At 37.4% G+C, this 62,308-nt stretch overlaps 1 pseudogene across 1 annotated transcript; it reads right to left on the bottom strand.

Moving 5' to 3' along the window:
- Positions 1 to 4,292: 4,292 nt before the first annotated feature.
- Positions 4,293 to 56,340, bottom strand: LOC306846280 (XK-related protein 4-like; annotated as a pseudogene). The gene is made up of 3 exons: positions 55,537 to 56,340; positions 18,659 to 18,858; positions 4,293 to 5,343 (listed from the first exon to the last, which is right to left on the bottom strand). The product of its transcript is annotated as an XK-related protein 4-like (transcript).
- Between the last annotated feature and the right edge of the window lie 5,968 nt (positions 56,341 to 62,308).

Raw genomic sequence — 62,308 nt, 5'->3', positions numbered from 1 at the left:
AAAATCCAATATGTACAAAAATGTAACGTTCTTTTTGTTTTTACTCTTCAATTTACAGTAAAATCAGATAACAGATTTGATGCATTTTACGCACTTCAGACTTTCATCACACGATACAACTTACTTAAGAGACCAATAATAAACAGTTTTTTTTTTTTTTTGCTTTTTTTTGTAATTTATTACATCACATACACCACACTAGTTTTATCTGTATTATGTCATATATAACTGCCGATCTCTAGTCAATAGACACCCTCTAGTCAAGGAATGTTCTTTTACACATGTACATTTGCATACATTTATTTACAGTTAAATAGCCTTTTGCAAGTCACTATGGAACTTCCGTTGCAACTGAAATACCAGTAAAGTCTGTACATCATTTCTGAACGCTGAACTGAACACCACCGAGTTCATTCAATTACTGTGCTTGTACTAATATCGTGCTTCATAAATAACCACCGAATATCATTTATCTAAATGTAAATGTCTTTTTTTTACCCCCATTTATGACATTCTAGTTCATCTAAGTATCTATGTGTTGTGAGGGAGGATCAATTTGTTTATTCAACAAAAGAAAGATTCTCCAATGAATAATAAAAAAGTGCCACATTTCATTGCAGCTCTCAGGAGAGTCATTCGGTGCTTGCTAACTGATCCAAATGCTCACAATCGTGTAACAGTACGGCCTGTGACCCCTGACTATCTGGGTCGTCGTTTTGATTGTTTGTCTGCATATGCAATTTCATTTCAGTCTGCTTTCTTCTGCTTGCTGTATAAGCCCTGTTGAAAAAAAAAAAAAACAGGTATGTTTTTAAGCATGGCAGTTGGTTTAAGCTGGTCCTAAGCAACTAGCTTCTGCTCAGGACCAGCTCATGACCAACTAAGAACCAGATTAAACCAGAAGCCATGTTTCAAAACATACCTAACTAGCATACTGGATTTTTTCAACAGGGAGCACAGTAAGTACGCTAATTAATAATGCAACTTCTTCATACTAGCATGACAGCAAACGGAGCATCATGTGCATGACTAAAACTATACCAAACAAACAGAAAATGTTGCTTATGGATAATGAACCCACAAAAAGGCGAGTGTCGTTTAAGGCGAGTCAAACGGAATCAGCTTGCATGAATTGAATGTTCTCCTGCTGTGAATAGTTGTAAAATAAGTCCTGCTTTTGAACTCGGCTCTACTGATGTACCGGTAATAAACAGAGCAGCCTTCAACTCCTCCGCTCATCCACTGGGACTCGCAATAAATTCCTTCATATCAGCCACATCAACAACTAGAGCTGGAGAGTGGTCTGTTTAAAATACCGCTTTGAGGTAGGTTACAGGTATGAAGTTTTTCCAGAGCGAAGAAATGGCTGATTATGATATCTCTAGGTTTATTAATAAAACCTAGATAGAAAAATAGAACTAGAAGTGCAAAATAAAGATACATAATTTAGCTGCAACGTTATGATTAGCTTAAATGTTAAGACGTTGGTATACCTACGCAAGTAAACTGCGTGAATAGATTTTACTTCTTGATAAACGTGTTGGGCTAAATTCCAACCCCCGGCCAGATTATTATTACAGTGAATATTAAAATTCACACTCTATTTTCTAAATACATGTTAAAGATCTTATTGTAAGGAATTCGTGTCTTTTTTTTTTTTTTTGCTTGACCTCGTCGTTTTCCGTTGAAAACGGCTGACTTCTCTCTTGTGACTTATGTAGGACTTCTCCAATCGTTTTGACTAATAGTATTATCATTAATAATGTGCAGAATATGCCATCAAAACAGGCTATTCAGCATCTCCAATCATGTACACAGCCTTTTGTGTAAAGACCTTGATTCATTCTGCATGTGCTGAACGCATCACATTGCATTGAGTGTTTTAAATTCATGTCATATTTCAACATTAAAAAAAAAAAAAAAATATTGAGGCCTTGCACCTGATAAAGAAGAATGTCACCAAAACTCACAAACACAGCAAATGTTGCCATTAGGATGCTCCTCTTAATCAAATGAACCAAAACGCAGTGTGCTTGGGGTGTCACTGAAACAAAAATATCATGATATTTATGGGAAAGCTAAAAAACGTGGGATGCTTTTGAAAATGATTGATACGTATAATATCGCAGAGGTGTGCGATACATCACTCGTCTTCCTTCAAAAATGGTCTTGTGTAGGAGGTTTAGCTATTTAAATCTGAAAATTGGCTAATTAGTGTGCTAACACAAGTTTTTTGTGCTCTGACTACAGGGGACTCTTTTGGAGGGCTGTTTGGAAAATTTTGCCAAGAGACAAAGTATCATCATCATCCATCACACAAAGAAATTAAAGTATAAGACACATTGGGGAAAAAATGCTGACAAGATAGGAAAGTAGCAAAATAGCTCAAATATACAGGTCTACGTTTCACTGTGGTACTGGTTATAGATTCATATGATCTCATCTAAATCATTTTTTTTTCTGTTCTATTTTCTTTTTTTTATTTGCAACACAATTAGGATCTTCATCTGCAAATGTGCAGATTGCTGCAGGCTAAAACAACTATGCTTTCAGTTCATTTGCCACCAATGGTAGGACGTTACAACACCTCAGGAGTGCTTCAAAGCTACAAATATGACCAACTGAAGCAAAACAAATCTAACTGTCCTATATCAGTCATCTCCACGCAGTTAAATGGCATTAAGCAAAATAATGTGCACCTTAAAATCAACCATTTTGTAAGACACATGTTTAAAATCCATCAAAAACCGAAAAGAAAACCAAAGTTAAAAAAAGTTATACATAAAACATTTTTCCCACACTTTCAAATTCGCAAACTATCCACAACAGGCAGGCACATCTAGCTTCTGTCGTAGTAAAATTTCACCTTGTCTTTCAACGTAAGTGTAAAGCAATCCTTCATTGTGCTGAGACTCCTTCCAGTGACAAGTTTTGTGCTTGTTTTATTTTTTATTTTTCTGCCCTCACCTCCACGTCTCCTTCGGATATTCGACATAAAGACACAAAGAAGCACTTGCAACTGAACGGAAAGTTTAATACTCCCAACACTTTCATATATAAAGGATGCTTTTGGCTGATATAAAGATACAGTGCTCTTTTAGGCAGATGTGATTTGTTGAACCATAGGGCCCGGAGCATCATTCGGAGCACATTAGCTAGTCTGCACTCTGCCGCAGACTACTTATCCCTGACACTTTGATTTGTAGACCGTGAGTTGGCAATTGAAGAGCCTGATGGAGAAAGTCTTGATCACACTGCAGAGTTTGGAATGGTACACTTCGCCGGCTTTCCGGATGTGTTGAGAAGTGACCCCGTTTATTGTCTATTTGTGCGCCTTTAACTTATTTTACTGTACCGATACAGACCAAAACCTGACCCAGCCTAGAAGAACACTGTATCTTTAACCTAAAAGATGAAGCGCATCCAGGTTCTGTCGAGTACAGTTTGGCGGACACTGTGTGAACTGTGATGGTCTTTGCCCCCCACTTTGCTGTGAACCAAACGGATCCTTGTCAGCCCACAGCAGTGAGGTGAATGAGGCCGGATCGCCAAAGGGAGCTGCCAGGAAGTGTTTTCTTGGCCTATTGTCTTCTCCTGAAGAAGAAAACGAGTGTGTGTTCTCCCTGTTTTGTTGTCCCAAGTGGCTTGGACTCTTGTGATCATCACATACTTTCTTTTCTCGTCTTTTTTTCTTTGTACAGGATTCAAGTAGATGGTTGAAATGCTGCCCTGTTTATATATACAGTATGTGGTCGAGCCACAGTTAAGCAAGGAGTTAGTGTGAGTGGAGCGTTTGGCACTGGTACAGAACTGCTGATGAAACACTACTAATAGGTTACAGTACCCTAAACAAGGACGTCTCGAGTCTAATCAGCAAATTTTTTTTAATTTATGTACCATCGACGTGATATTTGGACCACTGTTTCTCCAGTGCGGTGGGTAGTCGGTTGGTTTGAGTGCACTGGATGCTTGGTTTCAAAGGGAAAGGCCTTTGTTTTGCATTTCCTGCAAGAGACAAACTATGAAGTGTTCAGGATGTCTTCTTGGAGACGTCGGCTCGAGGACGATCAACTCTGGGAATGAAGGTCTGTACAACACTGAGGAGGACCGAGGGGTTTGTGGTCTATATCAGCCAGTGCAATGACTTTTAGAAACCCAGATATTCCCTGACAAGACAGAAGTAATAAAAAATAAAAAGCAACGAGAGAACGGCTTAAAAAAGATTGATCATTTCATTCGTCCACAAATATGTTGTGCCTATATTTGCTTGTCCATGACAATCAACATCATGGCTAGATGCTATGTATGCAAGGAACGTTATTGCCACAGTCCTGCTGTTTATTCAAGTGGACAGTAATGTGTTAATGTTTGTGTGTTTCCACAATGCAGGCTACAAGGTGGTCTCGTACTCCAGACGCTCTTGAACCAATGTGTCGTCTTTATATTGGAGGCGTGGCGGGGTCGGAGACGAGTCGATGGCCAGGATGGCTTTACGTATACTCCTGTCTAGTACATGCCTCTCCCAAGCAGGGTAGCGGTTCCTGCACAAGTCTATTTTGATGACTGTCTCCTCCAGGCGTGGGGCACGGGAGGAAGGTGTGGAGGGTGCGGTGGGCCGCACCTGAAAGACGGGTACGCAACCGTCCCTTTCGCTGTACTTGGCCTCGCGGTCAGCGTCCCTGGCTAGTGTACCTCCGCGGTTGGAGCGCAGGGAGTTGGTGGCGCCCTCGGGGGGCAGCGTGAAGGTGGCGGTAGGGTCCTCGAGCTGGACCAGACTGGCCGAGCGGCCAAAGTGTGGCCCGTTGGGATGGAAGAAAGCATAGTACATGAGCATGAAGACGATGCCGGTGAAGAAGCTGGAGAAGATGACACACAGAGCGGGCACGGCAAAGGCGTCTGTGCTGGGCGGCGAACGGTACAGGTACCACAACGCACTCAGGGCTGTGTTCTCTAGCAGGATCATGAAGTAGTAGATGAAGAGACGGCAGCGGGTGCGTCCCTCCTTCACGTTGAACCAACTGAAGATATAGATGATTCCCACCACCATGTCAAAGACGATCTCCTCCCACTTGGTAATGCAGAATTCGGTCTCGCAGTGTACAATCCAGAAGGTCATGATACACCAGTGCAGCACGATGAAGATGCCGAAGTAGAGCTGAAACACGGAGGCGAAGAGAGCGAAGGTCACTACGCGAGCGGCGATGGTGAAGAAGTGCCAGCAGAACTGGATGATGACGGCAAGGTAGCTGATGGGCTTCTCATCATCACGGGAATCACGCAAGGCTTTCTGGTAGGAGGCCAGAGCCCAGGCTAGTGACACCAGAGAAGCAGCCGCTGTTATCCCTGAAATAAAAGGACAGAAGTGTTGGTTATAGCTGAACATCACAATCCTAAGCATTCCTGTCAATCAACCCAAGAAATATAAGCACATAGAGAACTACATTTTGTGCAGTATTTAAAGTGTTTATGTGCAGTATGTAAAGAAATATGAATATTAGCGCAGAGTTAGATTGTGAATGTTTGATTGTGAATGTCATCCAACTATTCAAAAAACATGAAGTTGTTATTGAGTGAGTTACATTTTAAACACAATATATATATATTTTTCAGTTTCACCAATGAAAATTGTTCTAAACAATGCTGGAGTAGAACATTTGTGCTTTGTTCCTGAATGAATGTTTTCGAACAAATCGTTTGAGTCAATGTTTCAATAATCCATTCATAAAGACAGCCACTTGCTTCGTTTCTAAATGAATCAGCCATTTTGAACAAATTTTTTGAATGAATGATTCAATGATTCACCCATTAATCACTCAGTATGACTTTATTGTCATATATATATGTATTTATATGTGGCAGGCCTAAACCAGCCAAGGTACCAGCATAAAAACACTCTAAGCAAAATATGGTTCAATTATCATTATCAAAAAAAAATATTGATATATATTTTTTGTCAATATAACATATACGTCTTTTTTGAATTGTCATTTTTGATTTTTTTTTTTGTGGATAGATTTTTTTCTCTTACCACAGATTCAAATTTTTTCAAGTTTTCAAACTATGAAAATCCATTATAAAAATGCATATATACTGTATATATAATGTCGTTTCCATCACAACCAACAATTTATCAAATGCTAGTGTACTTGTTTACCAAGGAGAAAGAAACCAAGTCATTGAACAGCTTGAGATGAAACATGAAATATGGTGTGTAAACCAAAGAAAATTATAAATGTAAATATCACTTGTAAGCAGAATATATTTGCAATTTTGAAAGTTCCCAAAAGAAAAAGCACTCTGCAGTGCATTTCATGCTATAAATGTAGCTTGACATGTGAAGCACTTCTTGCCCAAATACAATAGGATACTGGTTTCCGATACAGAATAGGAAGTGCTCACCAAGGCATGCAAATGCATTTATCTCGTTACTACATCTTTATGTATTCATGACTTTAGAGAATACAGTCGGAAGTGGGCTAATGGAGTATTTTGTCCATGGAAGTGTCCGTCAATGGCTCGCACTCCTGTGCATATCACATGCAGCCCTCCTATAATGAATATGTTTGCGACTTCATATCTAGACCCTCTGGAGAATCACACCACACCAAGGTTTACAAGCTCCAGCTCTAATCAAAGCTGATAAACGGTGACTCCAGAGACGTGGTTCATTTTGAGACTTGTTTTAATTCCTCTTCAGGGAAAACAGCCTCTGTGGAATTTTGCTTAACAGCACCTTTCCACATTTATGACTCACTGGCCCATGAGTGAGATGCAATCCATCATGTTGTCCAAAAAACTTGCTTGTGCTTAATGGAGGAGGCTTTACAAGCCATCTGCATCAGATGGAGTACAGTAAAGCAGCCAGCAGTGACTACAGGTGCGTGAAGCCCATCTTTACCGCTGTGACACACTGTTCTCATGGAGCTGCCAGCCATTGTTATGTGCACAAGCTGCTGGAGTGATCAGTTTCTTGTGAGTGAGTGAGACAGAATACAAAGATTACAGACACTGTCCAGTCTATCCTCAAAATCAAGTTTAATGCTGATACTGAGATAAAAGATAGTAACACCATCTAGACAAGTTCAGCAGCACCAAAAAGAGGATAGTTCACCCAAAATGAAAAATTCTGTCATCATTAACTCACCCATATGTTGTTCTAAACCTTTAAGAAATTCTTCTGTGGAACACAAAAGATGTTTTGAACATGCAAGGAAATGTTTGGACACCATGTGAACACAGATATGTTCTGTGTTCTACAGAAGAAATAAAGTCATGCAGATTTGGAACGACATGAGGGTGAATAAATTATGACAGAATTTACATTTTTGAGTGAACTATCCCTGTAACATAATTCTTTTTGTGAAACATTTTATTTGAAAAATAAAATAAGTTCACATTTTAAATAAATGGCACTTTTTTTTTTACCATAATTGTGAAGATCTTCAAAATACACTAATGGTTAAACATAAGATCTTTCTTTTTTTTTATTTTTACTTATATTTAGCAAGGAAACATTTATAATGTTGCAAAAGATTTCTATACAAAATGCTGTTCATTTAAAATATGCATCAAAGAATCTTGGTAATAAGAAGAAATGTTTCTTATCGCCAAATTAGCATATTATTATGATTTTTGAAGGATAATGTGACACTGAAAATTCAGCTTTAGCATCACAGGAATAAATTCCACATTTTAAAATACATTAAAACAGAAAGCAGTTGTTTTAAATTGTAATGATATTTCACAATATTAGCGTTTTTTTTGTGTATTTTTAATCAAACAATGCAGCCTTGGTGAGCTTAAGAGACTTTTTTCAAACAAATAAAAAATACACCAATTAAAAATGTTTAATCTTGAAAATAACATAGAAGTGTATGCAGAACCAAACATGTCAACATAAATTTAAAAAAATACTTTTATGCAGATGAACCTACTGTAGTCTCATTTTTATTTAATGTTTCTCTATGATCAGTTAAAATGTTTAGCAGTCATGAAATATTGTGTTGTCTTTCATCTGTAGTTCCAGACAGGCAGCATATGGCTCTCTCACATATTAAACCTGAGACGTCTCTTTCTCTTGTCAGAAAAAAGACTAATAAATCTGACATTCTCCCTGCACTGAACTGTTCCTGAGATGCCAAGACAGACTTTGAATTCATTAGTTCCCTCACTAATTCTAAACTAAAACCAAGTGTAAATATTCCTGTCTTTACCTCTCAGTTTCACATCAAGACAATACACTGTTTTCAGAATAATGGCCTTTTTATCGGCCTTCTGTATAATGTTGTAGTGCAAGCAGAGGAGAGGTTGAGATAACAGGAAGCTTCAGTGCCAAACGGCATCAGTAAAAACGCAGAATCTCCTTAGATAACACCATGGCCATGAATAATTGAACGAGTCCTCATGTGAAATGATGAATGTGCAAAGATGTGTTAATTTGTGTCCAAATAAAGGTGAGTATTATGTTCAATTCACAGAGGCTGGAGGCTCACCGTTCGCCAAAAGCTGTGACAGACAGATTTGCCATTTCTCTGCCATCTGTATTCAGATGAGCTATGCATTATGGACACTCTACACCGAACAAAGCAGACGATCAATGGTACAGATATTTATTGATAGCGTTGCATAAGATAGCACATTCATAACAGAGAATGTGCACCCTGGGCATCTATTTTTATTAGTCTGAAGAGCGATTAAATGCTCAGAATCTTATCTGAGGAATTGACTGTGTGATGTCGACACTCCCAGAGCGAGTGGTGAGCAGTGGTCACATCCTCTGTGGAGGACTGCGAGTGTGGAGGGGAAGTCAGCAGTCTTTACAACAGTAAACCCACACCAATTAGCAGACTGCAGTCCAGATCTGGACCCAAGATTTGAATCCATCCAGATTGTGAATAATTTCTTATAAACATAACATTATTTCTCCTCATGGAACAGATTAGCCATGTTTACACAGCTTTCATTTATAGTGAATCGCATTAAAATATTCTCTTCAAATTTGTAGATCAAAGGCAGATCTATACTGGATAAAGCAGTAGGATTTCCCAATTCTTATTCTTTATTTTTTACTTTTTATTTTTACAAGGTACTGTGGATCTCAACCTAAAAATTGAAATTCTAAACGCCCTAAACATTTGTGATTAACTCTGCTGTCAACATCCAGATTGGTTTAGCACTTCCAGCAAAATCCTAAAATAAAATGCAGACAAAATTACCCCCTTCCTGACATACATTCACTGACATACACTAAGGTTTGATGTAGGTAAAATATATATATTTTAAATAATTCAATACTTTCATTCAGCAAGTATGCATTAAATTGTTTAACAGTGACAGCATTAGTGTTGCATAAAGGCGGACAATTTCCAAAACTTTTTTCCAGAAAAATTTTGGAAACTTTCAGAAATCTTCCACCCCTTTGCAACCCTACAAAGCATTTCAAATAAATGCTGTTTTTTGAACTTTCTATTTATTAATGATCATGAGAAAAATGTATCACAGTTTCTACAAAAAGATTCAGCAGCTCAGATGTTTTCAACACTGATAATAAGAAATGTGTCTTGAGCACCAAATCATTAGAATGATTTCTGAAGGATCTATCTATCTAGTGTTTGTTTATACTGTGAGTTTTTTTCAATAGCTTATTTACGTGTTTAACCCACTTAGATTAAATCTGGCCCATTAGTAGCTGGAGAGAGCTGAGGGGGTGTAATGACTACTCTGCAAAGTGGGGTAATTAAATGACAGAGACCAGGCTATAATTCTTATTCTGTGGGCTATCTGGCCTGCGGCTTGGCTCCGATGCTCTCTACGACAGTGAGGGTGCATGTATTCCTCCCTCCCTCCCTCCCTCGTATCCTGCGCACGTGCAGTGCATCCTGAGGAGACGGTCGCCACGGGAACCTGCCACGGTCCAGCGTGCGAGGCTGTGAGAGCGGCAGCAGTGACGTAATGCTCCTTGCTGCTCCTGCTCATGAGGGCTGCAGTAATTTGGAGAAGGGAGGAGGGTATAGACAGTGTGTGCGAGTGTTGTGTGTTTGTAGGGTGTGTAGCAGCAGCAGGGTTATGCAAACCACAGCATCACTGCAGTATCTTCTTCATCTACTTCTACAGGCCCCTCAAATCCGTTCACATTAAGGGAATAGTTTACCAAAAAAACTAAAATTATTTTATCGTTTCAAATATTCCATTTATTATTTTATCTGTTTGCAAAATAAAAGGCTATTTTTTAAATGAAATATAGTATATGTTTTATGGACTACTTGCTTTTATGGTGTCTTTGTCCTTTTTGGATCATGTGTCTGTATAGAAAAAGAGCTGCATGAAGATTCTTCAAAAATTCTGCAAAAAATCTTTACTTTTCTCTCTAACTTATTGTATTTCACTTATTGAATTTGATCATTTTATTTAAATCTTTCTCATTGTAAATCTATTAATATTATAGTTTCTGTTGGCACATATAAGTGTTTTCTATACTAACATGTGGCTGGCTGATTTGACTAAAATGTTACAATTGTATCTGATCACCTATAAAACAGAAATGTAGTCAAAATAGATGCCAAAAAGTTGCCTCTAAAACATGTTTATGCTCCCAACAGTGGAGGTATACTAAAAAACATGTATGGTACAGTAATATGATTTCATCTACAGTGACAAAATACTTATTAGAAAGAGAATCAGGGGCAAAGATCAACATGAAATACGAGAACATCTGCAATTCTGAGATGCACAGTAAGCATCAAGCAACAAAAGCACTTTGTGAATAAAGGATTGGTGCTCTTTGATTTGAAATACAATTTAAAACAATTACAAAAATCTTTTAAAAAAATAAATCTCAGTTGTATACTGCTATTTCAACAACTCAATCACAGTACCATTGTTTTAAGAGCCATAAAATGATTAATGATATACAGTATATACATATACATATAATGATATGTATATATATATATATATATATATATATATATATATATATATATATATATATATATATATATATATATATACACACACACAAACACAAAAAAAATTTGAATTCAAATTTGAATAAAATTAAAACTAAAAGACTTTCAAATCACAGGAGCCAATAGTTTATTCACAGTAGAACATAGAGAACATAACAAATGTTTAAACTGAGAAATTTTACACTTTTATCCACTAATGAGCTCATTTCAAATTTGATGCCTGCTACAGGTCTCAAAAAAGTTGGCACGAGGGCAACAAAGGGCTGAAAAAGCAAGACATTTTGAAAAGATGCAGCTGGGAAAACATTTAGCAACTAATGAAGTTAATTGACATCAAGTCTGTAACATGATTAGCTATAAAAGGGATGTCTTAGAGAGGCTCTCCAGTCTGTGAAGGATAACTATTTTGAGACCTGTAGCAGGCATCAACTTTGAAATGAGCTCATTTTGTACATAAAATTGTAAACTTTCTCACAAGTTCCTAAAGTTTATGTTATCTATGTTCTATTGTGAATAAAATATTGGCTCATGTGATTTGAAATTGTTTTAGTTTTCATTTTATTCAAATTTAAAAAAACATCGCACATTTCCGGAATTCAGGATGTATGTATATATGTATAGTAAAATGACTAAATAATGTAAATTAGACTCTAAGAGTAGACTCTTAATAATAATTAGTAATAATAACGTAAAATGAGCTTAATATTGTATTTTTTTTATTTTAACCATATATTCATTGTTTCACAAAAAAATGTAGTTGAAGGACCCTTGAAGAGCCCTGTTTAAAACTTAATGTTGATTCTTATGATGCTTCAGTGATAACGTATCTAGCTAAAAAAAAGAAAATATGCACATTACAACAAAAAATGTAATAGTGCTACAGGGGACACATTTGTGTTTATGGCATACAGAAAAAAATGATTGAAATGTGAAAAATAGTTAAAGAGAGTTGCTTCCTGTAGTTGCGAACAAAACAGTCCACTGGGAGCAAGTTATGAGCAAGGCTTTTTCCTACGCTGAAGTGTTGCAGGAAATGGTTATGGCTGAGTGGCCCATTATTTATGTGAGCAGGTAGAGAGATTTTATTTCTGGCAGGGGTCCAAAGAGCAGCTACGTAAGGGAAAACAGTGATAAAATATACAGCTTTACTGACTGACAGCGTCTTTTACTGCGACACTTACCGGTAAAGTTAGGGAGGATGCATTTGCAGAGCGAACGAGGGACATCCTGAGTCAGAGAAACACAAATTAAATGCGTCCTACATTTCACCACTGCGCGTCTGCCATCAAATGGTACCCAATTGTTTTGTCTATTTAGAAGACTTTTGAATTATGACTGTGCTGCTGGGTTAAATTTTTATGCTTTGCTCAATGTTGTTTTTGACTTGTAAGCGTAAGAGCGACAAATCTCAAAGGAAAGTCTCCGATGAAAGAGTTTGGAGCATCAGACGGCTCTCCGCTCTGCTCTACCAAACACCACGAGCAAAACTGCCTCCAGATCGGCTCCCACTGTCACACAGCGCAGACGCTCAGATCCTCACACTCAAAAAAAGAGAGGATATTCGCAGCTCTGTTGCATTAGGAGCCCAGGACCCCTGCTTTCGTAAATCATTTCTCAGCCTTGATGGGAGAAAATTCTGACAGTCCCTGGGCATTTTTGTTTATGGAAGATTATGAAGAACAGAAGACAGCTCATAAAGGCGCTGAAGCTTTAACTGCTAGGCAGGGCTCTGCAATCCACAAAGCACAAAAGCACAAATCAACAGAATGACCATTTATGAACAGTTCTGGTAACATGACCATTTTTTATGAGTGTTGGTTAATGGGGGCTGACTAAAAGGTCACCACAATGTCAAGCTGAAGGTTTTAAAGTGTCCCATAAATCTACCTTAGTGTTCTTAGTAGCAATGAGAAACATGACAACAGATTATCTTCTGTTCTTAAAGTCCGGCTCTGTGAAACTACATAACCCGGTACACTTATTCTTATCCAAGAGCCGCCCACTTATTCAGGAAGAGACCGATATTAATAAGTTTGTTGAGTTAATAAGACATTTAAGTATTTCATGGTACCACAATAATAGGCAGGTCTAAAAAATAGAAATAATTCAAATAATTTCAGTAGTCTCTGTAAATGATTGTTCATTAAACACTGAGGAAATCAGTAAAAAAAAATGTGAGAGCACAAGTGAAAAAAGTATGTACTTCCAAACGTAATAACTGCTTATTATATCACATATATAACTCATTAAGCAAAGTATATATAACCCTGCACTTGGATATCTAGTTTAACCACTAACTGCCACAAAACTGTCAATATGAGATCTGTCAATATGAATCAGCAGTAGCTTTGTTTCCCAATAGACTGATAAAAAACCTGGTAAAACAGCATAACTCTTTCCTGAAACTCTGTTGCACATGGTTTAACAATATAGAATTGTCTTTGATTACATCACTTGGAGTAATGACTTCTGCTAATAAATCATATCGAGAAATTAATTCGACTGCTGCAAAAAAGTGTACATGGCATCTGATGGCTACATTGTTGTTTTTGTTTTCCAGTTGTTAGGTCCACATGTCATCTCTAACAATAAACTAAAGACAGGCCGAGAGCTGTAGTAGAAGTTTGAAAATGTTCACTGGAAATATGGTTTTGGGAAACACTGATGTAGGTATATGTAGCTAATGCCAGAACTTGTGACCATAGTTTGCTAACAATGCTTTTTGGAAACATATCCCCAATCTGAGCATGTGATGTGATTTTGGCATATTTTGTGTACGATAAGTAACAGACCAATTAGTTAGGATTGGTTAGCATTGTAAAGTTAGTTACTGGTGGTAGATAAGTCATTCAAAAGTAAAAACGTGCAATAATTGTACATGTATGTGTATAACAACTTGTCACTGGGGCAGTCATTTTAAAGGCACATCTTTTCCCCCAAAAGGTGTATATTCCTACCTTACAAGTAGTAATATGTACCCTTAAGGTACTAAGAAACTTTTAGGGGTATATAGGTCCTGCAGATTTGCTTTATTCAACGTCAAGATGATCAGGCCCTTTCTTTCGGAACATGCTTCATAACTCTCTTTTTTCTGTCCAGGCTGGACTATTGCAATGCTCTCTTGGCAGGTCTTCCAGCCAGTTCTATCAAACCTTTACAATTAATCCAGAACGCGGCAGCAAGATGAATTTTTAATGAGCCAAAAAGAATGCACGTCACACCTCTGTTTATCAATTTGCACTGGCTACAAATAGCTGCTCGCATAAAATTCAAGACATTAATGTTTGCCTACAAAACCACCACTGGCTCTGCACCACTTTACCTAAATTTATTACTTCAGACTTATGTGCCCTCTAGAAGCTTACGTTCTGCAAGTGAACGTCACTTTATTGTGCTATCCCAAAGAGGCACAAAATCACTTTCACAGACTTTTAAATGAAATGTTCCCTCCTCGTGGAATGACCTGCCCAACTCAATCCAAGTCCTTAGCCATCTTCAAAAATCAGCTAAAACGCATCTCTTCAATCTTTATTTGACCCTCTAACTCTAGCACTATCTATTCTAATTCTATTCTTTACAAAAACTTGCCCCTTTTAGACTTGCACTGTTAATTTACTAACTGCTTGTTTTCTTAAAAAAAATAAAATAAAATAACATTAGCTTCTCTATTATTTTTGTATTCTATCTATTTGTTTTTTATTTATTATACAATTAACAAAAAATTGCTATGAGTACTATGTTAAGCTAACTGAGACTCATTACACTTGCGTATCATTGCTCTGTTGTTGATTTTGATTGCTTCCATTGTCCTCATTTGTAAGTCGTTTTGGATAAAAGCGTCTGCTAAATGACTAAATGTAAATGTAAATATGATAGAAAGATGTTCCTCTGAGGGTAGCCATATATTCTAAATAAATACATTTTGCAGATATTTCATGTGGTAGATGTTTGCCCAGTGAATATTTTGTGGAGGGCCGTTAAAAACATATAATGGATCTATAATAGGACTGTCTACTGCTTTAGACGTCACAGCCCAGAAGAGTTACAATTGTGAAGAGTTTGGGACTGTGAGTGCCATTAACCAATTAGTGTTGTCAGGACGTCACTTTCCTGCTGCTCTAGAGTGAGCAGACAACTCTTAAGTTAAGAAAAACCTTAGTAATAAGAAATAATTTAGGGTTTCTTATCTTAAGGAGTTTGCTGAAACCAGGCTTTGGTAACAAGTAAAAAGCTGGCAAATTTCAAATCACATTCTTCCAAAGGATCATATGTCAGCAATTTAACTCTCATTAAAATCAATGGGAATGCTAACAGATAGATTTTTCGGGTATTATAGACCTGCTTGCATCAGACAGTCAGTAAACGGACTGTGGCTGACACGGCAGGATTTAAAACATCAAGTGACAAGAGTGTAAACAAAAGGTGAAGAAAACTTGGGATTTATGATTGCTAAACAGTGCTATAAAATAGTTCTATCCTCCAACTATCCTAGCTGTATAATTTGCACAGTTGGTTTAAAGACTCGCTTTTCTCTAATAAATGCTTACTTTTGGCAACGCTCTTGAAAAAGCACTCCGCTTCAGTCCCTCACAGCAGTCTTTTATGTTCAGTGGCAGTTGAGTTTTTCTCGCTCTCTGTCCCTCTCCATCACTGTTATATGGACAGGATGAGATGTATAAAGTGAAGGATGACAGTAAACCTGGGAGTTCCCTCTCCTCAGTATGTCCTATCCTCACCCTTGCAAAGAAGAATGGCAGCTGGACCATTGTGATAGTATCCAAATAAAAGTACCTAGACTAAAAAATTATGGGATCTCTGTTGAAAGTAAAACAAGGTGGATGGTCTGTTTTGCTGGTTTTAAAGGGCATTTGGACACTTATCAACTGGTCAGGTTGGAAAACCAGCTGGTCAACCAGCTAAACCAGTTTTGCAAGATTGTTGTGAGACCAGCTAAACAAGCACAAAATATCTTAACTAGGGTAAGAGACGACCTAAACCAGTTCAAAGCTAGCTAACTAAGATCAGCAAACTACTTTAGGTTTTCAGCACACACTCTGACATTAGTAACACTTTAACACATAGGTAAAATTGTCACATTCACTTCATTATTCACAATTAGTGTGTGTACAGGTTTGACTAGAATCAATAACGCTATCACACGGCCATTTCGTACATATTTTACGAGGTGGCTAATTTCTGTTAAGTTAAGTTTAGGGGCAGGGTTAAAGAGTTAGTTCACCCAAAAGAAACAATAAACCCTCTTGCCTGAATGACTATTGCCCAGTTGCCCTCACATCTATAGTCATGAAGGTTTTTGAAAGATTTGTAAAGAGCCACATCTGCTCCTCCATACCTGATACTTTGGACCCTCTTCAGTTTGCTTATCGCCCCAATAGATCTACTGACGATGCCATCTCTCACGTCCTCCACTCTTCCCTCACACACATGGACAGCAACAATGAGAATTATGTAAGGCTGCTATTCATTGACTATAGCTCAGCTTTCAACACTATAGTCCCCATCAAGCTGGCTTCTAAACTCACAGACCTCGGCCTAAACTCCTCACTCTGTGACTGGATTCAAGACTTCCTCACCGGCAGACCTCAAGTGGTGAAAGTTGGCCAGTTCACCTCAAACTCCATCACTCTGAACGTAGGAGCCCCACAGGGCTGTGTCCTGAGTCCCCTGCTTTACTCTCTCTACACGCATGACTGTGTGTCCTCTCACAGCTCCACATCTATTATCAAATTCGCTGATGATACTGTGGTTCTGGGCCTCATCTCCAACAATGATGAGACCGCATACTTGGATGAGGTAGAGAGACTCACATCATGGTGCCAGGACAACTGTCTCTCTCTGAATGTGAGCAAAACTAAAGAGCTGATCATGGACTTTAGGAAGAGACAGCAGCAGCCCCACACTCCTCTTATGATCAGTGGGACCTCTGTGGAGCGGGTGAGTAGCTTCAAGTACCTCCGTGTAAACATCTCCGAGAACCTGACTTGGACTACACACATCCAAACACAGGTTAAGAAAGCCAGGCAAAGACTGTACCACCTGCGACAGCTGAGGAAATTCAGGGTCTCACCAGCAATCCTGAAAACTTTCTATTCAGGGATCATAGAAAGTGTATTGACTTCTCAGTGTGGTATGGAAACAGCTCCAATCAGGACTGCAAAGTACTACAGAGAGTTGTGCGCTTAGCTGAGCGCATCTCAGGGTCTGCTCTCCCCTCTCTGCAGGACATCTACCTCAAACGCTGCAAAAATAGAGCTGTCAAAATCATTAAGGACTCAAATCACCCTTTTAAGCGCTTCCGTAGCCTGATGGCAAAAGCTGAGAGACTTAGGGGGAGCTTCTTCCCCCAGGCCATCAGGCTCCTAAACTCTAACTCTGTGTCAAAACATCACTTGACTCCATGTAAATATCACTATATCAATAAGCTATTCATAATTTTTCTCTACCTCGCACATTCTTTTGCACATTCCTCTTATATTACTATTTAAGTCAACAACATTCTGACCTGCACATTTATATTTATATTTTTTATCTTATTTTATTTTATTCTTTTATTTTTTCTACTTTTCTTTTTCTTAATATTTGTATACTATATAATTGCACTGTCCTTGGAGCGGACCTGACCTACATTTCACTGCTGGTTATACTCTGTATAATTGTGTATGTGACGAATAAAAATCTTGAATCTTGAATCTTGAAAAGAGCTGCTTCCAGTTAATGTAAACAACACATGCGTGTGCTGATGCATATACGAGTTAATGTAAGTAGCAGCGCCATGTGCATGCGTTGTTTACATGAACCAGAAGCAAGTGCATGCATCATGTTACTTTCCACAATGGCGGGGTGCTGCTGCAGACAGGATGAGGATAAGAAGAATTGTTGAATAAAGTCATTATTTTTGTTTTCTTTGCACACAAAAAGTATTATCGTAGCTTCATAACATTACGGTTGAACCACTGATGTCACACGGACTATTTTACAGATTTCCTTGTTACGTATCTGGACCTGGGAACATTTCAATTGCGTTGTTATCTATGGAAGGTCTGAGAGCTCTCAGATTTCATCAAAAATATATTTTGTTTGGAACAACATGACGGTGAGTAATTAATGACTGAATTTTCATTTTTGGTGAACTATCCCTTTAAGGTGTAGTCCTTTGTACGAGTTCCTACGAATTTGCCACCTCAAAAATGAATTCGTATGAGTGAAGTCATTCAAATTTGCCACCTTGTCAAATATGTACGAATTGCTGTGAGATCGGGTTGGAATCAACTATTCAGCTGGCACTCAGTAGTTAAAAAGTTATGCTTATATTGAAATCTAGTGTTTTACAGGGGTTTCTGTGAGGGTTATGTTTATGGGTAGGGGTTCAGTTGATGTGTGGTTACATTAGCTATAATTCAGTGAAATTTTGTGGGCAAAAAAGGTCGACAGTGTATAGACATATAAAACACAGCTCACACAGAAGTCACTTTCAAACCAAGCAGCATTCTGTCAGCCAGCACGGCGAAATCACATGACCAAACATTAACATTTTGGGGAACTCCTGAACATGGAGATTCCTATTGACATGACTGAAAATCACAGAGCAATGGAAAATGTAACTGCCCCTTCAGGTGATCTAAAAACAATGGAAGTCCATGAGAAGTTCGAGTGCGCTTGTGTTGTGTTACCTTGCGCAGCCTGGAGTTTGTGAGTCTGTATGATGATACAGAGCTGGAGCACCAGCTGAGGTGCGCTCTCCAGGAACGTGGCCAGTAGGTGGAGCATGCTGACGTCAGAATACTCGTACACCATCCTCCAGTAGAACCTCCAGCGGTCATTCTCTCCGCTCTGCCTGCTCCTGATGCCCAGATAGATGGTGTGGAAGTACCTGTGCAAGACACAAAGAAAACCCATTTAAAACCTCTCTCTCTGAACTCTCTCTGAACTCTCACTGAACTCTCAATGACAGGGCAGAATCGGCTTCTGCGACAGACAGACGGCTAGAATATCTCAATGTTTTGCCTGCTTTTCTTTTCAACGTGACCTTACAACCGGACAGACTGTTCCAGGCTATGTTGGTCTCTGTGCTGTTTTGCAAACAAGATCTGCTGTGGATGAACCGTTTTGAACTGCTGATGAATTATATTATTTAATGTCAAAGCTGATGACTCAACATCACATCTCAAAATGATTCAACCAAAAATGGAACATCATGTCATTGTAATATGAATAGTTAAACACTGAATCCTTTACTAAATCCTTTATGATGCTTTTTTATTTCATCTTCAACAAATGATCAGTGAAAGAAGTTGTTTACTGTTAATTGTTAACAGTAAAGGAAGTTAAATTATATATTTTAATGTGTTATGTTTGTTTTATTTTCTTTTTATATGAGGTTTGTAATATCTGCAAACAGTTTAAAGGTTTTTATAGATATAAGCATAAATGAACATCAAAAATAAAAAGTCAATTTTTTTTTATTAAAAAACAAATAAAATAGTAAATTACGAGACCAAATCATGCATACACAAAAATGAGAAACTTAAAAAATAGAATTAAAAATAGTTCTTACTGCAGTTAAAAGAATATTACTACAACAGACTGTGAAAATAATGAAAACATAGTTTAACTGTTAAATACAGTTGAGTAGATTAACCTCTCTTAGGTGGGACAAGCCAAGATTCCCATTTTAACACGGGACTACAGACATGTGACGTCTTTAAAACAAGCTATCCTTTATGCCAGATAACATACTGTATCTAATAGTTCTCACATCAAAAACACGCTACATCACAAAAAAGTCATGGGACACCAAAGTGTTTTGTATAAATGGAAAGTGCCTGTAACTATTACATTAAAAGAAAGTAAAGAAACTAAATTATTAAAGGTTTTGTGAGTGAATCTTGGCAAGGATGTCTGCGGTTGGAAGTAACTCACCTCTTCATGGGCCTTTCTGCAAAAACTGAGGTATTTTAAACTAATTATCACATCTATATTTACCTTTCTAATCTTCCTCCTATGATTCAAATGAAAATTTTAATTTTTAATATGCACGTTTGCGGTAAGGTAAAGAATACAGATGAGCTTACAGTTCTACTTTATACCCTCAAATAGTATATACAGACATTTAACATTTAACAAAGAAACCAAAAGCGATTCTATTACATAATATGCAAAGCGCTATTACTATATTCACATATGATAACTTAGGTATTAGGAAAAATGGATTTTGCTTGCTGTACTGGAAGAGTTTCTCATAGGCCTACTTACTAAAAATCTTTGCTTCAAACACCAATTAGTCATTTTGAAATCAAATCTATATTTATGGTACCAACTCAACAAGCTGCAGCAATAATCTCAAACAAATTCACTTTTAAAAAGTCTTGCTCTCAAAAAGGTGGGAAATCTGTAGGAATTGCTATGTCAACACTGGCGTCTTTGCAACAAAACAGAAAGTTGAACAACCCGCTGCTTTCACAGGAAAAGAAAAGACTGAATGTGACAGTCTGTCGCAGACAAACACACTCATAATGAGCGACTGCGACACAAAGATCTTTTAAAAAGTGCTGTATCATCTGCTAACAGTAATGAATTAGTGGTGAATGGTGTTAAGGTCTTTCAGTCTGAGGTGTGTTACTGTGGCCCGTGGGTTAGTGTGATGCTAAAGGAAGTGATGTGTCTTTGCCAAGTGACCCATCCCTACGTTTTCCCCAGAAATCCCCACTGTGTAGTTTACTCTTTGACCCTAATAGGTATCCAGCCAAGAACAGACACACACTTCCACTTACACACACTTATTCTCTCCCCCCAGAGATTCATTAACAGTAAGTTAAGAGCACTGCATCAGCTTGGCTGTTACTTTAACAAGAGGGTTTCCCCAAATCCACTGGTAATCAAAAACACAGTGTACAAATGCTTATGGGGGATATAGTCTTGTTTACACAATGCTTTGTCAATTATTTCTTTGAGAGTGGCTGCCGCCCACTCTGTCTGCCAGATTCTCTTTGCTACAGTTTGCACTTTGATCATTTGTATGCAAATCATGATTTTATAGTACATTACTTGCCGACTTCAATCAATTCAGAGGCAATGAGTTTACAAGTAAAAGATAAAGGATACGTTGACTTATGGACAGAAAAAAAAAAAGTTCACTAAGGTAAATGTGGAGCACTACACTCATATCAGAATGAAACAGCATGCCTTGAGGTATTGTGCTTGTTTTTTTTATGTAAATGCATAGAAGACACTGTATCAACATCTTGCCCACCTGTTATTCCTTCATGCTTGGTCTAGATTAGTGTTTCTCAAGCACTTTGAAATGTTGAACCTGTTTAATCTATACTGTTGAATATATAAACAGAATTTATGACTTTAAAAATATTAGACATGTCAAAAGATTACAAGAATTTATAATAATGAATAATAAAAATACAAATAATTTGTAGGCATAAACATAAAAAATTAATTTGTGTAAATAACTATATAAAACTGAATTTATGACTGAAAATATTAGAGCTCAGAAGACAAGAATTTGTAATAATGGAAAAAAAATAATAATTCATTTGTAGATGTTTTAAAAATAAAATTATTTTTAAAAGAAATATTAAATATATAAACCAGAAGCAATGACTACAAAAATATTAGGGCTGTCAAGATCATTTATAATAAATCTTTTAAGAATTTATAATAATCCCTAACTGTAAAATAAACGAATTAATAAATACACACATACATAAACATGAAGTAATGATTTCAAAAACATTAGGGTTAAAAGAATAGAAAATACAGTCAAAATAATTTATAATAATTCATAATAATAACTGTAAAAGCATAATTTGTAAAAATAAAAATCATTTGAATGATTGAATGAATAATGGATACTACAGTATATTTCTCAGGCTGCTTCCACTTCAGAAGAAGCTCAAGTCTATTACTCATCCATAGTATTGATTTTTTTAGTGAATCATTGCAATAATGGTCATTTTAATAACATTAATAATTATTCAGGATGATATGAAGTATGAGTTAACAGATGCACATTTCTGGTTTGGTGTCAATGAAGCTGTGATGGCGCTTTATCTCTCTATGTAAGATAAAACGGTTAGGAAACACTGTTCTAGATGTGTCAGGTTGGATGTTCACGGTATCAAACCATGGCCTATTTTTTGATACTGTCTTGCTTTTGCAATGTGTAGGCCTAGAATACAATTCATGCAGATCCTCAACAGATAGCAGAGATAAAAACATGAAGGGCTAAAGATACTCTTAAATAAAACACAAATTCACCCAATGGCGCAAGTAAAGACACTATTCAAAAATAAATGAAGCAATAATGGCAGATTAAGTCTTTAGATGGTGTTCTCCGGCTCTGCCATAGTATCAGTAGTGACTGATTCAAAAGAAAACCATGACAAAAGTACCACAGTCGCCTGGTGCAGAGCAGCAGGGTCGCGGTATGATCTTCCGTCTGACCTTAAGAGTGGGCGTCTGTCCAGCTTCTTTATCAGATAAGTGTGCTTCAATTCGCAGTCTCCTGGCATTTCCACCACTCACCCTAAAGGCCTCTCATATGGCCATTGTTTGGATTTCAGATAAGCCACGGGTTGTCTATGTTTCTGGCAATATGTATCCCCTTCTTATACGGTCCACCTGAAACCATGAGTCCAAGAGGTCTGGCCAGCCACTGCATCATATTACTGCATGCTGCTTAAAGCATGCTATCTACCAAATCCCCATTCGGAATGGGATTAGACAGATGTTGATGTGCATCCTCTTGCCTTGATTGGATTATTCCTGCATCTCAGCACCACACCAATCAGAGGGGTGGGAGGTAACATAAAAAAAAGCTAAATTGCTTGAGGAAGTCATAATGATTCATGCATACATTCAGATCACACATCAGTCAAAGACCACCATATGCAGAGGTGTAAAAAATACAAATTCCCATATTTTCACAGATTTTTTTCTTAACGTTTTTTATGATCTTTTTACTTAACGGATTGGTTTGTTAACTCAGTAATAGTTTTATAATAATGAAACTATTTAATTATAATTTAAAATAACAATAAATAAATAAAAATCACAAAAATAAAAACAACTATTGAACAAAACATTTTAAAAAATAAATAAATACAAAATAAATAAAAATAATTGAATTGAATTGAATTGAATGAATTGTAACCACTTATACATTGGTTAATCTTCTAAACACAAGTGAAGATATTTTAATGAACTCTTAAGCCCTAAACACACTGCAAGATTTTCGGCTGTGCCAGACAAAAGATTGGCATCGTGAAGCAATCATGGCAATTTCTGTGATCGCGACTCCTAATCAGTGGTCCTGTGTTGTGCAGTGAGAGAGGTTCAAAGACGGCTGTTTTCACGGTCTTGCTACCAAAGATAGCCTATGATACAGCGTGATCATCGCACAGTGTGTTTGCTGGTACGATCCATGTTTACTGACCAACCAATTAAATCAACGGCACATAAAACTGCATAACCTCAAGCTCTTATCCCATCCTCTTTCGCCACGTCCACTTTTGAATGAAAATACAACTCTTAAAGTGTAATTTATCATGCTCTTTTTGTTTACCAGTAGCGCATGCTGATGATGTTTTATTCTACTATAGTAACGTAAGTCATAGCGTACGAGTCATATGTGTCCTCATCGTACAGTCTCTACACACGTCCTGACCAAGTTTGTTATATCCATGTCGCACAATGTGACATGCAGTGATCATATAGGATTGCTAAAATCGTGCAGTGTATTTTGGGCTTAAGATGTTTCTGTTCCCCCTTTGAAAGTCCAGGTAACCAAAAGAGGATCCAAAAGGTCATAAAGGCAGCCTAAAATAAATCTGTTCAATATATAAAGTGATCATATCTCTTCACAAGACTTGGATTACAATTAATTTTTCAACTCTTTTGTGACCTATTTGGATCTTCTGAATTTTTAGGGTTACCTGGACTTTCAATAGTGTGTTTTAATTTGTGTAAACTTAAACGATTCCTTTAAGTTTACACAAATTAAAGATTCACCAAACTCGTATGGGTTTGGAAGAACATGAGGGTGAGTAAATGATGACAGAATTAAAATTTTTGGGTGAACAATCCCTTTAAGTAATGATAATCTACTAAACATGTACTTAACATGTATTAAAAAAGGCTATAAGAAATTGCAAGACATAAAAGGAGGAATGAAGACTTCAGATATAATTAGAAAGCTAAAAAAACACATGCTAACACACAACGCACACACTTGCCTAGAGCAACCCAGTGAGAATGACAAAAAACAAACCACATGCCTACATGTTAGTCCTATGCATTAAAGCTGTTGGTTTGGTCATGCTGATCTGAGGCCTGTAGCTGTGCATTTCCTATCTCAAGAAAAGATGCTTCTTCTTTCTGCTGACATTTTTCTCCTTCTCTTCAGGCTAGAGGCCTCCTTTTCATCACTGTCTCATTTAAACTCCCCAACCATCGCTGCTACTGGCCATCACATACACATACTCACAAGTGCATCATCCCTTGGCACAGCGTAGAGCTCAGCGCTTCCCTAACCTGCCAATCAGGTAGTGGAAAAAAGCCCGGTGAATGTGCTTAGATTTGTTTGTACTTTTGTTGTCACAAGTTGCATCATATTTTTAAAGCTTTTTTAAACTGCATCAATCACATATCAACCTAAAAAAAACAACCTTTGATCCAGCCCTGATCTTCACCTTTAATATTTAACCATTGACAATTTAACATTATGGGTTACAAACAACATTCCGGGAGACAACCCATTCAATATTTTAAAGGAATATTAGTTTAAATACTTTTTAAATTTATATATAAATTGTGTGTTACGGTGCATTTCCACTGGCACGTAGCGAGCGCAGCAGTGCAAATATTTTCAGTTCATTCCTATGGAAGTTGAGATTAAACGCTTGTGCAGTGCATTATGGGATTGAAAGGTGCACAGAGAAAGCATTGAGAGCGGCTGAGAGCATCAAAAAGTTTGGGCATTTCTCGACTTTATGCAAATATCGAGTGAAAAATGCCAGACGACAACCAGTCGCTGTGAAAAGAGGAAGATGAAACACAAACAGGGTGTAAACATTGTTTTTAGAGGCATGCTCTGCCCTAAATTAGACACGCCTGAAATCAGTGGCGTTGTAGCATTACCAGTGGCTCTGAGCGCAGATTTGATGCTGTAGTGGAAATGCACCAGTAGTCCAATAAGGACCCGTACATTAAAGCTTTTGGTTTGGTGAGTCTTAGGGTGAATTCAGCTTAATTAGGTCATTTGTTTCCCCAGTCATCTCTCTCTCTCTCTTTCTATCTCTCTCTCTCTCTCTCTCTATATATATATACACATGTATAAAACAGTTATTTAAATTGTAATAATGTTTCACAATATTATTCTTTCACATCAACATTTTACTTGATGAAATAAATTTCAAAATTATTAAAGAAAGACATTTAAAAAAAATTATTTTTGCATATATAAAATAAATTTATATATGCAGTGCTAGCACTTCAGCAGTTTTTTTTATCAGTACATCTGAGGATCCTGAATCATTGGACTGCCACTCCATTCACAGACCAACATAAAAAAGCAACGGCAGGATCTGTGGGCACTGGATGGATGAATGCACATCCTCCTGACCAGGGAATGAACCCTCCATAGTACACTTACATTATGAATGGGAATCGAGTCATTGTTTATTCATAACAGTTCGATTGAGGTTCCAAAGTCTCTCTCTCTTCCAGCACACCAAACAAGTTTATACACAGACAGGTCATTTCTAGGGAGTGACACTATATTGTTTTTGACTAGTGTCACTTATTAGCACAAAAAATCACTTTTTTGGTCAGGATAAACTTCTAAGAGTTGTTAAAAGGTGTTTTATTCATGTTTTAGTCAACAAGTGAGCCAGAAATACTGCTCATGCTCCTTCATGACAATCCAACTGAAGCATCGGTGAAGTTTTATAAACACCTATACGTCAAGTTTGCAGTGTATCTGTTACAGTCAAATCATTCTTCCTCTTCAAACGTAGCTCTCATGTCCCTATATACCTCACTCACAGGTGGCCACTCATTGAGATTCAGAGGAGAGAAATTCAATCAATAAAGCTGCACTGGACCGTCATGGTAAGAAATCGTATGCTCTTCTATCCACTGAAGTTATACGTACTATAACTTCAGCCGATTTGGGTTTATATGCTGAGGTTATTGAGTGACATGCATTTCCAGGCAGACTTTTCACGTCTGAAAGAACTAGACCTGTTAATGGCAACAGGAGGAGCAGTCAGTGAGGAACAGGACTTTGCTTTTACAGTGGAAGGCGAGCGGGACGGCATGAGTGACAGCCGCAGACGGTCTACAGGGCACACGAGGGAGCGCGCCTGCTCTTCATTTGGTTTCTGGGCGCCAGGGGTCCACGCGCCTCTAGAGGAAAGATTATGTTGTGCTGGTCTCAGCACACAAACTTACACACACTAAAACTCTGGCAAGAAAGTGCAACTTTTTGAAAAAGCACCTTGATGATTAATTTATTGCCAGGCAATACTATATACTGTTTTAAAAGCAATCTGCTAGAACTCTAAAAAAACAAAACGTTGGCAAGTAACGGCTGTGACGATGATTTAACAGCCATCATCACTCATACAAGTGAAAGATTACACTCACAGCAATATGCTGGCGATGCATGGAACGATGCCTGCTCGACTCCGACTCGCTGTAAAGTAATATCAGTATCACTGTGTAGGCAGCGTGCTGTCACACAATGGTGGATGGACTGATGCCACGCTCTGATGGCATGTAAGAGACGGATGCATATCAGCAGAATGCGAGGAGGACATGTGTTTGATGTACTGTGTGCTACTCGCACTGTATGGCTTCTTTCAACAGTCACATGAGTCAATGCAACTCTGACCTTTCAAGGTCTTGGACTACGATACAGACAGGCAACAAGGTTGTATTTTTCCATTTGGAGCATAAAGCCTCTTGACCTTGCTGCTTTTCTGTCTGTGTAATACAAGATGAGTAATCCCAGCATTCAACACTGGCTCTTCCTGTGGAAAATACAAGCAAGCAAATCCTACCAAGCAAAGCCATACAAAAGTATTTAAATACTGGGGTCTGTAAGATTTTTTAATGATTTTGAAAGACGTCTCTCGTGCTCATCATGGCTGCGTGTATTTAAACTAGGGCTGCCCTTTTGATCGACTAATTTGCAGCAATTAGACATAATTCATAATAATGAGGCTTTAATTGCCAATAGCCTATTGGCGCACAAGTGCACGCATAAAGCTTGCCACAGCGCACCGCAGAAGTAAATGATTTTGAATGCTTCAGAAAAAAAAAACAGCAAGAAGACTGCCTTAAAGAGTTACTCCACCCCAAAGTGAAATTTTGGTCATTAATCACTTACCCCCATGTCGTTCCAAACCCGTAAAAGCTTTGTTCATCTTCGGAACACAATTTACTTGTGACTGTCCCATTGACTGCCAAGTAAAGAACTGCCAATGCCCAGAAAAGTATGAAAGAAATCATCAAAATAGTCCATCTACGCTTTTTTAGGCTGACACAGAACAGCATACACAGTTTGCGTTCAGTGAATATTCTCCAAAATGGCACTACGGTGACGTGGAGGAGACGAATTGTTGAATAAAGTCGTTATTTTTATTTTCTTTGCGTACAAAAAGTATTCTCATCACTTCATAACATTCAAATTGAACCACTGATGGCAGATGGACAATTTTGATGATGTCTTTCATACTTTTCTGGGCCTTGACAGTGTTATTTACTTGGCAGTCAATGGGACAGTCACAAGTCCCAAGTCTCCAGTTTATCCAAAATATCTTAAATTGTGTTCAGAAGACGAACAAAGCTTTTACGGGTTCGGAACGACATGGGGGTAAGTGATTAATGACAAAATTTTCACATTTTCATTTCATGATGTCAATTTAACATCTTAATAATTAATTGATAAACTAGTGTTTTCTGTATTTTCGGCTGCAGTGATGAAGTTGATGACACTGACTCGTCATCTCCACAGTGAACATGCATGTTTCATATGGATTACATAATATGAAAATATTTGTTTTCCATTTGAATTGGTTCATCTAAAAGTAGACATTTTGCTTTCTGTAGATACTATATTTTTCATGTCTGTGAGGCAAGCACAGAGTTTTTTTTTTTTTTTTGACGTGCTTAAGAGACCTAGACGGCAGAAAGTGCACCCTGTTTGCTTTCATTATTTTACAAAAGTACATTTTGTTGTTATTGTGAGTGCACACAAAGAGCTTTTACAGATTTGAAAGATCTATTACTCTTATCTGTATGAGCAAAAATGACAGAGTATTTTAAGTAAATGCAGATGATTGCACGGCACCTACAAGTTAACTGTCATGCTGTGAGTGAGCGTGCTACAGTTCAGCTTCCACACTCCGCCTAAGCACTTGAATAGCGCACATTTTTCTAGGTTAACATTAAAGCGGGCGGCCATGTAATGATTACTACTACTTACATTTCAGATGATAAGTCACATTTGAGGTTGATAAACAAAACAAACATTTGCAGGTCCTGACTGATAGACTGTAATTACCACACAGACCAGCTGTTAATGATCTGTCCATCACAGACTTCGTGACTTAGCCACTTTCTGTGGATTTTTTTCTGTGGAGCAACTAATACAATTTTGATAGACTAAGCCTCTTCTCATCAACTTACAGTTAGTTGACTATTAGGGGGCAGCCCTAAGTTAAACAGTAATACTGGGAAATATTATTACAGTTTAAAATAATTGTTTAATATATATATTTTTTCCTGTAATGGCAAAGCTGAATTTACATAAGCCATACCTCCAGTCTTTCTTCAATCATTCTAATATGCTGATTTGTTGCTCACAAAACATGTTGAAACCATTTGTGCTGCTTAGTATTTTTGTGGAAATGTTTTTTGGATTTTTTGATAAATGGAAATTTCAAATGAACAGCATTTACTTTACAGAAATCTTTAGTAATTTATAAATGTCTTTACTATTATTCATTTCAGATCACTTTAAAATGGTAGAAATAAAATATATTCCATATATATTTCATATAGGTGACCATATGTCCTCTTTTTCCCAGACACTTCCTGGACAGAATTTCTATATTGCCCAGAATATCCAGGTTTTGGCTTTGTTTTCCTATTTTCATACTTGCTGAAGGTAATGATCGAAAAGTAGTTTGACCAATAACATGCAGGTTTTGTACATAGGCCTAATCGATCATTAGTGATGCGTGAGAGTGTAGGATCTACAGAGAACAGTTAAAGCGATGCAAATACACATATATATTAGGTGTGCTCGACTTGTAGTGGCGCTGCGCACCCCGATAGTTGTATGACATCAATTGTTTGGCCGATTATGAGCAGCAACCAGGAGGACTAGTTACAAAGCTTGAACACAATCCCCGAAGACCAGAATCCAAAACACATGCTCCACAAGCTAACGCATCCGATGTCGACCAGATATTTTAGTCTTTTCAGCAGGAATGGCACTCAGTGTACCCACAGAATAAATGTCTCAAGGCATTGCTAAAAATCCAGCGTGGCAGCAGACATAAGTTTGGACTGAAAATCTAAACTTCCACACGGCCCATGGGGCTCGTTGCAGACAGGAGGCGAGAATTCAATATACTTACACAGCTGCCCAAAGCCTATCCAGAGATAAATGTCTGCTGTCCAGTTGCCAAGAGGAACTGACTCATTCCAAATCAATTGAACCTTGTTATTCAACAATTACGCCCATCTTTTTTCTGCATGATGACGGAAAGAAGGTCACTGGCACACGACACATCATAAATACTCACCAGCGCTGAATATTGCTGTGTACTAAATTCTTGACACGGCCCATCTTTCGAACATTTACTAGTCACTGCATGAACATAAGTTAGAAGCTTGTGAGGAGAACTGCAGCGGCCAAAAAAATAAAAAATATGGTGGAAAAATTACTATGAGGGACAGCAACATTGCCAGCCAAAAAAATAAATAAATAAAAATATCAGCAACAATTGTATGGTTGAATTCACAACAGGCCCAATGTGATAATTTGGGAATATAATTATTAAACTCATAATAGATTCATAATAAACATTCGGTTCTTTTGAATTTATTCACACACCCACACCCCAGACATAATCCAATCAAATGCGATTTGGTTTTCAAGAGCTCACATTTAAAAATGACTGTATAATATCCTTTAATTACGAGATTAATAATGATAGCCGTTAGTCATGCTGCGTAATGGAAGCTTTAAAAAAAGCTAATTGGGAGGGTGGAGAATGAGTTTTTGGTTGTCTGATATGCAGTTGGTCTAAAATAGATCGGTCAGTAAGTCATGGAGAACCATGTCATTCGCTAATGCCAGAGGGAAGATACAGCTGTGTCATTAGAAGAAATGTGACGCCATGACAGTGCATTGTTACAACAGTTCACAAACGAAAGAACAAGAACAATGGAGAGAAAGATGACAGGTGACCAAATACAACCTAGTGCAGGGGCTGCTGGGTAGGTTCTCTCCCCGGCAAATGTAGCCTTCATTAGATGCATGGAGAGCCAGTGCCTTCAGGCTAAACCACACTCAGAAACTGGTGAGGGACCAGAGTTCCTGTTTATGGCAAAATCTCAAAAAGATACTTCCTGTTAAAATGCAAGTCGCCCTCTCTGATTGTACATACAACTCACTCACAGATGCACTGAAATGTTGTCCCATAAGTCCCATAAACAAGCAAACCACTTTCCTAAAGGAAATACCAGTGCTTGCAAGAAAAAGAATAATGTTTACAAGCTGCATGTGCTGCTTTATCACTGACAAACGTTAGAAGACATTTGAAAGGTTTGTATTTTACAATGGATTGGTGGTAAATATCTATATCATCCTGCACTCTTTTTGTTTTCTGTCTTACAAAATATCTTACTATTGCATAGGGATGGGTAAAATCTACATTAGAACAAATAAATAAGAAATGCTACATACGTTGTATAAAGTAATGAAACGTATAAAAACACTACATATTCTTCACTGTGTAATTAAATCTATTTTCATGTTAAAGTTACAAAAGTGATTTGGTCTAGAGCAGTGAGAGATTTTCTCTTATGTTGTTTGATTAACATGAATGACAGACAGCAGGAATATTAGACTGCTCTCACTTTAAGAGCTGCCTGGATGTGTGTATTTAATTGTTCAAGGCCAATAAAAGTGGCACAAATATCTCTGACCTTTCTGACAGCGTGCATATAGGCCTAGCGAAATAAGTTCTCTTTCACTACTGATTGTGTTTCAACGGCTTAAAATCACTTGTTTTTAAACCGCAATGCTTAAAAAACATGTGCAAACATTAAGGTTTCACAACCACGTAGGACAGCAACATCACGTGAGCGTGTAACCTTGATCAAGATCATAGTCCAAAATCTCTACTGCTTAAATTTTTACAGGTGTCTACCGGTATAGACGGTTTCAACGGCAACAGCCTAAACAAATGTTACTGTGCATGCACACTTTGTGGCCCTAACTTAACTTCCAGTAGACTTCCACAGAGAATCAATAACAACAGCTAAGTCCCTCTAGAGTTAGGTTATTTTTGATAAGTCAAATATATTTGCTGTGTAAATCAGACGGACTTACTGTGAAAACGCACATTCATTCTCTGACAGCAGGAGGTGCTTTAAAGCAAGAGAAATGTAAACAAAGCAAACACTGCTTTATCAGGCATATACAAGGACTTTCCTTTAAAGGACTTTGTATTTCTATAGTCTTTGGCATATAACATGCAAGATGAAATGAAAATGACATCGAAAATTTTCTAAAGACAGCCTTCTTTCAGAAATACAGTTATATAAAAACACCCGCACGTCATTTTGATTTTCAAATGCAGTACGTGCTCATGTTTATTCAACGAAGCCTTTTGGAAAATCGGTCAGTTTTGATATCATGGCGGGTCGCCAACCAATAAATAAATATATGGGAAATACATCCCACAGCACAACCACCAGAGCCCAACTTCATTACTCATCACTATAACTTTAACTGCGTTTGTAGTCAGCGCCACTAGCCAGACGATAAACAAACAAGTTAACTTTTGGTCAGGCGTGTGCGCCTGATGAAACCTCTACATTGCCCACCCCTACAGTGGGAATACTGTAGGGGTGTGAGAAACCGCTGCAAACAATTCAGTGTGAATGAACTGTCCAAATGAATCAAACTGAATCATAAACAATTGCAGATCTTTTTGCAAAAGAGTGATTCTGATTCTAAACAGCTGATTGACAAAAATTAAATGATTGTTGAAATATTACCAGAGAAAATGACTCTCAGTCTGGTATGCGTCAATCCCACTGACACAAAGATTTATCAGTAATATTTTATTGGGGCAAAATGGAATTTCACCGAGGCCCCTGGGCTACACATAAGAGTCACTGTGCTGTAAAAACAACTCCGGAGAAAAACAGTTGGCTTCTGGAAGTAAAAACTTATCCATAGTGGGCAGACAGTAATGCGCTCTATAAATGGATAAATATGTGCACAGAAAAAATAAATAAATAAAAAATAAAACAGTGCAAAAGTTTTGCCTTGCAAAAACTGTAAACAGACAAACTAATCATGGCATACAGAATAACCGAAGCATAACTGAAGCTCAAAATTCAAATATTTTTCATCATTACACTCAATCGTGGATTTCTCTGAAACAATGTCTATTTCCTGTTCTGATTAAGATAAATGATTGTGTGGGGGAAACGCAGCAAGAGCACAGAGAGTGTGTGAGAGAGAGAGCAGAAAAGACAGTGTGTGTAAGTGTGTGTGCACATGAGTGATTTAGAAAATTACATTCAGCCTGTGGTAACATCCAGGCACGTTCCAGTGGCCTCACAGCACTCCTCAACTCACTCATCCTGCCTGATTCACCTTCACCACACTCTCAGTTAACGGCCCCACAGGAAACACTGGATACACAGCCCCATGAATAACGAATTCAACAGCCCTTAAATACAACAACGGACGATTAACGAAATGATTAATATTGATGTGTTGATGCCAGCTGATATATACAGGATACATGCAGTAGAGCATAATATCTGCTCTATATTGTCAAGCCAGCTGACGTTACACACTTCATCTGACCTGGGTTAGACATACAGTGTGGCAGATTTTCCGATTTCTGTAAAAGCCCTGTGTAAAAACACAAAGATGGGCCATGAAATAGAAACGTACATTCATTAACCTTCATTTGAGAGCACCACAAAAGTAAACCAAAGAGGACTCGCAGGAATACTACACTTACGCAAACTAATGAATCACACTGTTTTGTTCGTCTCTGAGCAGCAAGGCCTCTGAATAACAAATCAGCTGTTTGCCTCCATTTAATCCTTGTATCTTAATTTCTGCTGATGAGAAAGCTGTACATGAAAAAAAGGTCACAGTAAAACAGAAATCAGAACTCACCTATTTCATACTTATTCATACCAACGTTCATCAATCAACCCCTATCTGAACTCCACTAGCGGTGTGCTGAAACACAATATATATATATGTTGAAATGCAGGCTTCATTTATTTGATCAAAAATACTGTAAAATGTGCATTATTATTACACTTAAATAAAGTTTTTAGGAAATAAATACTATCAGAAAAATTTCAAAAAGCTGGTGACCTTAAAATCCTCTTTTCGTCTACTGAAACATTTAGCCTACTGAAATCAGATGCATGGTGTTTCAAACTTCCCTTAATTTGAATTCCAAATTGCACTTACATCTCTAAAACTACCCCCTGTTGAGGAGCATTTCTTTTTAAATATCTCCGACATAAACATGCAAACATGCATCCTTGCCTCTGAAAACCACAAGACGCCATTTAATTCTCACAAATAATTTCTTCCACTTTAACTCAAAGCACCCCTATCCCTACTCGGTCTGTCCACAAGATGTCTGGGATATTGATCAGGACTGATGATGTTGTCTTGTCCAGCACTAGATTTCTCCCAGAGCTCCCCTGATCCACTCAACCACCGACTGACTGACAGCAGTAGATCAAACATTGATGATGATGGGTCCAAACAGACAGACAGAATCATTCTGGCAGTCATGTATAACAGATGATAATCAAATGGATAGATCACTGTATAAGGAAAAGGAAGACTATTGACAATTCAGTAGCTTTATAGACAATCAGCACTTGCTATTTCATCCTGATCTGAAATGGCACTTTTTATGTATATGGTACACTTACTTTTATTAAAAGCATTTATTGCACAAATCCCAGAATTTATGAAGTGCAAAGTGTTTATGTAGCGTTAAACTATTATTTAACAGAACATAAAAATAAAGTTGTTGTAAACATTAAATCCCCACAAAATTGGTGATTTGGTCTGTCCTACCAAGGAGGACTAACCATTTTTGACTGTATTAAACATTTCATATTTTTTAAATATAACATTGTACTAATAATTAAAATAGTTTATTATTTCTAATTGATTATTACCTAATAAAGACAAAAATGTCATATAAATCATGGTTTTACAATACTATTTTATCATAAAGGTTACAAAAATGTCAAACTTCATTTAATAATTAGTTTAGTTTGGCCCTGAAGCTATCAATCACCCTTTTGCTGAAGGTTAAGGAAGTTCACTTTCCATTTCATTTACTGAAAATAAAATATTTACTTCAACATCTTAGGGTCCTATCCTGCATCCTGTTCACCGAATTTGCCACATTCTGTACTTTATAATAAGAGGAAGCTCAGAATAGGAGAGGTTCCTCCTCTGGTCTGTCATAGAGAAAGGTGTGTTTCTCTGCTGGTCAGTCTCTACACAGAAATAAATGGGACTCGGAGGTCTCACGTCTAAGAGCACCTGAGGTTCCCGTCCCAGTTATCATCAGTACTTTCCCTTTCCTTTTCATTACAAATAAACCTAATGAGGCATGAAATTAAGTTCCTTTGTCAATGGAGTATTTGAAAATTGAATCTGCAAGAGAACATCACCACGATGGCCTTTAGATGGACGAAGCGATCTTTTGCATGCATGTGTCCTTCCAGTAAAACACTTTTCTTTACTTTTGTGAATTTATTTTGTAGAGTGTAGCACTTAGCACCCTTGACTTGTGCATTCATAAAACGTGTGATCATGTGATGGCAGCACTGGGCTGCTTGGCATACTCACAGCTCTACAAACACACACAGTGTGCTGCCAGTCCTTCCTAGCTGAGCTCCAGCTGCACACGTGAACCAGCCGAGGCTGTTATTTGTGGCTGACACGAATGACGTAATTAGCTTGCTGCAAACACACACACATTCTCAAAGGTGAATGCACTGCAATGCAGCCCACATCCCAAAGGAAGCTGAATTGGAATGACAGGAAGAGGAATTTAATAAAATTGTGATTCAGAGAAATTCAGCAGGTGATGCATTCCTTAAAAATAATAAAATGTTCTTCCATCCTGGTCTACAAACGTTAATTAAATATGACGAAATATAAAAACTAAATGCAAAATAGGGCTGAATGATAAGGGTTAAATAAATGGTTAATCATGATTATTTTGCTCAAAAATATAATCACGATTATTGTCATTTTTACATTTCATCAAAATTATTTAGACACAAATCAAGAGAACATCACCTCTCAAGGTTTTCTTGCAGATTTAGTCACAGGACCAAGTGAAAGACTATAGGCCTATTAAACATTTATTTGAGCAGAATATCTCAATAGAGATCGCTAAACTTCAGCTTGCATGTTTGCCTGTTTTTAGCTCATCTGCATTCTTTTACGTAATGTAGAAAGAGTGCATGATTGCCAGGTTGGGGAAATTAAGCAAACCACTGGAAAGAACATATATTGATCAAAAAAGCTCTGATTAGGGCATTTAAATTCTTGAAATCTGACATCCTCAACCATGAAAGCTTGGCTTGTTACAAATGCAAATTAAGGCAAAGGGCAAATTAAAATTAAACCTTGTTTTAGGATAAATAACCAGCAGGCAAATATCCATTCACCCTACAGTATCTATCCACCCATCTATCCATCCATCATCCATTCTTCCTGGCATTCAAATTGAGAATTGCACAATTGCAATTCTTCATCCTGTTTCTTACAGAATTCGAAATCAGTTGGAATAAATTTAAAAGGCTTTCTCAGTTCAAACCTGAATGGCACACAATGTTTAGGACAGACAAGGTGAAAATAACCATGTTCTGTTGAGACTGTCTTTCATGGAGGCAAATTGAAATGTGTTAAGACTGCCTTTGGTTTACATTGGTTAGCTATGAAGTATCAACATATTTCAATGTTAGGTATATTTTTCAAGCTGTTATAAAGGAAATCGGGTCTTAGACCAGTCCATGCCAACAGTCATTCTCACTAAACATTTTCTGCAAGTATTCACACAGACACAAAATCTAATTCCTATTTATACAGGTTACTATGAAAATGTGTGGATTCGGCACATGAATAGGAGCGAAGCACTGCAGAGCTGATATCTGTATAAGTAGGGTAAACGTACCTATTAAGCTCACCAAAATCTACATTGAGACATTTTTAGTGCACAAGATATTGGTTTCAGTACAAAACGTTATGTTAAAATAAAATATTAATCTCTCACACACAAATTTTCAATTAAGCCTTCAATTAAGCATTTCAATTAAGATATACATCATTAAATTCAAAAAGTTCGGCTGTGCTTAATGGGTACATTTCCGTACCCTTTAAGCACACCCGTTCCCATTAAGCTCACATCATAATTTATTGAAAATTCTTGCTTATTTTAAGGAAATTTTTTAAAGAATAATTGTAAAAATATATTTTTTTGAAGGTACAAAGTCAATCACAAAAAACAAACAAACAAAAAAACAGAAAAATAAAATCAAGCAACAAGGCATTCAAGTCGATCAGTTATTTATTCATAATGAAGTGTCATTTAAGCACACTGCAACATCTAGGCTATACTAGTCCACATTCAGCTAAATAACAAATATTCAAAAATCAAATAAAACAAACCAATAAAACATTTAACACATGTGGATGAACACAGAAACTAGCCTCATTATGAAACCTCTCTTTAAATGGATGTCAACTTATCAATAGTCTCTTAAGGCTGGAATATACTACATGATTTATGCCCTGATTTTCCACAGATTTACAGTCTGGAGAAGTTGATGCTAGTTGTCAAACATTAGAGCCAGTCTGCAGATTTGAGTTGACAGAATACATAGCAAATCGATTACTTTAAGTGACAACCATCAGTTAATATGTAAAGTCTGTTTATGAAGTATATGTTCAATGTGGAAGAGCTTAAAGAGAGCACAGTGAGCTTAATGGGAGCAGCAACAATTTGTAATAAATTTCATGTAATATTTATTAAAATGACAGGAATTTGCTAAATAAATAGTCTAGGTCATGTATTAAGTTCATACATATTGTAATATGAACAACTATTATTAAAAATATATATGAAAATTTTTAAAAACTTTTTCTTATTGATGTCACACTGAAGCTGTGTGATTTTCATAGTAGTGCACCCTTTAAGCTCACCTCAAAATAATATGAAATCTTTCAAAATTACAGCACTGTAAAACGACAGACCAGCAATAAACAGTCAATTTATATTATGGATGTAAAAGTACAAGCCAGTAATGCCTGTGAAGTAATATGTTAGCGTAGCACACAATCTTAGCTAGTCAGCTAACTGTGTTCTGTAGCATCTGCGCTGTGCTGCTAAAACTATCTTTTGGATCTAATGTAATTATTTCCCACATCAATGTTCCAGGTTATAATATGCAAAAGTGTGAACATTAATCTCTTAGTTTTACAATAAGTAGTGAAACTTGCCCAAAATAAAGGCTTAAACATCTAAAAAATGCACATTTAAGGGGCTCCTCTTTTGGTGAAAGTTTTTAGACAGCTTTCAAAATGGCCGCCAGACAGTGTGGACACATGGAGACCCATATCTCAGTGTGCAATGATCTGATTGACTTGAAATGACAGGAGGTATATAGTAACAAACACATAAATTGGTTAAGGCATCAAGTAGGATAATAAATAATTTTTTCTTTTTATAATCTGATCTCAAAAATGGAAGTGTGCTTAATGGGTACGTGAGCTTAATACATTTACCCTATCTCCATATTTCTGCAAAGACATTACATATCTCATGCATACCGACACACTTTGCATTGTCGCTCAAACTTGCAGTGGGATCTGGCTCACTTTGATTTGCATTGCCAAATGCGCTCTGCATTTACACCTCGTCAAGAGAGGCGTTAACGGCTTCTTTCGGCAATAAAAGAGAAATCTGGGATTTGTCATTCCTCCCAGACACTTCTTAATCCACGTCTCTGCGTGCATTCATCTCCCTCAAGTTTGTATAGGCCTGCTTTCTCAGCCACCAATAAACGCTGCATCCTCTCTAAGCCTTGAAAAGCTCTGAGGGAAAAGCCTCGATTGAGGCTTTGCATTGTTTACTGACAACAGTTTCCACCCATGAGCACAATTCAGATAACTGAACCACTGCAGGAGGTAGAGCAGCATAGTCCATCTCTGTGACCACACAAATATTGGGTCTCATTCACTAGCTTTCTGGCAAGACGCTTACATACAAAGAAAACAAAACTTCCTATGTGCATAATGTAATTTTGTTGATGAATCCAAATTATTCTAAAAGAGAGAGTATGTGACTACAGTTAATAATCAATAAAATACGTGCCAAAAAATCTCCAAATATACAAGACTTCTGCTCGCACGCACAGGCATTCATATTCTACAAACCTGTCCTTGTGCACAGCAAGATATTTAAATAAAATCAAATGTGACATTGTTAAAACTAATATAAATATAACAAACAGCATTTAAAATATTTTAAATATATGCTAAATGTTGTTCACAGTGCGGCTCACTAAAATATATTTAATCCAAGTTTTAATCCAAAAAGGTAGCTGAAATTGTCAAAAAAGGTCTATCAAAAATATAGTTTTTTTATTTTCCATATGCAAAAGTGAAAAAGCGACAAAAGTGCAAAGTGTCTTAAAAACAGAGCAAAGACAAGACGTTTCAGCCTATGCTTTCTTCAGTGCTCATGAGGCAAAAAAGCAACAATACACTTATATAGGCACAATTGCAAACTGTTCACAGCTGATCCTAAACAATGAGGAATAATTGTCATGCCAACAATTTTCCTTCACAAAAAACATGCAAAATCCATCTCTTCATTTAATCCAGTCGGGGTTCATGATTTCAACTCAAAAATCCAAAAAGCCTCTGTTTGTAACAAGTTTCTATCTCAATTACAACCTCTCCTATGCAAGAGAACCCTCTCAATGCCCAGGAATTTGAAGTCAGAAAAAGAATGAAAAACCGGAGAAGTGTGATCTTGTCTTCTGATGACACTCATATGTTCAACAATTCTAGTGCGCAATGCACGTTTCGTTTTACCAACATAAAATAAAGGGCAAGAACACATAATTATGTATTTCACATGTGTTGTTTTACATGTGATCAATTGTTTAATTTTGTACATTTTACCCGGTTGTGAATGTGTAAATGATTTGCATTTAAAAACAAAATGAGAACAGGCAACACAATCTTTACACACAAAATTTCCATGGACATCAAGAAAAACATTTCCAATCTCACAGTGACCTACATTTAGGCTTAATGTAGATGAAATGGCCTACTCAAGATCAAAACTGTAATCATTCAATAGGTTTAATTTTCTTTACATATAATTGTTTTAGAACATTGTAGAGTATGTAACCTGATGATTTTTATGCAAATGTGTTATATGCTCACACATTTACCACAAATAAAGTTTTTTTTTTAACACCATGTCTACTTTGGTGAAACCATTGTCGCTTGCGTCACTCACAACAGCTAAAAGCTGTCTACACGGGACGCAACAAAACGCCCATTGCAAATCATTTGTCCTTTATGTCAGTACATCATAAATAGAATGAGGCATCAGTTTACTGTTTCTAATATTGTGCCTCATCCAGTGTAGACAGAATCACTGGTTATAATAAGTTTTTAGTCATGTCGCTCACATCCGGTGTTGACAAGGTGTAAATCTGATGGTATGTAAATTCATTTTAATGTAAATGACTGTATTTTTTTTTTTACTGAAATATGAAGGGCAAAATATATTTTTAAATGTTTAAAAAAAACATTTATATTTTTAAAATGAATTTAAGAATATACAAAAAAAAGGTCAGAAAAGTATATGGGTAAAAATATATATTTGCGTAAATATATATTGAAACACTTTAGCAAATATTTTTTTTGTGTATTTTGAAATATATTTAAAATATATTTGCAAATATTTATATTTTTTGCTGCATGGGATAGATCGAACTTCTGAATTTTGTATTTCCACATTCTGATCGACAGGGGGTGGTGCCAAAACCAAAAGTGCATTATTGGTGTTGAAGTTTCTGGCTAAAGTTATAATGGCAAACAATTAGCAAATAATTCTAAATCCTAGAAATGTAAGTTATTAAGGAAACTTTTCTGCTTGAAAACATTAAAGGGATAGTTCACCCAAAAATGACAATTATGCCATTAATTACTCTCCCTCATGTCGTTCCAAACCCGTAAGACATTCGCTCATCTTCAGAACACAAATTTAAATATTTTGGATGAAATCAAAGAGTCAGAGTTGAAATCAGAGTTTTCTGACCCTCCATAGACAGCAATGCAACTGACACGTTCATGGCCCAGAAAGGTAGTAAGGACATTGTGGTTTAGCAACAGTGAATGAGACCCATTGCCACACATTTACTCTCACGCTGTATAATGAACATTTTCTGATATTTACATAAAAAGTCCGTCCTCACTCACATTAGTGAGTAGATCTGAAAAGATGTGTGGGACAGAACACTCAATGAATAAAAGCAGCCTGGACGCTTTCTTGAACTCATTTTGAGTTCACCCATGCAGAGCAGTGCAAACTGCAAATGAGTCACTTTTCACAAGCATACTCGCATTTCTGCCTCTCTTTGAATCCTGCACCTCTATGACACAACATCTCAAATGACCCATATCAGACGGTAAATGTATAATCAAAACCTAGTGAGCAAATAAGGATATGCAGAGGGGTCAAAGTGATTTTCTGTGGATTGGGAGTGAAATTTATAATAAGCAGAGCTTTGACCCATTTAATCAGTGCCGTGATGAACTCCTGCATCATTTCACAGCTTGAGGGAGAAACTCGGCTCAGTCCAACTATGTGGCAACTAGTCTATAACAGCAGGCATCCTTTAAGCAGAGCAGATTGAAGAGGAGTGGGAAATATATTTAAGAGCTCTCCATTTCAGAGCAACAGACTCAAATTAAATGAAAATGATCTCCTTGCACAATAAAGAGTGGGTGATTTGAGAGAAGCAAAATTGCTTCTTTCCTTATTTTCTGCATCAAGCCATTTGATAAGCTAAGCATTTTGCCATTGTGTTTCACTGCACTATCCTGTACCCATATAACAGGTGAAAAACAACATGTGAGATGAGTGTCTAAATTCGGTATAGTGTTTATAAAACAGAAGGAGAAAAGTACACAGATGACTTACAATTTCTGGTGAGATTCTGATCCGATGGACACTTTACTATCCCATGAGGCCACATCATGAATGAGTTATGAATTCCAGTGAAGAGACATATGGCAGATACAGCCATGTCCGAATTTCATTCACACCCAGTTTCATTTTACCGGTCACAAAGTAATTATTAAACTATATATACCTACTAGACAGTATGCAATTTCAGAGTCAACTCTAGTCTTGCAGAGCCTGTGTAACTGACATCACACTGATGACATCACCTCCCAGAGCTGCTACTGCACACACATACACACACATACTTATATTCTCAACAACGCAAATAAACAAGACCGCTTGTTTTGACAGAACAGATTAATGCAGGTAATTGAGAATAAGCTGCCATGTCATCAAGCCAATGTCTATTGCCATGGAAACAGAGTAATTGTCTGATGTCCACCAAGTCTCTTTTTCTGCATCTTCAGGTTATTCTTTATTTTCTACTGCTTTACATCTGTTGTTATACAGTAACATTTTGGTGCTTAAATCGACATTAAACTATATCATAAGGTCAGAAACATTATGCTGAAACTGCAATCTGGAACATGTTAAAGCATTTTAGACAAGTGGTCTTCAGCTATTTCAGACCAAGAACCCATTGGAGAGAGATGGAGCAGGGACCCCCTTGTACTTAATGTACAGTTTTTTCAACTGCTTACACACATTTTCAAAACTTTGCCTCTTTTTTTCCAGACTTTACACATAAATCCAAGAATTACACACAACATGCAAAATGCCTCACATCTCTTGCAAAATGAAGCACTGCATTCGAAATATCACAAACACATCTCAAAAGCAAACATTTGTAAACAGCTTTGCCATAATATTAATTCCTATTAGATTTTTGTGTGTTACATACAGAATTATGTGTTGTGTTTTGCAAAAAGTGTTTTATGAAATTGAAAACTGAGTCAAAGACTGGGAATTAGAGTATGGTTTTACACATACTAATGTGTTAATCTGTGGTTCTGGTGTTTGAGTGTCAGGTTTCAGAAATTATGGGACAAGTAAAGATTTTGTGTGTAAGCAGTTTGAAAAAGCCTGACTTACAAACCTTCGATATAGTACCATATTAATGCATTTACATACTTTATGATGCTTATTGTACTCACTGATTCTTACTGTATGATATATATTATTGGTGTACAGTAAAATGCTTTACATTTTAATGTATTAAGTAACATTTAGCTTAAAGTTAACTTAAAATTACACAACCATATTTGATAAAACATATGCAAAAATACAATAAAAGACAGCAATATTGTCAATTAATTATTTAATTACACACACACACATACACACACATATATATATGTATATTTAATTATTTTTTCTGCAGCCATGATTACACCAATCTTCAGTGTCACATGACCCTTCAGAAATCATTCTCATATGCTGATTTGAAATTCAGTACATTTTATATTATTATCAAGGTTGAAAACTGTTGTGCTGCTTAATATTTTTGTGAAAACTGATGTTTTTCAGGATTCTTTGATGAATAGGAAGTTCAGAATTTAAGTAGAAATCTTCTATCTTCTTCTTTTTCTATGGAAGTCAGTGGCTACCAGCAACTGTTTAGTTAAAACATAAGGAAGAAATTCATACAGGTCTAAAATACAACATGAAGGTGAATAAATGATGATACATTTTTGGGTGAACTATCCCTTTAAATGAAATGCACGGCAGTTCAGTTGATGGTTCAGAGATGGTTTGGTTTTTCTGCCATTGAGCTATATCACTTTAGATCAGGACGCGGCAATGGGCAGCCTTTGACAACCTGACTGACAGTGGCTCTTGTGAAAAGTCATACCTGCTCTTGAGAGACCTGCTACCTGCTGCCCTCACTGCTGAATTAAGAAATGCAGTTGATAGCCTAAAGTAAGGTGGAAGAACTCAACACCTCAAAGTCTCTTATTCCACATCTTCACAATTTACTTCTTTAAGTACATAATCTTTTTCAAATGGTCATACTTTCTCAGTTTGTCTTTATATCTATCTCTCTCTCGCTCCTACAGTACATACACACATACACCTCGCACCTTTGATGCAGAGAGAGAGCTTAATGAAGTGAGTGTCCTGATATTTTTCACTTGATTTCAAGCAACAGATCAAATGAGGAGTGATGGGCCATGGAGAACTGGACAGAGGGAAACATCCAGATGCTCAATGGACTGATCCTCAGTTACATTACCCAAAATACAGCCACTTTGGTCTCCACAGACACACCTGAGATCAGCAGCTCATTTAAAGACCCCATGAAATCAACTGAAAAGCACAGTTTTCTGTAAAGGAAAGACTAAATTTGTATATTTTCACTCTATGTTTTCACAAACAAATGAAACCTTAATGAACATTTAAAATTAAGAGAATATTGAGTTCAAATAGAAATTTCCGATGTTGGCAGCTTGGCAAATTTGGCTTTTTTTTTCTTTTCTGAAACTCTAAAGGGTCTTTACATACACAAGATAACTGGGGTCTTTATCTTTGGAGAAACATCTGAAAAGTTCTCCATCCCAACTTCATTACAGTCTAGAAAACAAGATAGAGGCACAGATAAATTTCCATTCCTTAAAGTCAATCTTATGACTTATTTTCAAAGCTGCTGCTTTAAAATGGAGTTAAACTCTAAGCTGGCTAAGATAGACGTTTTGTTACATTCTGTACATGTTCGGATTTATCCATGTGTTTAAGTGTTGGTGTTTTTCGGTCACTTAAAGCAGTGACCTAGCGAGGAAGAACACCACGTGCTGCTTGAGCATTACAGACAAGCCGGAATGTGGTAAATAATGCAAGAGGTGGCAGTCAGGTCTCTCACAGCACGCAATGTTAAATATTCATCCAAGGTGGGCAACCCATGCCGAGTCTTGCTCATATTTATGGCATTAGTCAGCTCGATCCTTAGTCACCAGTGTTCAGCCAAACAAACAGAGCATTTCAATGCAAACATGCACCCAGAGAGCATCTAAACAACGTCCACTTGGGGCGCGGGAGAGCACAGTTGACTTTTCTTCTTCTTTTTGCTGAGTCAACATGACCTGACAAAAATGTGGCGATAAGAAACAGATTATTAATTGAGTAAGATTTACCTTTGGTATCAGCATCTTGATCTTCATCTGATCACCGTTCACAAGCACATTTCTCTAAAAAACCCATCCTGAAGTTGAATCTGGATAAAGGAAGGGCACAGACTGCTTTTTTATTGACTTTGTCTGCGGAATGGGGCTCCGTTTCCACCTTCTCACTTATTTTCAGCTTAAAGCAAAGCAATGGCTCTTAACATCCTGGTGCTGAGCCCCAAACAGCTTTTTTTCATTATTATAGGGTTAATAGAGGTCATCTACTTTACCTCCTTCATAAAAGTACAGTTCCAGAGTGCCATTGTCTGCCATTTCTATATCTGAATTGTAGCAATTTCACAGCTTATTAAAAATGGTTTGTTTTAAACTCTAGCAATCAGCAATAATTCTTTACCACCCACATACATAATAAGGGCAGACCAGTGTATTCAATACAATATTAAACACAAGTCAATAAGCTTTAAAGCACAATGGAGGGTATAAAAGCCTGTAAGCATGTAGAGATGGTTTAAATTGCAGGCACATAATGAGGACCAATTATCATCTAATTTAGATCACACAACACACCTAGTGGAAACAAAAGGGGGCTATTTGAGGAGATATGCAATATCAGACTTCATATCCATCTACAGAAAATGATACAACTTTCCCACTTTCTTCCCGGGGAACAGGACGAGCTTATTCAGAGAGTTTGGCATGTATAAAAATACATATCATTAACATGTAACACCCTCAGCAACCAGTTAAGGACCATTTCTCAAGAAGGTGAGAACTTTTCTAGAGGCCTTTTGCAGAGCATCAGTCCACTAATGCATCCACTCTAACCCTGTTCTGCATAAATATACATTACAGATGGCATCATTTTGAACTTGTTTGTTTGTTAAATGAGCCATGCTCACATTCATAATTGCATTTTCCAACATTAATTATAATTGTGCGGGTGTGGGTGTGAGAGAGGACATGCCAGTCGAGGGTGGACTGCAGGGCTGCATCTGGTGAGATGCTTCCTGATGTCTCCTGAGCGCCCAGCTTAGAGAAAACAGGTCATCAGCACTAGCACACGGCACACTACACACTCAAACAATGGCTGCAGGTGGGACCTATCATGCCCAGCACTCCAAGCAGATGCATTTGGGGGAAATACAGACCAGATTTATGATCCAGAAATTAGAAAGCAGTTATTTTATCTACCCTGAGAGATGCTGTGGCTTACTTGCATCAGCTTGAGCATTTGCGCCCTTCAACATAGTCATCACTTCTCAGATTATTAAAAGCAAAAATGTAAATGCCAACAGGCTTGCACAGAAGTGCCATCAAGACCATTTATGCTAGGGAGTTTTTAACAAAGACATTTAGACTTCCATTTCAAATGAACACTGTTCTTTTAAACTTTCTATTGATCAAATAATTAAAAAAAGAAGAAAAGAAAGAAGTATACCAGTTTACACAAAAATATTATGCAGTGCAACTGTTTTCAACATCATTAATAATAAGAAATGTTTCTTAAGTACCAAATCTTGTTAGAATGATTTTTCTGAAGGATAATGTGACACTTGCACATATAAGACCTACTTATAGCAGCAATCAGTATGGATTTTTGATTAATGTATTAGAAGACTAACGTCGAAGACTGACATGGAAGAGAATAATTTTTTTGAATTCATTTGTTTTCTTTGCACACAAAAAGTATTCTCATAGTTTCATAAAATTACAGTTGAGCCACTGATGTCACATGGTCTATTTTAATGATGTCCTTAATACCTTTCTGGGCCTTGAAAGTGCCAGTTACGTTGCCGTCTATGGAGGGTCAGAAAGCTCTCAGATTTCATCAAAATATTTGTGTTCCGAAGATGAACGAATGTCTTATGGGTTTGGAATAACGTGAGGGTGAGTAATTAATGACATAATTTTCATTTTTGGGTGAAATATCCCAAAAAGGAGGCTAAATGGATTGCATATACAGTCTATATATATATATATATATATGTGGGGTTTGTTAGCCTGGTCAACTAGTCGGTTACAACATTTCTATGAGATTTTTTTTTTGAAAATGCATGGTGACCACTGTCTGACAAGTTGAGGGATTTTTTTTAAAGTATAGCCTATACATACAACATATTTGTCATGATATATATGTTAGGTTGCGACTTCACTCAAACCACTCAAACTTTTAAATTCTTGAGATTCAATTTAAAGCTCGAGCAGACCTCACACCAAGAATTCTTTTGCATCCAGCCTATCTGCTGAAAAACGTCTCCACACACTCCTCTAAAACCTTAAAATCTGGTCGCCAATTGCAAATCTGTGAAAGACAGCTGTTCGTTATTTCTACTGTTGGAATGAAATAACCCCCTCACATACTCTATTATCCCATTTCTCTGTGGAATTCATGTTAATAGCACCCAAAATTGAGCTTTGTTAAATGTTTGCATTGTTAGATGGCCCAATGTGTATTATAGTTCAATGAAAATTAGATTCTCACTACAAGTTCATACACTGTAAAAAATGATCGTGATTTTAACGGTAAAAAACTGTGAAAATGCTACGGTAAAAACCTGTTACATGGTTAACGGAAAGTTCCTGTAAAATTTACAGGGAAAAACCGTAAACTGACGTTCCCAGAATTCCCTGCGTTCCATTTCAAATTCTGTTTGAATTTGACGTTTTTTCTTTGAAATAACTATGTTTCTTCTTAGTTTTTTCTTATCAGGTATGTTTATTAGGGTTGTATGTTACATCTAATGTTGTTAAATTAATGTTTATAGCATATTTCAGTTTAAGGAGTCTCACCATGATGGTGTTTAGTGCTTGTGTGAATGACACTGTGCACCTTCTGTATATGTTATTGTTTAAAAGTTGCTTGTGATGGGCTTTGGCTCATCATGTGACTTTCTCATCATCATCTGCATTTGGTGGTTATCAGTGTATTTCAAAGGAATAAAATAAATTTCAGTACTTTAATAGGTTGGTTATTAAGATTATATCAGTTAAAGAAATTACGGTATTTAACTGTAAATTTAAGTTAAAACCATAAAACCTAAAACGTTGCTACCGTATTTTTTACGGTAGAATTCTGGCAACCACAGCTGCCAGTTTTTTACCGTAAATTTGACAGATTTTTTTTTACAGTGTAGCTCAGCTGCAAGCTACTATACACAGATCTGATCTCTCTTACCTCTCATGTGAGAGCTGCTTCAAGACACCCTGGAGTACTCTTTGTTCTTAAAGAGGCTTTAACTTTGATTCAGCCAAGTTAAAAAGTCATTCCAGTCATTTCCTTGTGATGCTAAACGTGTGATAATAAGCTTTTATCCTCTCAAGTTCTGTTTACTCAATACAGATGAATATATTTTTGCTGTTTGTTCCCACTACTATAAACTAAAGTGATTTTTATTCCTTTTTTTGTTTTCGATAAAAGTGTTATTGCATTATTGAGTTTTATTCAGTCATTTAGGAAGTTATAATCGACTGTTTTGATTTACTGTTGCTTTGAGTGTAATTCATGACAAGTGCGATGTGATTAAAACCATCTGATCATTAATGCTCGTCTGACTGGTGTGTTGACATCTTTCAGAGAACGCACTTCACAGATGATCTCAGCTCAAAATAAGAGCAGAATTAAATGAGTACTTATGAAATCAGGCAAAGTGTTATGCATGTATAAGCGTGACGGTATATTATGTAAATTCTGGCCTGTTTGAATACATGTTCTTTCTTGTAGATACCTGCCACCTTGCTTTTAAATTAGAGGCTGCATCTTGCCTTCTCTCAATGGGATGTGGCAGACAGTGTGGGTGGGAGCATGGGTGACATGGATCGAGTTAAATAGCAATGGCCTGGCTCAGCTGTACCATTTGTTTGCATTACTATACATAAAATCACACTCATTGGCATAAATCTCCATGTTTAACTCAATATGGTAATTCAGGCTGAGATCATTGGAGAGCTGTTGCTTGGAAAGGAGCCTCTTTGTAGGAGAGAGAAGGGCCCTGTTTTACAGCTTCATAGCACAATTATTATCTATCATTGGTCACTTTCATCTCGGATCATAATCGATTAAAGGACAATAAAGTCCAACACTTAATGTTTCTGTATTAAATCAATATCAAAATCCATAATATGTTAGCTGAGTAACTGCAAGGAAGTATCTACAATAAGGCTGGCTGCATGATCTTAAAAAATTGACATTGTGATACAGAAATTTTCACTTGTTGACTTGAATAACCTTATCTGAATAACTACATCTAGAAAAAACTGGGTGACATACTTGGGTTTACTTTTTACAGGAACCAACTCAGTAACCATAAAATGAACAGATGTTTAAAAAATATATTTTTCTACTTGAGGTTTGATCACTTCAATATCACTATAAAGTTATAATTATTAATTTGATTTTATTATTAAACACAAATATTAAACAAAATAAGAAATACTGTAATTTTACTGTAAAATTACACAAAAAAAATGACTAAATATTCACTAAATATTTAAGTAAATATATACTTGGGGTGGGCAATACACCAGTAGACAAGATTAACCAGTAAATTTTGTCAACTGGTAGAGATTTTCGAGTATCCTCTCTATTGTGGATACATGCTCACATGATGTTGCTGTCCTACGCAGTCACAAATTATCATTTGCACACATTTTTAAGCATTGCGGTTTAAAAACAAGTGATTTTAAGCTGTTGAAACACAATGTTTCTGAGCACTGAGCGCACACATATGAAGATGGCGCACATAGAAGTACTGAACTGAATTATTTTTGTCAATTTATAGGTCTTGAATAATTAAATACACACACTTGTATGTGTTAAAATGCTGGTATTTGCAAGTATCCTCAAAAACAGTAATTTAGGTATTAAGTGAAAGGAAACAGCTGAGAAAGAAAACCCACTGGATCCGGGCAGATCTTAAAGAGACAGCTGTCTGTCATTTGTTAATCAAACAACAAAAGAGAGAACATTTCTCACTGTTCTTGAATTAATCAGTTTACATGTCTTAGTGAGCTTGAGTTTTTAGTTTTTTTAATTTAGGCTAGTATTAGCTTTTTGTGATATTGACACTGATGACAAGAATTATGACATTTCTATGTCATATCAAAAATTTTGATATGAAAGACCTTATTTAAAGCAAAAACAACTAGCCTATGTCGTGCAATATATGAAATGCAATTACTCATATCGTGATATAAGATTTTGGTTATATTGCCCATTTATGCTTTATTTTCATCATTTTCAAATGGTAAACCACTGAGGTTTTATTTTGATGGGTTGCTTGCTGGCAAAAAAAAGTAAAATAAATTATGCTGCCGATTTCAGTTTCAGAATGAAGAACCGCTGAAACACTTCCATAAACTTCACGTGTGCATATATCGCGCTTTATATTAAATGATATTTAATTGATATTTAAAAAGAAAGGGTGTAGCACATCGATTTCTGCATTTCACAATTAACAAATGGCAAGTAGCATAATGAATTTATCATGAAATGTTGATTGCTAGAAAATTTCGCAATTCATTATAAAAGAAACAGCAAGTAACACACTGAATTAAAAATGGCAAAGTAGAAAGTCTAAAATAATATTTTCTTGTAAAACATACTCAAATAACAACCCCAGCACCAAGTAGAACCCTACTGTGCCAATATAAATGCTTCATACTTTATTCAGACCCATATGCATACATATACACAGCGTGTAGTCAACAACAAGTGGCATGCACTCAGTGGTTTGGTGCACGCTCATTTGCAGTGCAATCATGTAGGTCGCAATCAGCAAGACTCCACATGCAGAAACACAGATATAGAATGACTTTCAAAATGATAAGGAAATGTATTTATTACCTTCAATTAAAAATAATTAGGTTGTAAGACATATGATGGAAATATGAGATGTAAGAGTGATTTATGCATAGATATGTATCGTGTAGATATAGTGGTCTTAAACTGAGGTCAGAAGATAAGAGTTCCATCTTATGCCTAATAAGATATAAGATAAATATTATTTCCTGGTGTCACAAATGCATCCAAATTTCTCTGAAGATGTAAGCTAAAACTGAAAACTCTAGTCTGTCTAGTCTAATTATTTATGGCCTTTTACCATTCATTTTAAAGGACGACAAAAATATCAAACCGTTGTCATGGGAAAATGTATCTATTTTGCAAGTTGGTGATTTCATATAAATTTGTACAAAGTAAATCACACAGATTTGATAATTTTTTAGGAAAAAAACTAAGCATAAGGGTCCATCAGGGGCGTTGCTAGACCTAAAGCTCTACTGGGGCACAGGCCCCCATTACTTTTTCTTGAAAGAAAAAAGATAGTGTGCAACACAATGCACTGTACAAACTTTTTTTGCCTAAACAACTATTCTTACAGTGCAACAATACTGAGGAAGGTAAACATGTATGTTTGAACATTTTTAAATATCTTTAACATACTTAACAATTTACATTGTTTACGGCATAAATGGCATACGCTGTATGGAAATAATAAAAGCAGAGAGAACTTTTTTCTTGCACATCTGCATTCTTCTACATTACACAATGATAACAATGAATAATTACATCTTTTCAAGAATTTACAATTACAATATTTCAAGAAACCAGTCATGTTACGGCTGCGACTAAAATAAAGAGCATATTTAATCTAGAAAAACAAACAATCAAACAAACAAAGGCATTCCCCAGTTTCTCAGCCAAATCCAAACAAGGTTGGTTCATTTTTTGAGCATTAAATTAAAATGAGGAGGCAGTTATATACAGTATTTATCCTGTAATTTACAGTATTGTCCCTGTTACACTTAACTTATTCGTATTTTATTAACATTAGCTTTTATTTTATTTAACATTTTAAATAATAATTATACATTTCATAGTGTTTTTATGCATTTTTAGATTTATTCCAAAATAATACCGAAAGGCAGTAACAATTTGAACAATATTTTGGAAAGACTTTATTAGTTAGCCTAACATTAGTTAACATGAACTAAGAATTAACAATACTTCTACAGTATTTATTAATCTTAGTTAGATGCTATTTACACTAAGTGAAAATAGCAGTATTTTCTTTGCAATATGCTATTTACACTAAGTACAAATAACTATACATTCTATTTACACTACGTTAAAATAGTAGGATTTTCTGCTATTTATACTACTTATTTCAAATAGTGGCAATTATCTGCACATTAGTATTGTAGAGCATTATAAAATGCAATTATAACATATTGAGAGTAAATTATCATTTTAATTCAAATTATTACATGGATTTTGGATTTGCCACTGGGTTTGTCAATGAATTGGCATCTTTTGTAGTAAGCTTACCTTGATGGGCGGGGTTAGTGTAAATTGCTTTTACCAATTATTTGCACTTAGTGTAATAGACACTCTGTTTTTTAATAGTGAACTGATGTTCAGATATTCTTTTTAATAGTCAACTTATTTGAGTCATCGTCATAAAAGCCCTATTAACACTGTCACAGACACGAAGATACTTAATTTCATCACGCTGAATGCTCACTAACTAGTCATCACGTTTTCAGGCCATTTGAAGTTTTATTTTGATGTGTCACGAAGCAGTGATATCTAAGCGGGTGAGCTGTTTACTTAATATAAAATCGATAACGCCATCATTGTCTTCATTCACGCCGAGAGTTTGCATGAAAACAAGAGGCGGGATTTATGGCATGAACCAATCACATTCAATCTTAACCGATCATATCCAATCATACCGCGATGGAGGCATTGCCTCGCGTGAATTAGGTTACTATGTTGCATAAAGACCAGTTTTGTTTTTTGATTATCGATGTAAATGAATACACTGACAAATAAAGTAAATTGTTAAAACCTAAACTAGATTTATACTGGGGCACGTGCCCCAGTAAAAGTGAAGTGACATACTGCCAAGTATGGTGACCCATACTCGGAATTCGTGCTCTGCATTTAACCCATCCAACGTGCACACACACAGCAGTGAACACACAGACACCGTGAACACACACCCGGAGCAGTGGGCAGCCATTTATGCTGCGGCGCCCGGGGAGCAGTTGGGGGTTCGGTGCCTTGCTCAAGGGCACCTCAGTCGTGGTATTGAGGGTGGAGAGAGCGCTGGACAAGGCACCTCAGTCGTGGTATTGAGGGTGGAGAGAGCGCTGGACAAGGCACCTCAGTCGTGGTATTGAGGGTGGAGAGAGCGCTGGACATTCACTCCCCCCACCTACAATCCCTGCCGGCCCGAGACTCAAACCCGCAACCTTTGGATTACGAGTCCAACTCTCTAACCATTAGGCCACGACAAAAGGGGTCTAGCAACGCCCCTGGTCCATCCCTAAAACATAACCATCACTGGGGTGTAAACAGATCGTACAAAAAAGTATGAATGCGATCATATGAATTGGCCATCAATTCGCTAAAACCTAATGCATTCACGAATTGCCATGACATTGTTTTGGAAATACATGAAATTTTTTAATCCAATCAGGACAGAACAAGACAGCGTTGTCATTGAAAAACATATTTGAAAAATACACAAAAAGAAAGAACTCAAAATCTAATTTTTTAACCTGCAAGCATATTCTTGACCAGATGAGTGTATGCTCATCATAGAGAGGAGATGCGTGGGCCATTAAAATAGTGCAAAATACAAAATTATAGTCCTAAAAAAAATTAAATTAAACTTTTTTTAATCAAATGAAAGCACATTACCTACACAAAGTCTAGTTGCTAACTGCTGTTCAAAAATAAAAAATATTAAATTGACAGTTAGTGTGATATGTGGTATGTTAATGTGGCTTTTATTTTATTTTCCACTATCAAAGCATATTATTGTTGTTTTTTTAGTTTGTTTTGTGATTCCAAATAACAACCATAAAACCTTTCAGTGAACAGATCACAAATAACCTTTTCTTCTTAGTTTTAAGAACATTTCAAAAACTAAAAAAACTTTTTTCCACTGTAAAAAACCTTTGGGGGCGATGGAAAGATTCTTGGATGTTAAAGAATCTTAATTTTTAAGAGTGTATGACTACATGCACAGATTTCTCTGTATGGTTAGGTAACCGTACTTTACTGATGTGGAGACTCACAATATACAATCACATATCCGGTATTCAATTTCTTAGCACGGAAAAAGAGAACCCTGTCAAAAAGCCCAGATCAGTACAGGATAGCATGATTCAGCAACAATGCAACAAAAACTTGCTAGTATGTCGACCTGAAATCTATGTAAGCATGCAGGTATATTCCTTTGAATTAAAGGTCATATATAAATGCTTGCAAAAAAAAAAAGAAAAACTTTTATGCAAGGCTTTCTCATTCCCACAGTTAGGATTTTCTCTTCACATTACTATGGGAATACATTAATATGTAGACCTTCACCTTGCACAATCAAATTCCAATTCTAGCACTCAGTCTGACATATTTCCTTTGTTGAATATCAAAAACTTAGCTAGCAAAGCAAGCTATTTTTATATTGCCTTGCTTTGTGAGATGTCCCCAGACTGGTGAACCTTTTGCACAGAGCCACGTGCAGCGCATGTCTGAACAATCCTCCCCCTCTGAGAGCACACAACTGCACAACTGTGTCAGCTTCACTCCCGTCACCATACAGCATGTGACACCGCCAGGATGACACCAAAAAAAAGAGAGAAAGAAATGGTAAAGCAGAAATAATGTAAGGAAACGATCTTTCAAATCAGCCATTTCAGAGGAAGCAAAATAATACTAATGTTTTACGAAAATACCCAGGTGAAGTGCTCAAGCGTTCAGAGCACTTTGCAGGAGTTGGGCTGCATTGGTGTGGTTGTGGCCTAGTTTTGTGAAGTGGGCTATTAAGTCTTTTCCACGACTGGCTTTTATTCAATTATCAACTCTCGCTGAGCAACATTCTTCAAACTCAGAGCTGACTGGACACAAATATGGGAGCTGAAAACCAACGCAGCTGTATGGTAGCATTTGGAAATGCCACATCTGTAAGTAACAACAGCACCGTGTGATTTCATAAAAAGGCTGTTCATAATGTACCTCGGCTATGCAATCACTGCTACATATCAGACCATGGCTTTGATGGCCTACTTCCAATATAGCAATTCCACAACCTTTACAGTTTGGACAGCATCCAAACACAATCCTCAGGGTCAAAGACTTAGAGTAAATGGAATATCACTCTATTGAACACGCTGATCAGAACTCATTCAGACTTCTGAAGACCCTGATGGGCTGACGCTGTGAAACCCAATAGGTTTCCACAATCCCGTTCATTAGCTCTGTCACTGGTGTAAGTTTTGAGTACAACCATGGGTAAATGAATGTACTGACCTGCAAAGAGAATACAATTCCATGGGTGAGCCAATAACCTCATGCACCGTAAGATGCCACGGGGGAAATATTTGCATCTACTTTTCATACAAGGCGATCAATCGCCCACTAATAGCCTTCAGTTCTCTATGAGGTTTATTCTCAATTACATTAATAATGGATTTGAACGGAACGAGTCAATGAACGTCTACTATTCTCATGAACTCTTTAGTCATTCGAGCTTGATTCAATCCATAAATCTTTTTCATTTTGTACCAAGTACAAATACAACACTACAAGTGCCTTCTCTTGTTGCAAACTAGATAAGAAGCAATTTTATACCCCATACTCCACTGTTATGAGCTTTACAGTGAAAACAGGATGATAAATTAGCTCTCCAGCCCACACAATGTGTGTGTTGGCCTTAACGTGTCAACCACTGCAAACTCAAGAACATGCTTGGAGTGTGTCATTCAAGCACGCTGCTCTAAACAACATAGGTGCTGCATTTTAAAGAGGACAAGCAGTAAATACCCGACCTCGACTCTTCAAATCACAAGTGCCGTTGAAAATAAAGCGCTGCTCGAGCTCACCTCCAGATTTGTCCGAGCTGTAAGATGTGAATGACGGACTGCAACAGCCAGATACAGAGGGAACAGGACGCTGAGCGTGTCTTACTAGTCCGGGCTGCGGTAGCGCTGTTGCTGCTGTTGCTTGTGGTGTTGCTCTTGCTCGCCGTGGACGTCTGTCTTTGAGGCGTAGACGGGTGGGCTCCGACGTCTCCGTGAGAAGCGGAGCAGCTGAGCAGCTTCCCGTCCATGTGGGAGCAGTTCGCCGTGTCGCTGCCGCCGCCGGAGCTCTCCTCGATGCTGAAATCATGGACGAACCAGCGGAAACTGAAGACCTGCACGGAGAACGAGCCGAGCACCACAAAAAACAGCGTAAGCCCGAACCACCAGTAGTCGCGGCGGAGGTAATAGTCGACCGAAAGCCAAATATCAGTGCCCACATCCGCGAAATACACCGCCACTGCGGCGAGGATCCACAGACAGTCCCAGACCGTGTATTTCTGCTGCTCCCTGCTGAGGCGGAGACATGTCGAATTTGAGCCACAGCACCGCGACTCCCCGTTGACGAAGTCCGCCTCTCCGGTTCCAGAATCCGGCTGCGATCCCGGAGCGAGCCCTTGAACTGAACCCGAGTGATCCGAATTCTGCAAAGGCGTGAATGCTACATCGCTCTTCTTCATCTTTAGCACCCCGTCGGATTTCGCGGCCATTGTAGCAGCTTTGTCTTCTCGCCGTTTTCGCGTCTTCTCCTCGGCTTCTCTATTCCAGGCGAAGAGACACTGGGCTGGGCGACCTCCTCTTCCGCCAGCTACAGCGCCGCCTGCTCATAACAAAGCAACACTTCCTTTCGGTAGCGGGTACGAACCATATGCTCTCCCATGGCTCCTACTTAAAACTATGACATCATTGCTTTGCAACTCTTCTTCAGGAGCACATCGTGGTGTTCAATATCCAGCTGCTGCAGCACAGCCTTCTGCTAACTCCACCATAGATATATCTATGAACTCCACATTCGCGCATAAAAATAATGTCTACGGCAGCGGTGCATTAAAGACGCGACCGCTCGGTTGCTATGGCATTTGTAAACGTGCAGTTTTGAATTCCACCCTAAACCGAACACGCTGTCCACCGGACGCTAGCGGCGCGTCAAAAGTAAATAGGAAGCGTCAGTTGTGGCGGGTTTTCACGCGATGCACAGCTACTGCAGAAACTTTATTATGCGGAAATACAATTATTTTATTTACAAATATCACATCTGCGTCAGCATTATTCGTTACATTTGAATAACTTCTGACCATTAGATCAAAGCAAATATAATAATAATGCTAGCATAATATTAATAATCAGTTATTATATAATAAGTACATATACCAAGGGGTTTTCCTTAAATTTGGATAGTTATCCGTCCATTTTACTGTTACTGAAGTCATCGAGCTCACAGCTGATTGGTCCGTGTTAAGATGACGTGCAGCTTCCAGATTTCCACTGAAGCGTTGCGGCGCCTGATCGGTGCCTGCGTTTGTAACGACGCTTGCAAAAAGACATGAATAAAGGTTATTTTGACGCATTTAAATCTAAACAATAACAGTGGACATGTTACATGAGCTACAAAATATTAAAACGCTTCCATGTTTGATATTTTCAATAGAAGTACCCGAATATAAGCTTTAACCTTTAATAAGCTTTAATTAACCTTTAATAAAAGCGATATCATCCAAACGCGTCCTGGTCTGATATAATGGCTAAAGGTTCAGGACCATGGAAAGCTCCTGCTCTCAGTTCATTATTGTGGCTCATTGTGGACTATGCAGAAGGTCTGCCATTAACAACAAGCCGCGTCGGAGCTCCATATATCACTAATATATAATATATGGCACTGCCATCGGACGTATTGTGCTGGGTGGGCTAACTGGCGTCATTATTGAATTTATTGGCACCCTTGAGTAAGGCGCTGTATTGTCGACACGCCCTCTGCTCGCCGGCTACACATAAAGCGAGTCACTCGCTTTAAAAAACAGCCACTATGAGACACACACACACTGAATGGTGGTAAGATATTGTATTGATTCAAGTCTAACGGGGAGAAAATTTGCATATTACACCAGCTGCTGCTGCCAGGTAAGGATCATAATGAGGCACATCGCCCACACAAATACGTTATAAAAGATTAATCAGCAAGGCTCTGACGTACGCAGCTCTAACACTTTGATAGCTCTGAGCTTATTACCCCTCAGGTTTAGACTTCACATGCTGTTTGGGATTGGGCATTGAAACAGATGGCGTCAACCCGTCAACATTAAGTGGGCTGCCGTGAATTGACTTCAATAATAGACTTGAGAGATGCAATGCAACAGAGATGAAATCTCGCTAATTAATTACAACACGGACGGTGCAGCATTTAAGAGACCATGTTCTGTATTTGTGTGTGTGCGTTTTTGTGACATATGAGGACACGAATTTGTATGGGTATGACAGGTATTACAAAGAGAAGGTGACTTACAGTCAGGTCCATAAATATTGGGACATCGACACAATTCTAACATTTTTGGCTCTATACACCACCACAATGGATTTCAAATGAAACGAGCAAGATGTGCTTTAACTGCAGACTGTCAGCTTTAATTTGAGGGTATTTACATCCAAATCAGATGAACGGTGTAGGAATTACAACAGTTTGCATATGTGCCTCCCACTTGTTAAGGGACCAAAAGTAATGGGACAGAATAATAATCATAAATCAAACTTTCACTTTTTAATACTTGGTTGCAAATCCTTTGCAGTCTATTACAGCCTGAAGTCTGGAACGCATAGACATCACCAGACGCTGGGTTTCATCCCTGGTGATGCTCTGCCAGGCCTCTACTGCAACCGTCTTCTGTTCCTGCTTGTTCTTGGGGCATTTTCCCTTCAGTTTTGTCTTCAGCAAGTGAAATGCATGCTCAATCGGATTCAGGTCAGGTGATTGACTTGGCCATTGCATAACAGTCCACTTCTTTCCCTTCAAAAACTCTTTGGTTGCTTTTGCAGTATGCTTTGGGTCATTGTCCATCTGCACTGTGAAGCGCCGTCCAGTGAGTTCTGAAGCATTTGGCTGAATATGAGCAGATAATATTGCCCGAAACACTTCAGAATTCATCCTGCTGCTTTTGTCAGCAGTCACATCATCAATAAATACAAGAGAACCAGTTCCACTGGCAGCCATACATGCCCACGCCATGACACTACCACCACCATGCTTCACTGATGAGGTGGTATGCTTAGGATCATGAGCAGTTCCTTTCCTTCTCCATACTCTTCTCTTCCCATCACTCTGGTACAAGTTGATCTTGGTCTCATCTGTCCATAGGATGTTGTTCCAGAACTGTGAAGGCTTTTTTAGATGTCGTTTGGCAAACTCTAATCTGGCCTTCCTGTTTTTGAGGCTCACCAATGGTTTACATCTTGTGGTGAACCCTCTGTATTCACTCTGGTGAAGTCTTCTCTTGATTGTTGACTTTGACACACATACACCTACCTGCTGGAGAGTGTTCTTGATCTGGCCAACTGTTGTGAAGGGTGTTTTCTTCACCAGGGAAAGAATTCTTTGGTCATCCACCACAGTTGTTTTCTGTGGTCTTCCGGGTCTTTTGGTGTTGCTGAGCTCACCGGTGCGTTCCTTCTTTTTAAGAATGTTCCAAACAGTTATTTTGGCCACGCCTAATGTTTTTGCTATCTCTCTGATGGGTTTGTTTTGTTTTTTCAGCCTAATGATGGCTTGCTTCACTGATAGTGACAGCTCTTTGGATCTCATCTTGACAGTTGACAGCAACAGATTCCAAATGCAAATAGCACACTTGAAATGAACTCTGGACCTTTTATCTGCTCATTGCAATTGGGATAATGAGGGAATAACACACACCTGGCCATGGAACAGCTGAGAAGACAATTGTCCCATTACTTTTGGTCCCTTAACAAGTGGGAGGCACATATGCAAACTGTTGTAATTCCTACACCGTTCACCTGATTTGGATGTAAATACCCTCAAATTAAAGCTGACAGTCTGCAGTTAAAGCACATCTTGTTCGTTTCATTTGAAATCCATTGTGGTGGTGTATAGAGCCAAAAATGTTAGAATTGTGTCGATGTCCCAATATTTATGGACCTGACTGTATAAGGAGTTTTTTGAGAAAGTAAAAATGCAAGAGGTAGGTTTAGATGTAGGACTGATGGGTTGATGTAGGGCGATAGAAAAGTTTAAAAGCCATTACGCCTATGGAATGTCCCCACAATTCACAAAACCCAAGTGTGAGTGTGTGTGTATGTATTATACACATGCACATAAATACACAACGTGGTATCACCATTTTTGCGTCAGACTTGGATTTCATCCAGTCGGAGTATATCAGAGCTTAATATTTTGAGCCAATTTTAAAACACATTTTGCTTTTCATTTGCTTTCATTGCTTAGCAGTGTGAATTAAGTGTGTGATCCTCGGTAAGTTAGTTGTTTAGTAATTTAATTTAACCATTTACAAAGTCAGCAAGTGTATGATCAGATGACCGGGGAGGTATAATATATACTATAGTGTATTACATAGATTGCAAGCTAGTAGTTGAATTCCATGGTCAAGGACCTCCCCAGAGGCCATCTGACTGACATCTTTGTTTTGTTCAGTGTCATGTTTAGGTGCATCAAAATGTAAATTCAATGTCCCTACAATAACAGACTGGCGTGCAAGCAATAAATCATACGTTCGATAACATTGTTATCAGCCGTCAAGGGTCTATTTACTTAATATAATTTGGAAAATCAAGCCGTTATTTGATTCCAATAAGAAATCATTGCCTAGTTGTATACAGACTGGCTTTCGTCCATTAGGGATATATATATATATATATATATATATACATATATATATATATATATATATCCCTAATGGACGATATATATATATATATATATACACCTCGAGCACTGCATGGCACCTGGACAAGCTTCAGAAAATGATGCCATCTGTTATCATCAGACATGGCAAGGGTAAGCAGACTGTCGTGACTTGTGGGCAATGTTTTAGCAAGTCCATTTCAGGCCCCACTACCACACAGACAGCTATCAGATCACCTACATCTCAGGCGTGGGTTTGAGCTGCTGCTTCAAGCTTAGGCTGGTCCTTCTTTTCTTCTGAATGAATATCAGAGGCTGTCTGTGTTAGCTATTAAGAAGCGTTTGCTGCTCAGTGGAGACCGGCCTCCCTGTGCTACCTCAATATAATTACAGCTGTCTTCTCTTATTGATCTGAACAGGCTCTTTGTGAAAAGACTGTACCCAGCTCCACAGCCCTTCATGCACTCGCGCCAGCCGTTTAAAGATCCAATCTTAATGACATCAGCAATCAGACAGTCATCACACAATCCCAAGCTATTGTTCCGGCCCATTAATTAAATATGTGTGCATTTGGATTCCAGTCAGCATCCATAAAAATGGCGGTCTCGGTACAGGATAATTTTTTCAATAAGGTGTGCATTTAGCATTTATTCCTCTTCGAATGTCAGCTGTTTGACATTCAGAGCAAACGTTATCCAGCATCCTATAGGCTGTCATTACACAGCACTGGAAAATCATGCCAGAGAAGCTCAGCTGCATGAATGTACTGTGGCACTCCTGCTTCCATACATCAGCATTATCAGACAGACTTCATCCATCCACACTTGCTTGCTCTCCCCTTCAGAGCTCTGACGGACACACACAAAACCATTATGGCACGTATATGTATAAACCTCTAGTTCGAGATCTTGTCGGTCATAACAAAAAGACGAGACATCATTGCAACAAGCCGAGTGGAAACATAAAAGGCTGTTGCATGCGGTCCTCTGTGGCATGTGATGCTCTGCTGAAAATAACATCACTTGGATCGTATTGTTATTCACCATTCAGAAAAAACGGAAAGGTTAAATGGGTTAAAGGCATTGAATAATTTGCTGTAGGCAAACATGAAAGCGCAGTTGTCATTTCAGTGACTATTACAGGTTAACCTGCAGCCTATAGATTCACAACAGCGTTTTACAGAATAAATGCTGCATTTCTATCAAATACGGCAACGTTCTGTAGACGCTGTGACATGAATGACAGCCTGTAGTTGCTCAGCAACACACCATAATTTCTCAGGTTTTGTGCATGAGCTTCTAGTGAGACAGCTACCCATTGTGACAGACCATGGAAGAGATTCTTATACAGTTGTCAAGCAGAAACTGGGCCACTGGCCTCTGCATGCTTCCTAGACAGGCGAGTTAAAATACCCCCAGTCATTGTAAAGCACAGGATGACACATTAGGGCTTGTTCAGCCATCCATGCATGCCCTGCCATGAGAATATTTACACAACTGAGTTAAACAGCTCCACTGTGAACCAAAGAAGCAGCACATTTGATACAAATCAAACGGCCAATCATTGAGCTGTAACGGTATCATAGGATTAATGACTCCATATTCAGAACATGAGAAGTATTTAAAGGGATGGTTCAAATATAAATCTGCCATAACATACTTGTATACACTTACTGTTCAAATGTTTGGAGTTGGTAAGATTATTGACCAATCATTTCTCACCAATCTGCTCATTTATTTGATTTTAGTACATTTAGTAAAACAGTAATATTATATTACAATTTAATATAAAACAGTGTTTATATGTAATATATTCAAAACAAAATATTCCTGATGTCAATTTTATTATAATATAAAAATGTATTCTAATTTGATGTATTTTTTTAAGATGTAATTTATATCTGTAATGACAAAGCTGAATTTTCAGCAGCCA

The sequence above is a fragment of the Barbus barbus genome (genome assembly GCF_936440315.1).
Source record: "Barbus barbus genome assembly, chromosome: 26".
NCBI classification, from domain to species: Eukaryota; Metazoa; Chordata; class Actinopteri; order Cypriniformes; family Cyprinidae; genus Barbus; species Barbus barbus.
The sequence above is the reverse complement of the archived record's forward strand: the minus strand, read 5'-3'. Positions and strand labels throughout refer to the sequence as shown.